Consider the following 72,089-nt stretch of genomic DNA (forward strand, 5'->3'; position numbering starts at 1 on the left):
CTTGGTACCTTAAGCACACCTCCAAAACAAAAAGGGAAGAGAAAGAGGCAAACCTCCATGTACTTTAAAGCAAGGAGGAGCACACAGATAAAAGTGGGCAGACCCCAGCCACAGTCAAAAGAGCCAATTGTCATTCAGGACACAACAACTAAACCAAAAGAAGAGTCTCCTTCAAAGATGTCTATCACCTATGAATGAGGAAGCCCAAAAACCTCCACCTAGAGAGAGAGAATTAGGATGATGGACTCAAAGACAACTCTACAGGAAGCCGAGATGTATCTATAGGAAACTCTGGCTAAGTTAAAAGAGACCGAGAAATTGGAGGAAAAGAGAGCCAAATCATCACAAGGAGAGGGAAAGACCGAGGAGGTACTAGAACCAAGCCCTCAACCTAGCTTGGGCTCATACTACAACTTGTTAGAGGGTGGGAAACTTATCCCACAGAAATTTGTTGTGCCACTATTCCTTGCATTAGAACAAGAGAGGATTAGAACACACACATGGATGAAAATTTCCAAATCTAAGGGAATTGAGGACATAGGCCACATGGAGGAGTAGTTAAAAGAGTTAAGAGGAGAACTGGCCATGGTCAGGCATGTAGAAAGCTAAAAAAGAACCTAGATGCAAGAGGAGAATGAGCTACTAAGAAAATAGTTGCAGCTATAGGGAAATCATCAGGAAGATAGGCCATCCATTTTGGGAGAACAGTAGCAGCAAGAAGGGCCTCTGGTAGACAAGGAAGCATCTGATGAATAGAAGAAAGGGGACAAGTGGTAGGCTGAGGTTGAGGTGCAAAAAAAACTACTACAGGAAAAGGAGTCACAGGCAGAAGAGGAAATACAATCCCTAAAGTAACATGTGCAAGAGAAAGAGGCCCAACTGGCCTGCATGGCCAGCTGGGTAGTAGAAGCCTTACAATGTAGGCAACCTACTAAGTCATATGCCTTATATCTTAAAGATCAATGGTTGCAATTCCAAATTAACACCTTGCCCCAAAGGGGCATCATTCCATTTCAGAATTATCATCAATTCATGGCTTTGTGTGATAGCAGCTCAGCAGAAGATAAGGCCAAGTTATCAGAATTCTATTTATACAACTTGGCTCTTCCAAACATGAATCTATGGGACCCCAATACTACATTAGGAGATGTGCAACTTATGGCTATGGCCTCTTGGTTAAACCATGAGTAAAAGAGGGTAGTAGAGATTCAGAATATTATGAATAGGGAGCTAAGTGAGCCACTCATGATCAGAGCAGAACCAGAGGATCCCTCAGCCTTAATATATGCCCATCAACACATGGCCAACAACCCTTAGGTTCTCCCAGATTACATTGAGAAACAAGCTCAGGCCATTGCTCACTTTGAGGACATGGAAAGACTATTGGGGGATAACTGCATTCATGCTTGCACAAGGAGATGGAACACACTATCCCACAGTCTGAAAATAAGAGAATACCACACCCCAACAAGGATGAGGGAGGCCTTGGCAAGAGTACCACTCTATAAACAGTCAATGCAAAATCTGCAGGCCAACTGGATCGGCCTAAAGTTCAGTCCTCCCTTGCTTTTAGGACTGCTGGAAGGAGTCAAAGAAGAAGAGGAGCACAGGCAGTGGGAGGAAGTAGAGAGAAAAGCAGGGTTCCATGACCGAGAAGAAGACATCACCTCGGAAGCCTGGGATGTGAGAGAGGCAGTCAAAGCAATCAAAGATGATGAGCTGGATTAGTTGCTCAGAGGATGAGCAACCCATTTAGCAGGGGGGTGATGATGAGCCCCAAAAATGGGTAACTTATTGGGCTCATTTTGCCTATTGTTCTCCATTAATCCACCATTCTTCATAGTTTATGCATGCTTTTGAGTATATTTATGTTAATTGAATGAATGAGAATAGTCACTTGACCATGAAGTCTAATACGTGCTTATTGCAGATTTTTGGACATCTTTTGGACCAAGGTCAAGCATTTATGAGCCAGTTGATAGCCAAATACGAGGGAAAAAGGCTGAGGATTTGTAGGAAGGGTGTCTCCTGCACTAAATGGCCCCTTCCTTGAGTTCTCCACCATCAGCTCGGAGTTTAGCAGCCCACCAAAGATGATCCCCAAGGGCAGCCGAGCAGCTTTTGTGAAGTGGCTGATTACTTGCAGTTTTGAGCAACCAAGCCCCTTGAGTTAAGGAGGGTTGTTGGAGGTCCTCATGGTGATAAGTAGGAAGGCTTCTAGCCTTCATAGTTTAGCTCTTGAACAGTTGTATTTTCGCACTTTAGTGCTGCTCTGCCTTTCAGCTCATTTTCGAGCTTTTGCTGTAAACCTTTTTGTGACATGGTTATTTTTTGAGTAATGGAGATCAGTTTCACTTTGCATCAGCTCTGAGCTTCTTTTAGGAGGCTGTAGCTCTTGGGGTTGGGCCCAACCCAAGTGCCAGTACCTCCTTTTGTGTACTTTTATATGTTTTTGTTGCATTCCTAGAATAGTTTCTTCTACTTAGATTAACATATTGCTTTGTTATTTAGGTTTCTTTTGATGATTGAAATAGATTTTCATGCTTCAGGTTGTTTTGAAATTTTTGTAAAGGAAAAGACCTGTAAATAGGCCACCAAGCAATCCTTGATCTCATCTCTCCCTCCTTGGGACCATGAGCTGAGACCAAGGCATACTTGCTACCACAAAAACACTGTTTTGCCTTTCCATGCAATCGCAAGTGTTAGATTTTTAGTTAGGGAAGTTGATACCAGTTGTGATGACATGCTTAGATCTATTCTTGCTTGGTTTTCATAGCTGTCTTACATTATTTTCTGCCAATAAACTTCTGTCCACCATGATTTCTGGTTTTTAGGTCAGAATAGGTTAAGGTAGATAGATCTATGATGTTTTTAGTCTTTCTTAGATTAGTTTGGAGAAATAGTGTGCAGTTCACCTGTAATCCATCCCTGCCTATCCTTCCTTCCTCACACCACTTGCTCCAACCCCAGATTCTGGATTCCTTCCCTTCATTCACCACACTCTGCCAATTTGACCTAATTTCTTCATTTTTGTGCAACATTGGTCCCTACAGCCTTGAACAAATCCAACCGTCTTCATCACCACCTAGCCTCATTTACCAAGTCCTAGACCTCTTCACAACCTCATCCAAACTCCATTTCCACTTTCCCACCGGTTTTCCCTCCATCAACCCTCAAAATTTCTCTCTCGGCTCTTCTTGTAGAACATCCTGTAGAACCCCTATAGACTTCCTGTAGAAGATCACGTGGGCAGTTTCTCGAGATCTGATTGCTGTGAAACTCTCTGGAAGGGTGCTAGGGACCCCTTAGGCCCTCTTCTCACCTTCCCAACCTCTTTCAAGTGCCTGCTCCATTTCCTTTCACCAATCAACCTTTGCACAGTCAAAAATAGTTAAAGCACATGCATAATAATTCTGCAAAATTACTCAAAAATACAAAAAGATGTTTTTTCCAGATTTTACTTCAGAAATAGCTTAGACACATGCATTTTATCTTTCTAAGAGTCAATGGCATCCATTTCAGCAGCTTTCATCTCTTTTCTTGCACTAGTAGGGTTAGTCGGTAAAACTAGGGTTTGCTAGGGTTTGCATTTCCTTTCAGCTTTTAGTTTCTTTCTGCAAATAGATTAGCCTCAGAGTTAGCTTTCATCCATCACAATTAAAAGCTTCTTCTAAGAGCTCATAGAAGTTGGCTTAAGCTCCTAGTAGACTTGTGCCGGCTGATCAAGTGACAGCCTGCAGCAAGAGCTAGTACACTTGCATATAGCACCGTCACTTCCAAGTTTGTTACGAACTACCGGGTTGATAAAAGTAAAGAAGGGAGTCCCAGGAGTTGCAGCATTATTGCTGCAGTACTGGAGCCCACAAAGGACAAAGGTAAATGAAAGGTTGATAAACCACCTTCACCTCCATCATCTCCATCATCATCATCATCATCATCTTCTTCTTCTAGTGCAGAATCTGAAACAGATAAGAAACCTAAGAAAACACATCTTTTGAAACTTGATGTGAAATTTGAGTTACTTATTTATGATGGCAAAATGAATCCTGAAAAGTTAGATAACTGGATTAAGCGGTTAGAAGTGTATTGTTGCATTCAGAACATTTGTAGCGATAAAACGAAAATTCAGTTAGCTACACTTGGAATGGGGGGAACAACTTTAATCTAGTGGGAAAGTAAAACTCAGATAGATGTAAAGCGTAAAGGAAAAGTCATCTCTTCATGGTCTAAGTTTTTAAAATCTCTTAGGAAACAATTCTATCCTTTAGGATAAATGCAGCAAGCTGTTATTGGTTGGCAGCATCTGAGGTAAGGTAAAGGGAAAAGTGTTTAGGAGTTTACTCAGGAGTTTAGAAAGAAAGCATTGGTGCTTGGTATTTCATTGGATACACGTGAAACTTTGTTAAAATACATCGACAGTTTACATTCATATTTTCAACATACATTATTGATGTTTAATCCTAGTGATTTTGATGAAGTGTGTGTTCAGGCCATACATCTTGAATTAGGTGGCAAACCATTCAAGTTTTCATCGCAATCATCCAAAGAGTTGGAAATCAAAGATTCCAATGACAGTAAGGGGAAGAATAATTCAAAGAGAAGGAAATCAACGATCGTTCAGAAGGAAAGACCTACTTGTTCTCATTGCCAGAGAATCAGTCATGATGAATCGAAGTGCTGGAAACTTCATCCAGAACTTAAGCCTAAAAAGTTCCTTAAGGAGAAGGATGAAAAGAAGGCAATTGCAGCAGTCCAGCAAGATCTAGGTTCAGATTCAGGTGATGAAAGGAGGATAACTAATATGGTTATGACAGGCAAAACTTCTGACATTGGTTCAAGTTTGAAAATTATTACATCTTCATCAAACATAAATCCTTCAAATGAGGATAAAAGTGTTGAATTGTTTAACATAAGGATAACTTCTAAGCATACAAAGATAGATACAATGTTTGATAGTGGATCATAGGTGAATCTAATATCTGAATATTTAGTTAAAAGTTTTGGTTTGGAAACACGGAATCATCCAATACCTTATCCATTAGGATGGCTAAATAAATCAACTCAGATAAAAGTCACCAAACAATGTCGATTAAGATTTTCCATTACAACTAATTACATTGATGAAGTGGAATTAGATGTGGTTCCAATAGACATATGTGGAGTTGTCTTAGGAAGTCCTTATCTTTATGATTGTGATGCAGTATTTTACATGAGAGAACATAAATATAACCTTAGACAGGGTTGAATTTATTGTCAAGGCACATCAAAGTAAAAATCACTTGAATTTAGTTAATGCTAATCCGATGAAGCGATTAATAAGTTCAAATAAGAGATTTGTAACCATATTTGTAAAGGAGAAACATAACAATCAACATGATGCTTGTTTAAGTTATGAGACTCAGCTTAAAGATGGTTTGATTAAAGAGATAGAAACTATTCCAGTTCTATGTAAAACCAAACATCTTACTCCTAAGCAGGGAAAACACCATGAACTATAGTTTGTGCCTAAAGCTCCTCTTCCTAATGTCAGAATGAATCAATTCAATTCAAGTTTAGAAATTAACAGATACAGGGATACAGGTCAATATTGGGGAAAGTTAGTGTTCAATTTCTCTTGTATTGTGTCGCCAATTCATGTTTCAAATAGTTTGGAAACCTCTTTTCAGGTGGATAGGAAACCTAAATGTTTTCATATCAAATCCTTTTCTAAAGCATTATCAAAGTATCTAAGGGAAAATTATGCATTAGGGGAAAGTGATAATCAGTGGAAACATCATGTAATAAATGAAGAAAAAGTGATTCAAACAAATCAACAGCTAATTCAATACTTTAAAAGACAAACTAAGTAGTAGCAAATTTCACCTTACAGCTTGATGGGTTCATTGTAGCAAGTTCACTTAGTAATCAGGAAACAAGAAAGTATGTTTAATCAAGTAGCTGGTTTGATGTCAAAAGCATCTTTGATTGTCTCTGTTACTCCGCAAAATAGTTTGTTAATACATGTTGATGGTATTAAACAATATCCAGTAGAGATTGTTTTCGAATATGATTATGAATCACTAACTCATGGTTCTTCATGGAAAGAATTCAATTGCCATGTTCATAACAAGTTGTTTTCCGATCGTCGCAAGTTTTTCATACTGCAGATGGATGGAACAGGTTACCGACTCAAAATGTGCCATGGTCAACATCATCAGGATCATCACTTGCAGGTAATTGATTGAATGTATAGGTACATCATCAGGTCAAGGTGGAAAGTGAGGGAGCTCTACACTCATCGACTATTTGTTTAGTCAAACTTTTGTGGTCCAAAAGCTTTCAAGTGGAGAGTATTTATCTAGAAGTATCTCGTTAGATCAGTTGCACAAGTCATCGTCAATGTTCAGTGTTGTCATCAATTCAGTTCAGTGTCGTGAGCTTCGACAATGTTGGTTATGGATCAGGTTGTTCAGATGGATTTTCATGGCGTTCAGTTTATATGGGTTTGTACTTGGTTGTCGACTTGTGTTCATCGACAGTTCCTCCAGGATTGGTCGACGACATGTGTTTGTTGTTTGCCTCGCAGGATTTGGATTTTGGCGTTCACTCACAAGTTGATCATCGACATGGTTGTGTAACCCATTGGCGAGGTTTGATATGTCGCTAGGGTTGTCATCGCTGTTAGTTTCAGTCTTTGCAGCCTCCCACCAATGATCAAACATGCTCTTATAAAGTGGTCTTGGGGTGTCAAAGTCAAATTTTTGTCATTTCAGTGAGTCTTCAAGTAAAATTTGTTCACTGGGTATTAGGTCTAGGACTGTTTTCACTCCTTCCAAAGTTTTCCAAGTATTGGTACATGCCACCATTCAGCTGAGTGTACCATCATTCAAAGAGTTGTCATCATTATTTCGGGTTCTAATGGGTCATTTTACACCTTGTTTTTGCTTCAGTTGTGCTTAGGTGAGGCTCATTTCCCTCTCCTAGGGTTTTGAAGGTAATTTTTCTTGGATGGTCAAATCATCAACAAAAATTGTATCCTGATGCTCATACACCTTCCCCTGTCCTTAATATACCTTCTTAAACACTTCCCATCACTGATATCCCTCAAATTCATCATTTTCCCACAAACCCTAGCCTATTGCTACAATTTGACACTTTTCTAGGTTAGGCCTATGCTTTTCCCTTTTGGACCCCTTCCCCTCACTCAATCCTTGAAATTCCACTTTCCCTTGCTTCCTAACATCCCTCCCTACTTCCAAAAATTTTCTCAAGAAATTAGAAGCCCCTCATCCCCTTCATTTCCCTTCATTTCTACAAATCCCCTGTTCCACATATCAGGATAGGTTTTATTCAAATGATGTTTTTCAGCAAGAAAAGATGCATTTGAAAAAAGCGAGAGAGATTTTTGTCCACCATAGACCCAGTAATAAAAACCTCCTTTAGTTCTTACACAGGTCTCATGGTTTGGGAGAAATGTCCAAAACATCATTTGCCTCAGGAAAATTGATGCACATATGGGGTGACCTTGGGAAAATCATGATTTCTCCTAGCCGGAATGACCTAATGACTTTTGTGATGATTCCCATGATAACTAGACATAGAGAGCTTTCCAATGAGCTATCATGAGCTCAATTTGGAGTTCAGGAAGACCTCCAAAAGTTGACTGAAAAATCACTCTGCATTTTGGCAGCCTCATTTTGCACATTTTGACCAGTCTTGTGAGATTGAGCTTCTGATAGGGAAAATGATCTCCAAATTGAAAAATTAAATATGTTTTGGAAATTAGACTCAACAAGCTTTCCAACGAGCTATCCCATGCTCAATTGTGACATCAGGAAGATAGACAAAAGTTGGATTGAAGTGGCACTTCGTGTTCAGGAGGTGGTGCTGCGCATAGGGAGGTTTTAGCAGTGCAAAATTACATTGCGCTGCACGTTGAGAGGTGGCATTGCGCCTCTATAGTTGTCACTCTGCGTTTAGTAGAAAATACCATACAACCTCCAAAATTCATAAAAAACTTCCAAAGAACCCTCTCATCTCTCAAAAAAGTAAGTGCACTCCCTCTACCTCATCATTGAAGTTGCAATTGAAGTGTTTGAAGGAATTTACCATGACAAATGTGAAACCCTATTTTCTCCCTCAATGACATTCTAGAAACCATAATCCTCTCTATTTCTCCCACCACCCATCACTAAAACCCTAAACCCCTTCCCTACATCATTCCATAACATTCTATACCCCCTCATCCTTCATCCCACAAGTTATATTTCAAAAAAGGGCCCAAACCCCTCTCCCTCACTTTCATAATTCATACCCTTCCCTTCATTTTCTAGCCTACCAAAATACCTCACAAGGTCATCTCCCATTCCCTCACTCCTAAATCACTCTTATTCCCTTCATCCCTTTTCTAGGAGTGTACAACCTCAAACTTTGCAAACATGGACAGAGAAGACCGAGACTATGAGGAGGAGGAAAACATAGGCAGTGACAGTTCGACAGATAGACCTCGACATCAGAGAAAACCACACAAGGGAGGAAAAATTATTAGGGAGGATCCATCAAACCTTATAGAATTGCAGGCCTCTCAGTTGGTTGTCACTTGTTTCAAACATCAAGGGTGCTATGAGTTCTGTGAGCAGGTAGAGAGAATTCAACACCACCCTAAGCTCACCGGGCTTTCTATAGCCCATCTTCAGGACAACAAGGTGACTCTTGCTGGGGTGACATTCACAGTCTCACCCTCCATTATTGCAGATGCAAACAGGATTTCGGATGTATGGGAGAAATGGTACAAGGCACAGGACCTGGATGAACATTATTATGAGCCTTATATCAAACCCAGGTACAAAAATGAGGCGAAAAGACTTTTTCCTTTCAGATTCCTTGAGGAAATGTATGCCCCCATGATGAAAATCATGATGAAATATTTCACTTGTGAGGGAAGATTTTCCAGGCTGTACACCTATCACATCAGGCTTCTCATGCATTTTACCAGGGTGAGGACGTTAAACCTCCCTTATTTCTTGTTCAGGAATATTGAAAATATGGCCCATTTTGTGCAGAAAAAGCCATACCCTCAAGATGATTGTGCTTCATCATCTTAGCCTCCTCAACATCTCCTGGGAGACATTTATTGCTCATGACATCTTCATGGGTCCTCAAATTCCTCCACCAGTGTCTTAAGAATCAGGGGGACCTTCTAGCAGTGCTCAGGTGAAAACAGATGAGGAGGCCAAAGAGACTAGAGCTACTGAGGTGCCCAGGACTTACATGACATATCAGAGGGGCACAAGGAGATTGTTTGCAGTTGATAGGAAAGTGTTTGCTCCACAGGATGTGGAAGGGACCTTGCCTTCTTCATCAACCCATAGGCAAATGCTTGCTCCACAGGATGTGGAAGGGGCTTTGCCTTCTTCATCAACACAATAGGTACAGGTGCAACAGCTACACAAAGGGAAAGAAAAGATGCCGGAGGAAATTTTTGATGATGAGGAGAAAGAGAGAGACTTTGATTTGATAGAGCATGATGAGTCGGAGCAGCATTATACTCATCATGGTGTGGAAATAATTGACTTAAAGGCTCAAGACGAAGAAACAATAAAGGAAATCATCATACAAGAAAAGGAGGCTCAAGTCCAAGATTTGATGGACAATTTGGAGAGGGCCAAGTTTGTCATCACATATTTGGAACAAGAGCACAAGCAGTTGAGTGACAAGCAGGTCCTCATGGAGCTAGAACTTCTCAAGGTGAAACGACAAAGTGACAAGGAGGCACAGGTCACTTTGACTCCTATTGAGAAGGAAATTGAAGATGATAGAGAGACTTGGCTTGAGAGAGTCAATTTGCACCTAGAGAAGCTGTTGTAGAAGGCCAATAGGGATAATCAGATGATCAGGCACATGGCCTACCATTGCAGGACTCGAAACAAAATTTGCAACATGAGGGTCAAAATATGAAAGCTAGGTTAAGGCGGGCTCTAAAAGGAAAAAAAGAGGAGGATAGGCTTAGGTTCGTGCTAAAGCTTCCTTGGCTCATAAAGATACTTGATGATGGTGCTTCTCACCAATTTTGGTCAAGTTTGGAAGAGTTTTTGTCATTTTCAAAATTTGAAATTTTAAACACAGAAAATCAGGCTCGCTTTTCCTAGGGGCACCCAATGGACAAATGGCTTGCATTTTTGGATTCAGAGCGATAAGTACATGCACCCTATGGATTTTATAATTTTTTGGGGAAAAACTGGTCCACCAAAAGGTCAAAAAACACCTTAAAAATGACCTTTCTGCCACTTTTTGGACACACAAAAGCAGTCTTGGGAGAATCACTTTTTAGGGGGACAAATGAGCTTCAAATGAAGAAATTTCAGGTGTTTTGGAAAGTAGACTTGAGGACCTTTCTAATGAGCTATAATGAGCTCAATTTTTATGCTAGGAAGGCTTCCAAAAAGGACCTGAAAGTGGCATTACGTGTTGGGCCAGTGGCGCTGCGCGTAGGGCAAATTTTGCACAGGATGGGTATTTTTCTATGTTTTGACTGTGTTCATGGATTTTCTCTCATGGAGGATGTTTTAATATGGTAAATGATGACTTGTCTTGTAATATGATGGATAATTAGTAGTAGAGGGTAGATTCATTAGATTGAAAGTCAGTTTGAGCTTAAATGAATTAGTTTTTTTTTCACTTTTAGAGGCAAGTTGTTAAGATGCCTATATTCCAGTTTCTTGTTCAGAGTTGGTTAGATTAGCTCCACATATTAGGGATTTTACCCCTAAGGATGGGAGGAGGTTGAAACAAATCCTATATCTTCTTCTTTCTCATTGTAAAGGGTTGGACTCAACTAGATTCTCAGACCTTGATTGTACATCATTTTGTAGCAGTTTAGCAGGAGATTAATAAGAATTGCAACTATTTTTATGGGATCCATGTGGTATGGAGTTTTAGTACAATTTTTCCTCTTGTGATCATATGTTAGTATGTTTTGTGTATTCCATTAATCATTTCATTGCTTCTAAGTGAATGCTTTCAAGTTGATAGGCAGAATTCATTACATCAGTGCTCTGCTTTGGGAAAATATTCACCATTTCATGTTTTCTACAGTTTGGGAAGGATCCATGATAATCACATGCTCTTCCTAGAATCTCACTAGTCTTAAACACCTCACCAATAAAGCCCTAGAGTGCTAAATCTTATGCCTACCTTGCCCCATTAAACACCCTGCAATTTTGACCTAATTCCCTAGACCTAAACTGTCCAGCTCCTCATGATCCAGCAAACCCCTACAAAATCCAATAAAAACTTCGTGCTACTATGCCCTAGCCTAAAATCATTTTCCTGATCTAGTCATCTTGGTTGAGATCCTTACGAAGAGAGTGCTCTCCCGTCCTAGTAGGGCTAGCTTCTTGGCTAAGTGTGGTTTGTGGTTACCCTGGCATTGCCTTCCTTCAGCCTGAGGTTCAATCCAGGTGATAACAATCGCAAAGGTAGTTGGTATCGACAATGTGTATTTGAGTTTTTTCACATTGTGACAATATGTTGTACATGGGTTTTTAAAAACAAAATGTAAACCCTAATATAATACACATAATCCTAACGTACCAATTGCAATATCAAACCTATCAACTAAGCAATATCAAACCTATCAACTAAGTCATAAACCTTAATGCATTGGAAAAATGTATTAAAAAACCTTAGATCTAAACTATTAAAACCTATCACATATTGTTATGAGGTTAAAGTCCTTAACCTAGTCTAAAACCTATTTGTATAGCTCTCGGCCATATAATTGCAATGTAAAACCATTAAAAAACCATTACACAGGCCTAACTGTCACCCTAACTGCAGCGGAGACGTGAAGGGGATGGGCACATGTGAATGGGTTTGGATAGACCGTCGGTTAACCACAGTTAGTTGACCGCGCGGAGTTCTCACTGCATCAGAGGTAATGTGAACACTGTGTATGATAACCGTCGAAGTATTAACCGTGGAGGTTAACCGCTAGATGGAACTGCTAGATAGTTGTCACATGCGGGCAGTTAGTGAAACTGTCGTCGGAACCATTAGGGAAGACCGCGTAGGTGGCAGCCTGCGGTTAGACGCGGCTGGTCATGCACAATTGCCAACCTCCTCCACCCAGCTAGTTGACCGCCTGTTGTTATGTCTTTAATATAATGTTTATTTTTGGGTTTTGATATGGTTTGTTGTTCGGAATTAATTCAAAGGCCTAGAAACCTACCATAGGTGTAAAATTCCAACAAGATCGAGCTCTAAAACTCATCCTGAGGAAACCAATTCATCTGCAATTTAGCCAAAGAGGTTTTTATGTACTTGCAGGCCTATAAGAGGTGGTTTTCCTTCATTAACCAGGGGGAGAGTGGTTTTGGTTTTTTGTATGCAGATTCTTGAGGTCATAGGAAGTTTTGTTTTCAGTGTAACAGGAGCATCCGGAGTCGGAATTGGGAACCGTGACAGGAATTAGAAAGCTGGTTTAGAGAGCTTCCTTTTGACAGTGATAAGAAGTGCCTGCATGCATAGTTAGTCTGGTCTATTCTCTGTGTAATCGAACTCCTTGGTGTAAATCCTAATAAAGTGGTTTCCCATCTTGAAAGCGGACCCGAAGACATAGTCCATTAGGGACAACCTCCATAACCAACTTTGTTGTCTAGTATTGTTGTGTTTTTACTATTTTCTCTTCTGTTATGCATATTTCTTGTGTTTAATCAGCTATCATAAAGTCTTCTTCTCAAGTAGTTTTTCCTCGATTTACCCACTTTAAGCTAACATTCAATTCATTAATGGATAATCAATTCTACATTAGTTTTAATAAATGATCATTTCAGATCAGTACAACCCTTGAATCAAAGCTTCATATTCTGCAATATTGTTAGTGCATTGAAATTCAAGCCTGCTGGCTAACATGGTTTTCTCTCATTACGGGTTGATTAAGATACACCCTGCACCTGCACCATCTTCAGACTTGGAACCATCAAAATAAAGAGTCTAGAATAGTGAATTCTTTACAACTTTATCAACTACATCTACACACTTGGAAGCATCTGTTTGTGAAAAATTTTCTATCTGAGATATTACAACATTATTTGGAAAGGGAGATTTTTTAGCATTAAAGGATCCCAAGAATGACTCAGCCGAGTAGTTTCCAATAATGTTATTGGTGAAAGCTACAGGTTCATTGCTTCCCTCGAGATCAATGACTATGTACTTCATGAATTTTTCACGCTCTACTCTGATTTGGTTAGGTTTACCATTATGTGGCAACCACATATGAGACCAATCAGTTGCAAAGTATCCGTGTAACTTTTAAGACCAATCCATACTTAGAATTAAACCATAAAATTCAGGGATATCAACCACTAGAATATCGATTATCCATGAAATTTTTGGATTAGAGGAAAGCCTGATTGAAACTGATGCTATTTCTCCAAGTACCTCTACTTTAGTTTTATCCAATTGAACTATGTGTACAACATATTTTTGAGGTGTAATATTCAATTTGGTGCATATAGTTCTTGGCATAATATTTGAAGAGGCTCCTGAATCAACAAGGCAATTATGGACATTTCTGTTGAAAATCTCATAAGTAAGAAGAAATGGAGGTGTATGAGAAATAGACCTATCACCTATCAGAACTAAATCTGAGGGATTTACTTTGTTTGAAGATGAAGGAGGTTTTCCCATATCATAAGTAGCTTGAGTGACTACGGCGAATGCTAGAGGGGCTATAGGAACTTCTTTTAACTCTTTGAGTATAATTTTTTGTTGTTTCTTGAGTTTAGTTGGCTCATGTAATGAAATATTTGCTCTTGTCTTTTTCATATCTTTGACTATGTTATATTCTACTGTATTCGAGATTACTAACGTTTTGGAAGAAGTTGGAGGATCTAGTGGAATAGAATCAGTTTGAGTAGTCTTAGATTTCTTACTTACTGTCTTCTCCTTTACAGGAGTAGCAGTTTTTTGTTTCTGAATTGTTGTAGACATATTAGGAGAGTTTTTACTTCTTGTAGTTACTGGCATAGCTTGTGCTTCCTCTTCAGTTGGAAGAATGAAGTCCCACATTCCGTTTAACTCAACTTCTTCTTCAGTTTCAGCTTCCTCTTCAGTTGGTGAGTCTTCTTCTGTTTTTGGATTAGATTCAGCATTAGAAATAGTATTTGGTGGCTGAGATGTAGAAGAAGGATTTCTTTTAAATGAGTGAAAAGGCTTATTGGGAACAGATGATTCTACAGCTTGTTTCTTGATTTCAACCATTTCATTGGACATGGTCTTCAACACTTTCTAAAGGCCTTCAAGGTTGAAAGGGTCCTTTGGAGTTTTCTTTTTTGAATCATCCTTGAATGTTACTTTCTTTGATTTCCTTTCGTCTGTCTGTGACCTCTTTTCTAAGGCAATAATTCTTCTTTCTACAGACATAGCTTCTTTCATGTTTTCTATGAGGGTAGCCTTATTGGCTCTATCTACAAAAATTGCATTATTAGAAGGAAGGGAAGATATGTACCATTCTATTTGTACATCTACTACATGTTTAGAGGCAGCTAGGATTTTGTTTAATAACTTGTTAAATCTGGAGTTGAAGTCTTTGATCCTTTCATTTGAATTTTCTTTTAAGTTGGAAATATCATTGATTAAGGATGCTATAGTCCTGTCATCACCAAATTTTGCAAGAAATATTTCTTGAAAAGTATCCCAGTTTCTTATTGAGCATGCTGGAAGGGAAAAATACCAAGATCCAGCAGATCCTTGGAAAGTATAAGGAAACAGTATGACTACAACATCTTCATGTGAAACTCCATTAAGATTCATGGCTAGCATAAAGTTATTAAGATGTTCTTCAGCAGGAAGACCATCATCAGGATTGTATTTAGCCTTTAGGTAACCATTTTTATGGGTTTGTTGGGAGAGCATTTGGATTAGCAAGCAAAACAACAGTAGGATTTATCCAAGGTTGAGCGGGTTGATTGGACATAACTTGAGTTGGAGACTGGGAAGATGGGAAGGCTGGTCCAGAAGTAGGTATATATGGTGAAGAACTTACTACTGGGTTAGTACTACTAGTATTAGTACTAGTTAAAGAAGTGTATTTTTGAGAAGAGGTGGATTGAGTAGAAGTGAATGGATGGAAAAGTGAAGTGATCTCACTGGTATCTGATTCAGATCTTGATGTGATAACTTTCTTACGTCGTGAATGAATGGGAAACTCAAAAGGAGTTACTCCAAGCCTTTCACTTTGTAATCTAGTTAATACACCAGTTTCTCGTAATAAGGAAGTGACACTTTCTTCAGAAGCTTCGGGCCTCTCTGGTTTCTCGGTAGAAATGGATATCTGTTCCAATTTCTGTATCAAAGAGTGAACTTTAGGAGACTCGGGAGTGTAATATGAAGAAGGTGGTTGTCTTAATACTTTAGGAGACGAGGGAGATGTTTCTACAACTTTAGATTTTTGATCTGGAGATTTTGAACGAGATCTAGAAGGTGTAGAAGTTGTGGAGGGGTTTTGACTCTTATGAATGTTTTTCGATTGATCTTTAGGTTTGTATTCCATTCATAGTCGGATGGCCTTCCTTCTAGCACCAAAATGTTGAATCTTCAAATTTATGTTGCTCTAACATGGGGGATAACCACCCGGTCCGGACCTTAAGGACAACTCCTTTTCAATTTGAAGTGCTGGCTCTGCTTGGTGATGATGGGACCAGTTTCCTAGTGTGGGTTTTAAAATGAGAGTGGGTGGTTTTCAAGCGATTGTAGTAAGGATAATGATAACTAAATTTCCTATTCTATCATGCAAATCTCTAGCTAACCTAATCTAATATAAACCCGGGTATTCTATGTGATATGCAATCTAAAAAAGATATTTGTTTGACATGTGATAATAAAGATCAATCACACTTTAAACAGAGGTGATAACATGTAAAGATAATTTCTTTGACTAAATAGTTAGTCAAAGAAATGTATAAACTATATCTCATATATCTGATGATTATATACGAAAATAAACAATTTCAGCTAGGCATCATACATTAGTGCAATTAATGCATAACATAAAGAACATATCTCATATACAATTCATAAAAATGAAATGTTATCACTAATTAAACATAAACAAAACAAATCATACAAGATAGAAGTACCATATGTGTGAAGTTCTTCTCATTTGACTAATGACATAGATCAACTCCTTTCTTCAGATAAAACTATCTTCCAAGTCTACAATAGTGCATCAACAAAGGAAAGTAGTCTGATATGTAAAAGAAACGACCATGTTCCATAATTTCATTAAGGCATTCACAAACTTATAAAAGTGCATTCTTTGCAAATTTTTTTAATAAATTTCTGGACCCTTCCCTAAATGCATGAGAAGGGTATAAATACTATTCTAACTAATGTTCAAAAATATATTATACAAAAATTTGAGGAGGTTTCAAACAACCTTCCTCCTAACTAGTCAACTAACTCTAAAAATAAAATTCACTTGATGAGTAGAGGTTATAATGATGACTTGATGTCTGCAAGCTTCTCTTTTAAATCGCATATATCGGCCATCGGTTTCACTTGAGGAGGTGCCCCAAATTGTGTTCTGACCTGTCCTACGAAAATAACATCTCAGAGAGGTGGCATCATCTGTTGAGTTGAATGGAGTGAGCAGCCGAGGGTCATGATTTGGCTATGTGGCTTGAAAAGGTATTGCCAATATGCCTCCCAGTTAGTATTTGCTAACTTTGCAATTTATTCCCTTTGGATTTCTGCTCTTTCCTTCTAGCTTTTATGCAAGTCATTTAAATCTGGCAGTATTTTCGGGTTGCTTTCTTTCACCTCGTTGGTGGAAAGCAAAGTGTGGTTTACTGCTTTTACTATGTTCTTTGACATCCCTGTTTCTCTTGCCACTGCTAATTCAACTTGCTTGATCCACGCATCCCAATCCGTGAATAGAATGTCCTTATGTGTCTCCTTAATCTCGGGAAGATTAGATATCCTTCCTTCTTCTGTTTCTTTCCATTCAATGAATTCTGAGATCCTTGTATTTAAATCATTAAATTCAGTTCTTTGGTCAATTGCATTATCCATTAATTGATCACTGGTGATCAAATAAGGAGAGATATGCGATATTCTTTGCCAAAATTGCTCTTGCTTTTTGATAGAAGGGAATTTAGCTCTAGTGCCTCTTTGATGAATTCATCGATAGTAGGGACATCTACATATTTTTCCATGGCTTCTTGCAATTCTTGAATTTGCATGTTCTTCGCAGAAATGCTTGCTTCATGGCTTATATTTAACACTTCCATATTCTGTTGTAATTGAGCGATTTGTTCAACGGCTTGCTAGTTCACATTTTCTTTTTCAATTTGCAGCTGTTGCTCAAGCTACGCTATCTTCTCTTCCATCTCCCGTAACAAAATATATATCTTTGTAGCTCTATCCATGGTGGAAGTTGCATATGCCCCTATAAACTGCGATAGTCTGGTCAAGTTTTCAGCTAGATTGGAAGGAATATCCTTTCAAACTATGTCCATCGGCTCATTCCCAGGTGGGATCTCAGGTGTCTCTACCCTCCTTCTTTTCCTCTGTCTCCTTACTGTAGCCTTGTGAAGTGGACTACAGAAAACATCTAAAAGAGGAATTTTAGTCACCTTTAGGACAATTTCTTATGTGGGAAAATTAGGAATAATTTCTGTCTGCTGCGAACTTGTCTCTTGCTCATCCATTGGCTCAAACTTTGTAATTTTCTGGGTATGCAGAGGAGTGTGATATTCCGTGGTTTCGTGGGAATCTATTGTCTTAGGAGTGTCTTGTAGTTTTTTATTGAATTGGTCCCACTATTGCTCCAAACTGCTACTTTTGATCTCAGAACCAGTATCTTTAGTCATGTCACTTCTGACCTACTTTTCGGCTGACCTCTTGCTAGATTCCACTATATTATCAGTATCTTGGGATTTCATTATATCCTGTGCTTTCCCTATGTCCACTTAAGACTCTATGTGGGAATTTGGTCCCTCTTTATTGACAGTTACACTGGGTGTAGGGTTGTCCTCGTCTTTTAACAAATGCAATGGAATTATTTCGAGCCTTTTGTTTCTCAATTCCTGAAAGCTTTCAAAATCTTCAGGACTCAGATTGGCCCTTTCCCACTCGAACACTTGTTTGAATGATTCAGCTGACTACAAAAGGCCTTCAGAATTATTACCCTCATGGTTAAAGGGCTTAATCTTCAATGCAATAGTAATATTTATGTTCTATTTTGTCTGGATCAAATTTCCTTTTGAGCAGAGTATGGAGCTTGAGGCTCTCTAGGCTTAGTGATTCCCTGGTTGCATGGTTAAAATTTGCTAATGAAAAGGAACCGCATCGAATGGGAAAATATAGCCACAATGACTTTTTGTTATCTTTTAGGGTCTTGGTCAAGCCTTTTCCCACAGTCTGGTGGGTTATTTCTCTTGCTAATAGTTTATCAGAGACATACAAAGGGAGGAAATGTGGGTCCACTGTACTGCCAAAAACCCTGATGTATGTAAAGCATGCTTCAACAAAATGCTTGCCTACTATGAGAAGGTCTGTAGCGGATTCTTTGGAAAACTTGGGGGCTTTCTTATTAAAAGTCAATTGATGCAATGGTAAAATAACGACATGGCATACTTTATAAAAATGGGGTATATAATGGGATTTCCAAATCTGTTTATGGCTGAGATGCATAGGGTAGGGGTCCTGCAAAGTCCATTTCCAACCCATGATTTGAAATTTATTGCAAAAACAGATGACATCCATGATATATGCATTGAAATAAAATGGAGGAAGGTTCTCTGTGGAGGAGGATCTCTTCTGATGATACTCGGAGATGGCAGTGGCTAGGTTATCAGATAGGATAGTGGCCCAATTCACTATGTGGGGATTGACACAAGCATCAATTAAAGGAATCCATTCTATGGAAAACTTGGTATTATTAGGTAATCCATATGGCCTACATAACATAGAAGCTGTATAGTTGTATGAGTTTTCCAAAGAAGCTACGTGATACATACCCATTTTATCATATTTGAACTTGTTCTCCAGTACCCTCCAACCCTGGATCATCTTGAAAGGTTCTTCATTTTTCTTTGTGAAGTTGGCTAGGTATGACTTGTCATATATGTCCTGAGGGTCAGGTATATGATACATTTTCTTCAGGTATTTAGCTTTGAATGACCCCATGAGCTCCATCCTTTAGTTCCTGAATTGCCTGTCTTCAATACTTAGATTTTCCCCCACCCACCTAATCATATCAGTATATGGGAGTATTTTCGCTCTCGCTCCTATTTTGTGAAGGAAGGAACATGAAACATCTTTGAATTGGACTCCCAAAGGTTTTATTGAGTCAGCCGTCGCCTTTATGACAATAATTTTAGGACGTTCATCTTCAAGCTTGTTGTATATGACTTCCCATGCTATCACTCCTCCATCGGTGTTGCAAACTGTATCAACGAATATAGGCAAAATTTCTGATAGCTCAAACTCTGTAATGCTTTGCTTCTTCTGCTTTTGCATCATCTTTTGCAATGACATGCCTTTTAAAGCTTGCCTGAAATGGAAGAGATATATCAGCACAAACGATATAGGGTAATTAAGGCTGAAATGTCTCTGAAATGACTTTGAATCGTGGGAATATTTTGAACGAGATATTCAACATTAACTAGCCATAACTTGAAACATCATTACCTCTCCTCGGGCTGCTAAACATTAATTACCCTGTCAAACCACTCATTATTATATTAAAACATAGTAACTTCCCACGCTTCATGCTTTATTCGTGCATCGCAACTTTTAAACATTGTAATATAGCGTTGCCTGGATATATTGCGAAATGTGATTGTGAAAATTGTAATATTGCATTTCGAAAATTGTTAAAGGCTGACACAATGGCATGCATTATTTATTTGCAACTCTGGGAAGTGCGATTGCATGTTCTCAAGGCATTCTGATCGAAATATCGCAATGGGGGGCTTCATCGCATATCGCATTTTAGGATTTTCTTAAATATGTTTATAATTATCACATGGAAAACTACGAAATGCAATTTGCAATAAAGGTCCTAAGCTTGGGTTGTTTTCTAAGGGTTTCAAGGCAATTTCTTAGAGTTAGCATTTATTTTTCAAAGACTAAAAATTTGAAAAGGCTCCCCATTTATATGTCAAATATCAACCATTACTCGTATACATGGGGGGGGGATTGTTACATAGTACAATAGGAACTTAGGGTTTTTACATGCTCCAAAATTCCATCTCAAACAGGTGACCTAGGAAAATCGTCGTAACTTTCTCTCTGAGCATTGGATTTGAATTTCATAATAATTTACTGAAAGTGCACGGACTGTAGTTTTTCTTGTATCATTTTCATGGCTGAAGGTATAAACAGTGACACATGGCACTCCATACAAGTTCGCTCTATTGAACAACTCTATAATCAGGTCATCGTGGAAGATTGTGCATAACACTTTTTTGAAGAATCTAATATCGGTCTAACTTGTGGTGTTAGAAATAAGACTCAGAGGGCTACCACAGGATGAAAGTTCAGAACTTGGAGATCCTAATTACAAAGATGCAACAATTTCAATATCAAGCTCCTAAAAATCAAGAAAAAAAGTGTGTATTTTTTAAAAATTTGTTTGAAAAATTAGTTTGAAGTGATTAGAAGGGCATAGTGAAGCATAAATATCATTGTTTGATTCTGAAATGCCTTGAATTTTTTTTTTGGACTGAATTAGTAAGCAACCAGAAAGCTCTACCATGACGCATGAAGAAGAGGAAGAAATACAACATGATATATCAAAATTACACAATCAAGTGCAACAAATTTCGCTCTCGCAAAGAGTAACAAAAAATGAAATGGAAGCTAAGATGAATGGTTTGAAGAATGGTTTAAAATAAGACACGAAAGGTTTTAACGATTGATTAAAAGTATACATGGAAGGTTTGAAGGATGGATTAAAATCAGGAATGGATGGTTTGACAAAGTTTCTACAAGAAATGCTTCCTAATGTCAAAACGGTACTCCATGAAACTGATGATGAGAACAAAAGGAATGTTAATCATGATTTTAGAGACTCTAATTTTGGATTTAAGACCCACCATAGTCCAAAGATCGATATGAGGAAGTTTGATGGCAAGGATCCGATAACATGGATACTACAGATGGAGCAATATTTTGATCTACATGATGTGCAACACACACAAAAGGTAAGCATTTCATCTTTATATTTAGAACCCAATCAATTTGTATGGTATCGATGGATTGTTTCTTGTAAACCACTTCTTCATTTTTTACAGAGGAGATGATAACACATTATGAGGATACAAAGAGAAACATCTTCTTTAGAGGATTGATAAATCTCAAGCAAAAGGGTTCAATGACAGAGCACATTGAGGACTTCCAAAAATTGAATATTAGGGTAACTAATATTCTAGAGGAGGATAGAATTTATGTATTCATAGGGACTTTGAAGGATTACATCAAACATGAGGTTCGCCTTTGGGATCCTGATTCATTGGAGAAGGCATTCAGGGTGGCAAGAAAAGTTGAAAGAAAAATTATGGCAACAAGGAAGTCTACCACTCACAACTATAAATATGGAAGTGGCGTTGCTCCTCGCCTTCCACAACCTACAAGGTTTACACCACAAAAATTGGAGGAAAAAAGAGAAAAAGTATTTGTTATATTTGTGATAACAAATGCACTAAAGGTCATAAGTGTGTCAAGAAGAAATTATTCTACATAGATTGTGAAGAGGAGGAAGAAAAGGTCATAAGTGTGTCAAGAAGAAATTATTCTACATAGATTGTGAAGAGGAGGAAGAAAAGGAACAAGAAACATCAAAAGTTTTTGGATCTACACTAGGAACCAACCCAAGATAAAGAATAAATGAATCTGACCATATATTGTAATGCATTGGAAGGAATCACCACTCCTCAAACTCTCAAGATAGAATGATATATTAAGAAGAAAAAAGTAATATTGCTGATTGATTTTGGTAGTACCCATAATTTTATTCATTGTAAGATAGCCAAGGAATTGAATTGCTTCCCATATCCAACACCAGAGTGTCAAGTGATGATTGCAAATGGAGAAACTATAAATAAATATGGAAGCGGAATATGTATTGAATAGTCCAATGCTTTCCATTCCAATGGGTGGTGTTGATGTTGTACTAGGAGTCTAATGGTTACAATCTTTAGGGACGATAGCTTTTAATTTTCAAGAACTTTTCTTGAATTTTTTTTGGGAAGGAAAGGAAGATGGATTAAGGGGTATCGCAGGGAAACTAGGAAACATAATAAACTTTAATGGAATTACAAATCTTCTATAGAAATAACAATTATGTAATTTCACAATTATGCTCACTGGAGGTTCAAACCTTGAAATCATATATTTCTCCATATCACCAAAAAGTCTTTGAAAATCATTCCAAGGTATTTGAGGCTCCCAAAGGCCTCCCACCTATTCGTGATCATGACCATGCTATTAATTTGATTCCAGGAAGTGTTCCTCCAAACATCAGACCTTACGGATATCCCTATCTCCAAAAGAGTGAAATTGAACCTATGGTTGCAGAAATGCTAGAGGTTGGTATAATTCAACCTAGTCAAAGTTATTTCTCTGATCCAATAGTATTGGTGCACAAGAAGGATGGATCATGGCGTATGTGTCCAGATTATAGGGAGCTCAAAAATATCACTATTAAAGATAAATTTCCCATTCTTGTGATTGATGAATTGATGGATGAATTACATGGAGAACTTTACTTCACCAAGTTGGATCTTCGTTCAGGATATTTAAATTAGAATGAAGACTGAAGACATCTCTAAAACAACATTCAAAAATCATGAGGATCATTATGAATTTTTGGTCATTCCTTTTGGCCTTACTAATGCACCTTCCACATTTTAAGGTTTTATGAATTCCATTTTCAAAACCTTCCTTAGAAAATTTGTGTTAGTATTTTTTTTTTGATGATATACTAATCTACCACAAGTCTTGGAAGGATCATGTTCAACATGTTGAGAGGGTGCTCAAACTATTGGAGGAGAAACAATTATATGCAAAAACCTCCAAATGTTTCTTTGGAGTACAGGAGGTGGAATAGTTAGGTCATATTGTATCTCATGAGGTTGTTAAGGTTGTTATGCTCTTGACCTACGAGAAGATACCAGAATACCATATATGCGAAGAAATATACCTAGAACACAGAACAATAATAAATAACAACATGTATTTTATTATTCAGAAAGGAAAGCAATGTTGGCTTGCCTCTTCGAGAGGGAAACCTCCAATAGAGCTAGGCTCAATTACAAAATAAGATATGATGCACCTCGAGGGGAGTCTCTATCCTTTATATAGGATTCACACATGCAATACCATGGGTCAGTACCATGGTTCTTATTAATACCATCTATCTAATACCATGGCCCATTTGCAACTAACTGTGGTCCCTTCTTTAAATGCGGGTCAACCACTTACAATTATTAATATGGGCTTTATTGACTCTTTAACTAACTATAACTATGACTCGACCCTATTACATAAATAAGGGGGTTAGGGTTAGACCCTAACATGCCCTCCCCCATAAAAATAGCCTTGTCCTCAAGGCTGAAGCTACTGAAGAACAGTGGCTGGTTCCCAGGTCGCATCTTCTGGAGAGGTGTCTTTCCACTTGACGAGGACTTCCTTGATCGCGCGGCCACGTAGGTGCCTTTCTCGCATGTCAAGAACCTGTTCTGGTTGGAGCCAGATTGAACCTTCTTCATCCAATTTCAATAGACTGGTTTAAATTCTGCAATGGTTCCCCACCACTTTCTTGAGGCATGAGACATGGAAGACGGGATGGATTTTTGCAGTGGGTGGAAAGGCTAGCTTGTAGGCTACTTCTCCGATGCGCTGAAGTATTTGATATGGTCCATAGAATTTTGGGGATAATTTCTGACAACCCTTGTCTTTGAGTGATGTTTTATTATATGGTTGGAGCCTTAAGAATATCTGATCCCCTTCTTGAAATTTGCTCTCTAAATGATGTTGGTCTACCTGTTGCTTCATGCGATTTTGAGCTTGATGGAGATTCTCTTTGAGGTGGGCCAACATGGTTGCGCGGTTCTGTAGGAGTTGATCCACTACTTGTACCTTCTAGGATCCCTGGATATAAGAAGTAGGTGAAGGAGGGAGTTGACCATAAAATGCTTCATATGGAGTCATTTTGGTGGTGGCATGATAGTTAGTATTATACCACCATTCAACTAGAGGTAACCACTGTACCCATATATGTTGCTTTTCTGAAGTGAAACACCTGAGGTAGGTCTCCAAACATTTGTTGACTACTTCAGTTTGACCATCAGTTTGGGGATGATAGGAAGTACTGAGTTGTAGTTGGGTACCTTGTAGCCTGAAGAGTTCCTGCCAAAAGTTACTGGTGAAGATCGGGTCACGATTAGACACAATGTAAAAGGGCATGCCATGCAATTTGAAGATCTGGTCCATGAAAGATTGAGCCACCAAAGCTGGTGTAAAATGGTGGGGTAGGGCGCAAAAATGAGCATACTTAGAAAGTCTGTCCACAACCACCATGATGACTGACTTGTTGCTTGACTTTGGAAGACCCGTAATGAAATCCATAGAAACCTCCGTCCAGATTGAGGCCAGGATGGGCAATGGCTGTAATGTGCCTGGGGATTTGACTGTTTCTCCTTTGTGGAGTTGACACACATCACACTTAGCTACAAAATTAACAATGTCCTTTTTAATGCCTGTCCAAAAGAATGAACGTCAAGTGCGAGCATAAGTCTTCCGAAAGACAGAATGGCCTGCAGTGGGAGATGAGTGCAACTCCGCCAAAATGCGACTTTTGAGGATGGATGTTGGTGATATCACTACTTTGTCATTGTAGCAAAGAATCTCATCCTGCCAAGAGTAGCTCGCTGTGGAATTTGGATCTACCTGCAATTTATTAATGAGTTGGGAGAGCACAAGATGTGAAAACCATTCCTTACGAGCCTCTTCAATCCACTTTGGAATGGGAAGAGAGATTGATAATAGGGTGCTTTCCTCCTAAAATTGGTGTGATAAAGCATCCACTACGACATTTTCGTGCCCTTTCTTGTAAATTATCTCATAATCATATCCCAACATTTTGGCTAGCCATTTATTTTGTTGTGGCGAGGATAGGCGTTGCTCCAAAAAATATTTAAGGCTTTGATGGTCTGTGCAGATTTGGAAACGCCACTCCAGTAAGTATGGTCGCCAAGTATCCACTACATGTAAGATAGCCATCATCTCCTTCTCATAGGTAGATTGTCCCAGATTTGTCCCACTTAGTTGTTGGCTAGTGAAGGCGAAGGGTCGACCTTCCTGCATTAAGACAACCCCAATACCCATACCTGAAGCATCACATTCAATCACAAAAGATTTGGTGAAGTCGGGTAGTGCCAATACTAGAGTGGAACACATGGCATGTTTGAAAGCTATAAATGCCGATTGCTCTTCATCATTCCAGAGGAATGAATTTTTCTTTAGAAGGTGAGTGAGGGGTCTAGCAATGCGACCATAATTGCAGACAAATTTGTGATAGTAGCTGGTGAGACCCAAAAATCCTCTCAAACTCTTCAAGGTCTCTGGTTGAGTCCAATCTTGCATTGCTTGGATATTTTTGGGGTCCACCCTGACACCTTCACATCCCACAATGTGGCCCAAATACTCAACTTCTTCCATGCCAAAAGAGTACTTGGACATCTTGACAAGTAATTTATGCTTCCGAAGTAGTTGCAAGAGCAGATCTACATGCTGAAGATGTTTTTCCCAGGTGAGGCTGTAGATGAGGATGTAATCAAAGAAAACAAGGACAAATTTTCTGAGATATGGTTTGAGCAAGTGATTCATGAGGCTCTGAAAAGTTGATGGGGCATTAAAGAGACCAAATGGCATGACCAGGAATTCATAATGGCCTTCATGAGTTCGGAAAGCAGTCTTTGGAATGTTTACTTCATGCAAATTTGGTGATAGCTCGAGCGAAGGTCGAGCTTCGTAAAGAATTGAGCCCCATTTAGTTCATCCAACAAATCATCAACAACCGAGATGGGAAATTTATCTTTGACTGTCAACTTGTTGAGGGCCCTGAAGTCTGGACACATACACCATTCCCCATCTTTCTTGAGCACCATAACCACAGGTGATGAATAAGGACTAATGCTAGGACGAATGACACCTGCTTCTAGGAGTTCCTTGATGATTTTTTCAATTTCATTCTTTTGGGTGAAAGGAAATCTATATGGGCGCACATTTGGTGGCTGTGCCCCTGGGACCAAAGTAATACTATGATCATGTTCCCCTCTCGAGGGTGGAAGCTCATGAGGCTTGTCAAAGACCGGCAGATGGTTGTTTAAGACCTATTGCATCTCAGGATGAATATGAAGAGAAGTGGGTTCAAAGGCCTAGATGGCATTAAATTGGGCTATAACTTCATGGTGGCCCTTTTTAAAAAAAAATTCCATTCTATGTGAGCTGATGATAGAGGGAGCACCTGCCTGGAGTCTGCGGAGGGTATGCGTGTGGTTATTCTGCTTAAAGCTCATATATAACTCTTGGAAATCCATTGTGATTGGGCCGAGTGTGTGGAGCCATTCAACACCCAAGACAATGTCACACCCACCCATGTTGATGGCAAACATGTGGGTCTTTAGGTGATAATCCCCCATTTGAAGTTTGACATTTTCATAGCAGCCTTCACGTTTCATTGTCCCCCCATCAGCAATCTAGACCTGGAAATTAGAGACGGCTCTGACAAAACAATGCACTGCTTCAACGACTCTTTGATGGATAAAGTTATGTGTACTGCCACTATCAATCAAGACTACTACATGGCGATGCTTAATAAAACCTCTGATTTTGAGAGTTTGGGGAGAAGAAATCCCTGCCAAAGCATGAAGCAAGATAATTCATTCTTCAGGTGTGGCTGGGAGCTCATTTTCTGACTGGTTGTCCTCATCTTCCTCCTTTGGTCCCTCAAACGGTGGGGCTTCCTCAGATGAACTGTGATTAGTAGCATCAATTTGAAAGAATTTGGGTTCCTTGCATTTATGCCCCGGGGAGTATTTCTCATCACAGTAGTAACACAATCCTTGCTTTCTTCTTTCCACCATTTCCGTTGGTGACACCTTTTGAACCTTAAGTGTTTTGGTAGTGCTCGAAGCCTGGGTGGGGCGACCCTTGGCTATGAAATTTGGAGGAGTCGACTGGGCTGCTAACGCGCATTCTACTTCACGATCTATCGTGTAAGCTGCCAGCCATGAGATTGGGTGTTGCAGTCGGACATGGGCTTGTATGGCATATTTGAGGCCACTGACAAAACATTCCAAGTAGAATTCATCTCCTAGACCTCATGTGCGGAAGGCTAATTCTTCAAAGACTTTAATATATTCTTGCACTGTTCCTGTCTGTCAGAGCTTAGTAAGATGACCCAAAAAGTTAGATTCATGGTCAAAGCAATTAGAAAGGGATTTTAAGAATATCAACCAAGTCATTGGCCTTCCATAGCAGTTTTGATGCCACTACCACCATTGCCATCTTCCTTGGTCCAAGTGTAGGCTTCCCACACTTAGCTTAGTTGCATCATCTCTGATGTGATTCAATGTGAAATATTGCTCCATTTGTGAAAGCCATGTGGCCAGATGAGAGCCCTCAAATTTATACATGTCTAGCTTGGGTGGTTGAGGCTGGGACTGTTGGTGGTTTCCATAGAAATGAAGAGAATGGCTAGACTCGCCCTAAAGGTTTTCATTAAAATCATATGCCTCTGATTGTTCCCCCAACTTGCCCTTTGTGATTGTGTCCTATAAGGTCTGGATCTGCTTCGTTAATGCCTCCAATTTGTGTTCAAGGGTGTCTATCTTCTCATTGGCCATAGCTTGAGCTCTGGTTTGTACCATGCATAGATCTGGTGCACTTGTCGTTACTGAAAAAAAATATTTGGGACCACCCAAAATTTTTGACGCTTACAAGTGAATGGTACCACCTTGCTCAGCCCGTCGACCTAATTCTTATGGGCTAAGTCTCCTATAAGCATCCCGGGTTACTCTGAAAGGAGTTTTACTCCTAATAGTAGCTGATTCCCAGAAAAGTTAATTCTGCCCAATGTCCTGCGAGAATCACGCCTAGGTATAGGAGCCACACAAATAGTTAGATCTGTCAGCAAAATCCTCAATTGCAGAGTATGAGTAGGAATGTGGCAGTGATCGAACCCTGGCTGCTAGATCTGAATGGCAGATCTGATTGTTGCGACTATGACAGAACCCAAATTGCTAGATCGAAATGGCGGACTGATTTTTGTAGCTGCGACAGAATCCAACCTGCTAGATTTGATCTAGCAAAGATGATGCGTGATCTAGAGATAGACAAGGGAACTATGGTCTCAAGGAGTGTCAGGTGCTACAGATCGCAATATACATAAGGGTTCGACAGTAGTACTCAACCCAATATTTTAGGGCACTAACCAAGGAGGATCAATCGTACCCTTAGCCGTACAACCTGACTACCCTATCGTATGCACGAGTAATATCCCTAAGTGTTGTTCTAGATGTATTGTAGTAGAAAGATGGCTAAAGGTTTATCTATGGTGAGGTTTCAAGAGAGCCTATGTGGCTTCCGATATACCCAGAGGGTACTTGGAAGACAGTCCGTGCATGGTTCTGTCTAGTGCGCTACTACTCGAAGGGGTACCCATAGGGGTTACAAAGGAGTCCAACAAGTGTGACCACCTCTTGTATTTCCTGCGTGCATGCCTCCCCAAATCCGTAGGTTTATGCGCTCAACAACAGATCCCGTGGTTTAAAGACGTCGGAACACGTCTCTAGCCAAAAACCATTATGCTAAAAATGGAGATCCCACTGGTCCTGGAAAGTGCTCTGATACCACTTGTTATGCTCTTGACCTGCGAGAATATACAAAATACCAAATATGTGAAGAAATATACCCAAAACACAGAACAATAAGAAATAATAGCATGTATTTTATTATTCATAAAGGAAAGCAATGTTCACTTGCCTCTTCGAGGGGGCAACCTCCAATAGAGCTGGGCTCAATTACAAAATAAGACATGATGCTCCTCAAGGGGAGTCTCTATCCTTTATATAGGATTCATACATGCAATACCATGGGTCAGTACCATGGTTCTTATTAATACCATCTATCTAATACCATGGCCCATTTGCAACTAACTGTGGTCCCTTCTTTAAATGCGGGTCAACCACTTACAATTATTAATATGGGCTTTATTGACTCTTTAACTAACTATAACTATGACTCGACCCTATTACATAAATAAGGGGGTTAGGGTTGGACCCTAAGAAAGGTAGACCCTAAGAAATGGAAAATCCCCACAACCATAAAGCATATTTGAGGATTTCTTGGGTTGATAGGTTATTATCACAAGTTTGTTAAGAATAATGGAAGAATTACAACACATCTAACAACATTACTGAAGAAAGATGCATTTTCTTGGATGACAGAAGCAACTAAGGCCTTTGAACATTGTAAAGTTGCAATGTGCCAAGCACTGGTCTTAGCTACACCAGACTTCACAAAAACATTTATTGTGGAATGTGATGCCTCAGGAAATGGAATTGGTGTTGTTTTAATGCAAGAAGGAAGACCCATTGCTTTTTAAAGTCGCCCAATCAAAGGAAAGTATTTACACAAACCTATTTATGAATGAAATGTTGGCAATACTACATGCACTAAATAAAAGGAGACCTTACCTAATGGGAAGACACGTCAAGATAAAAACAAATCACGATAGTCTTAAATAATCTTTGGAATAGATATTATCTTCAAAAGAGAAGCAAAAATGGGTCACAAAGATGTTGGGTTATGGCTTTGAAGTCATCTAAAAAAAAGGGAAGAAAAAATTTGTTGCAGATGCACTCTCAAGAAGGGATGAGGTTGTGGAAGCATTGATTTGTGCCATTTCTATTATCCAATCTTATTGGATAACCGAAGCAAGCGATGAATGGAAGAATGATGAAGAGGTGTGGACACTCATTCAAAATTTGTAGCAAGATCCTAGTACATATGATACCTTTAGTTAGAAAAATGATTCATTATGGTACAAAGATCACTTATATCTTTCTAAGAATTCCCAACTCAAGCAAAATATTATTTTGGAATTTACACCTCCGCCTTAGGATGGCACTCAATATTTTTAAAAAATTACCTCAAGGTCAAGAAGGAATTTTTTTGGGATGGCCTTAAATTTGATATTCAGAAGTTTGTGGCAAAATATTTGGTTTTCCAACAAAATAAAGTTGAGACAATTAAGACCCTTTATCTATTACAACCTTTAGCCATTCCAAGTCATCGTTTGGAGGAGGTATCAATGGATTTTATCACAATTTTACCCAAATCTGAAGGAAAAAGTGTAATCATGGTGGTAGTTGATAGAATTAACAAGTATGCACACTTTTGTGAATTATCTCATCCTTTTAAAGCTAATACAATTTCTACTACATTTATGGAAATAATTCCAAAGCTACATGGAAACCCAAAGATTATTGTAAGTTATGTTAGGTAAAGTGATGGTTTTGGGGCACATGGTATTGTGTATCCATGGTTTTCTTCCCATGGTATTGCATGTAATGAAGCCTATAAAAGGTTGGAAAGACTTAATTGTAATTAAGACATGGGAGGTGAGCGGTGAAGGCTCACTTGGCCATCTTGGCCAGGGTTTTGGCCAAGGCTAATGAAATTTCATTGGGTTGGGTTTCTCCCCATATTTGGGGTTTTCCGAGATAAACATATGTGTTTATTGTTTATGATTGTTGTTGGCTATTTTTCATCTCGGAAAATCTTCGTAAATATGTTTGTTCCTCTTAGTAATTATTTATTATCTTTGTAGTAAATTCCTAACAATTAGTATCAGATCCAGGTTGGATGTATTTGGTTTTAGAGGTACACCTCTTTTGCCAAGGATTTATTTTTCCCAGTGGATAAAGAGATTAACGCAGAGTTTGAATTAACGCAAAGTTTTATGTTATTGCTGGTGAGATCACTATTGAAAATGGTGGTTGTGTATCGCATTAAAAATCCAACTAAATTCAGATATGGTATGGATCTAGATCTATATAAGGGACTGACTTCACATCAATGTGGTCCATGTTATTGTGCCAATCCTCATGAATTGAGTCTACAAGAAAATGTACCAATAATAGAGCAAATCATGCTCATTAGTTAATGAGGGCCAATGAGCAAAGCCCTAGAACTGTTGAAGCTATGGCACAAGCGTGGATATGCATATGGTTCATGGAGTCAAATCAGTTGCTTGTAGATGCCCCGGTGGAGAGAAACGCTTTGGAGCTCCTTGTCCATATTTGCAAAATTGTGGAGAAGGAGATGGAAAGGGAAATTTCAGTGCCTGGACCCAGAGGAACCATGGAAGAAACCTTGGTGCGATGGAGCGATCAGCTTGCTCGAGAGCAAGTCCATCCAAAATCTCGGGCAATGATTTTTTAATCTGTTGACTAGAAATAATGGCAAGAACAAATATGAGGATAATGCCAAGAGTAAACATATTTGTTGGTCACTGGAAAAAGGGATTAAAACTAATGCTCTTGTGGCAAGAAGCTTGACCATATGAGAGATGGAACTTGGGCTACCTAGGATATCAAAACATGGATTGTTTATAATCATTTTTTCTAGATGCGAGCAAGAGTGACATGGAGGAATTCATTACTTATTGGTTTCTTAATACGGCCTTGAGGTTTGAATGAAAATGAGTCTAATAATGATCAGGTTATCTCAAGATTGTGGGTTCAAGGATTCAACCCATCCCTATGGATTTTAGTCTTTGAAGTCCAGTCCTAGATCTACAATAAAGATGAATCAAATGGTTAAAATAATATGAGGATCACGGTGATTATTGTGATAGCGATTATGAAGTGTACAAATAATGAAAACAAGTGGATTAGTGTCATGAATCGTTCCCTACAAATATGGGTATTGGTTAAGTAATGCCGAATCTACATATTACATTTGATTGTGTGGAATGTTCATAAGTATTCCAACCAGAGGTTTGGAAGCAACATATTTTGTTGGATGAAAAATGCCAGAGCTTACTGGTGGAGAATGGAACCTGTGGCCATGTAAGATTTTATAAAGCTTGCTTTGTGTGTTGTGTGTGGCACTTGCAGTGAGACAAGCATGCATTTGTATATCTGAGCTTGAATGGTACATCAAGAGAAAGATGTAAGGCCAAGAAAAAATAGCAGAAGGTGAATTGTAGCATGATTCAGCCGTGAGATTAGTTGTGCATGGGTCAACATCCATTGATAGTCAACTCATGCCTTAATGAGAAGATTCTATGAAATAGATCCAGGATTGATTGCAAGTTTTAAGAAAAATTAGAGTGGTTTGCAATCAAGGGTTTTGGTACATCGAGGAGAGCATTAAGAAAAAGAGAGGAGAGGATAGCTCGAGACAAAAAAAAAAAAAAATTGTTATTATAATGGAGTCAATTATTGCGTGTAAATGGGCATACTGCTATAAGACCTAGTAAATGCATGCGTACCCCTAGGTAAATCACTGGTAAATTCTGGGTTAGACCTAAGTGATAGGGGGGATTCTGGGTTAACAAATACCTCGGGTAAAAAAAATTGAGAGGGGTAAGGGCTAGAGTGAGGAGGGGTTGTCTCACTTGGTAGTTTTGGTTGGATTTAGTCAAGGAACCCCAAGTCAAGTTTAACGGGGGAATTTTTAGGTAAAATTGATTCAGGTTTAGAGTCAAAGTTGACCAGGTTAAACAATGATGGTTTTTGGTCACACAGTATTGTGTACCCATGGTTTTATGGCCATGGTATTTCATGTAATGAAGCCTATAAAAGACTAGAAAGACTTCATTATAATTAAGACTTGGGAGTTGAGCGGTGAAGGCTCACTTGGCTAGGCTTTTGGCAAAGGCTAATGAAATTCCATTGGGTTGGGTTTTTCCCCGGATTTGGGGTTTTCCCAGATAAACGTTTGTGTTTATGGATTATGATTATTGTTGGTTATTGTTCATATTGGTAAATCTCTATAAATATGTTTGTTCCTCTTAGTAACTATTTATTATCTTTGCTGTAAATTCCTAACAAGTGACAGAGATCCCATTTTCATTGGAAATTTTTCGATGAAATTATTTTCTTGTCTTGGTACTCAATTATCTCATAGCTCATCTTATCATCCTTAATCCGATGGGAAAACTGAGATAGTGAACAAATGTTTGGAAGGATATTTTCGTTGCTTTGTATCTGATATCATTGCTTTGTATCTGATAAATAAACACAATGGTTCAAGTGGTTACCTCTAGATGAATTGTGGTATAACACTTCCTTCCACATTGCATAGGAAAGGACCCTATTTATGGAACTTTATGGATATCATCCACCATCCATCACATCATCTTTAAGAGAAAATTATAAGGTTCAAGCAGTGGAAGATCACATCGAGCATCAATAACAAGTTCTCCAACTCTTAAAGGATAACCTCACTCTGGTGTAGAATCAAATGAAACAACAAGAAAAATCAACATTGTAGTGAAAGAAGTTTTGATTAGGGTATTTTTATGGCTACAACCATAAAAACAAATGTCCCTCAAGAAAGCTAATAAGGATAGTAAATTATCACCCAAGTACTATGGTCCTTACAAGGTATTGTAAAAGATTGGTACTATGGCATACAAATTGGAGCTGCCTACATCTTCTCGAGTACACCCAATTTTCCATGTTTCATGCGTAAAGAAGGTTATCAGTGACAAGCTCCTAGTTCAAACTGTGTTGCCAGAACTAGACGAAGCAGGAAAAAACATATTTGAGCCTAAATCAGTCACGAAAAAAAGAACTTGACAACTACAGAATCAATTAATTTCAGAGTATCTCATTAAATGGAAAAACTTACCCATTGAAGATTCCACATGGGAGGATGAAAATTTTATACAGAGGCATCCATAACTACTCAAACATTGAGGACAATTTTTTTTTGAAGGATAGGGGCATGTTAGGTCCCTATAATACTAGTGTATTCCCCTTATTGTTATTGTTATTGTAGCCCCCTATTGTTATTGTTGTGCCCATGTATCCCCCATGTTGTTATTTTTGTGCCCCATAGAAGCCCACTATTGTTATTGTTGTGCCCTTACATTATTATTGTTATGTAGGCTCTAATTATATTGTGACCCCATATACTCCTATATATACCAAGGAGGTATTATCATTTGAATCAGCCAAGAATTGTTCATTTATGTAATGTAAAGAAGGCTTCCCCCTCGAAGTGGATAATTTTTAAATCGTTGATCTATCTTTTGTTCTACTTTGTGAGCTGGTTGCATAAAAAAAAAATGGATCTTCAAACATAATGAAAATATTGCATCTAAGGTGCTCCCCCTCTAATATAGCCTAAATCAAGGCCTCCCCATCACCCTCCACTTTCATCCTCCACCTTGTGATGCCCACATTTTGGCTCTAATATGCCCTTCCATGAAATTATGTTGGATCTTTATTCTTCTTGCTAGATTTCTTCAAAAGCAATACATCACAATTTAGGTTAGGTTTGGTCTTCCTCACAAAGACTCATGACACTAATAAGAAACCAATTCCCAAGTTCCTATGTTTCTCTTAACTTTTAGTTCATGGGTTGGCACTTCATCTTGGATTGAGGAGTTCTAGTTGGATTCCATGCTTATATACAAATACCTTTCTCCCCCCTATATCCACCTTAAAGTATTATATATTCATGCTAAATTCATGTCAATATTGTTGGAAAGAAGTTCCCTTTCTAGGGAACTCTTCTTTGGATTATTCCCTTCACATTAATCACAAATGTATTTTCAAATGCCAAAGATTCCATCTTTAAATGTGACCTACAATGAGAGATAATAAAACACACAACTCTTGGAGAAATTCTTTTGATAGGGGAATTTCAATGCACAAATAGGGTGCATGTAATGTTTTTCACATAATATTTACTCAAATACCTTGTTGATTCAAGCACTCGATACCCAAGGGAAGGTATAATTTGACACTTAATATATATAATAGTTACTTTGTATGGAAAATACTTTACCATTTTGTGAGATTCACATAGCTTGATCATTTTTTACAATATTTCCCACTTCCTCATTCTTCATCGATGGTTCCTTTATTCTTGACTATGTATTTATTAACATATGCTTGCTACTAGATGTCCAAGAATTTTGAATCTCACCCATCCACCCTCCCATTGCAAACAATGTTTTCTTGTTTCTTGAAGCATCTCTTAAATTCCTCTATGTTTTACCTCTTGGTAATGGATCCCCTAGTCTACCATCATCCACTATAAAAGTGAATTTAACATAGAGTACATAAACATCCTAAAAAAAATCTTCTCTCCATGTATGACACTCATGACCCTATGGAGCATATCACCCACTTCATTAAGACCATATAATCCTCAAAATTACATTTTTACTCAAATTCCACCCATACCTCTCACCCCACTTGAACTGGGATGGCATGAATCACATTATAAAACAATTCATAAATTAACCTCAGATATCATGACATATAGATATAAAAGGACTAAGAAAACGCAAAGAATCTATAGTAGTTTTATTAGGAGGAAAAACTACCTAAAAACAAATACCTATATCCATTAGCTTCAGTTCACCCAAAATCTTTTGGTATGTCTTCCTTTCTAAGGAATCAATACATGCAATTTATGTTTTTTCTATGTGATTTGATTATGTTTCCAACCTTTATAGTGCACCTAATCAACCTTTCATTCGAGTCATTTTTTTATCTAACTAAGAAATCCTTCATGCCATACTTATAATTCCATCAAGGCCCAAGATGAAAATGAAGAGAATCTCCAATATGACCTTTCTAGAAATAGTCTTGAAGTATTGGGACTTTATGTCACATAATTGTTCAACTTTAATATTTCCCATGAATTTTCAACATCATATACTTCACATATCATCCACCTCATCCAGGATAGAAATGAATCTAACTATTATCACACAATTATGTTTGAGCATACCTATGCGAAGACATTGACCACAACTGTATGTGTGTTTGTGTGTGTGCGAACCTAAAAAATATCTAATGTACCCAACACCCTCTATCCATAGTTGAGAACATGCGACACTTTGAAAAACATCATTATCTGCTTAACAACAAATCTAGTATTGAAATTTTCCTTTTATAACTTGCTTCCAACAAAAATTTATCCCAAAAGTCGACTAATCCTCATAAGTTGTTGAATATAACTAGCCTATCCATTACACGCCCAAAATTATGTTTCCCATCGACCACCCATTAATTGCTCAATTAGGTCGACCATCCACCAACCATATATGTGGTTGAATGCCATCAATTGTAAAAAAAAATTTGTTTCTAGTCGACAACCCATCAATTTTCTCTACTAGGTCGACCATCCACCAACCATATATGTGGTTGAATGCCATAAATTGTACAAAATGTTTTGTTTCTAGTTGACAACCCATCAATTGTATGGTGAAAAATCACTATCCATGAGTTTTATAAGGGAATTTAAGTATATGTTGATTATTCAATGCATGCATACATGATTTCATTGATTAATAATCATGCCCACTAAGATTTTATTTTAGTCAACATCATTCGACTACTTTGTGACATATTATGGGTGTATTCCCAAACCGAATCCCTCCATTACTATCCTCTCAACCACATTTTTTCCTATCATTATTGTCCCATGCATATTACCTTGGTATGCATCAATTAACATGTTCATAATGGAATTACAAGTATGCATAAACACATAGAATATTTAACAGTATATATACATAAGAAAATACACAACACTAAGCTTAAAATATCAAAATAGGAACACTTATCATTGTAATTTTTCACTGGATGGATGTAAACTTCAGATGTTCCACCCAACCATAAACCAAATTGCTTTAAAACTCTCAGTAGTGGGTCACTCCTAAGATGAGCCCATAACAACATAAGATAAAAGGCTCACCTAGAGCCAACTACATTCATAAAGATAGTACCAAACAAGTACTATGGTAGGTTCCAACTCCAATAGCCTACATAAATATAGTCTACCCTAACTTTCACAACTCAAGTAGTGTACCCCTTCTTTGCCCATGTATTTGATCAAGGTATGCCACTATTCTTCTTGGGCTTCAAGTACAAACAAGTTAGTATGTCTCAAAGTACTAGAATTCTCGGAGTTCTAGTTATAACCTTAGGAGTCTTCAAGGCACCCCTCAAAATTGAACGAGGAAACTCTACCTAACCAATTTCCCCTCCAAGCTATAGATTTAACCAAGATGAACAAGGGGAATTGACCATAGATTTCCATCAATCTATTCATAATAGTTTACCAGGTTGTAAGGTTAACACACTAGCAATGGGCTAACCATTAACCAGAGAAGAACCGATAGGGTAATAAAAATAAATGATGGTAAAATGATATGCAAAATATGGCAAGAATGATGGGAAACATGACTTTTGTATGCATGAGTTATTTCTACCAAGTGTCACAAAGGGGACTCACCACCACCACTTTGGGACTCACATAGACCACTTCCCCTAACTTTTTAGACTCAGACTTATGTCATGCCTTCAATTAGTCTACAATAGTGTTGTATTTTATTAATATGAGTATAATTTATAAATCACATTATTAGGATCATTAACCTTAATCGCATAGACACTCTAGCCTTAAATCATATAAAAATAGTCATGCATGCCCCAAAACAAGTATATTGACATAGGCATGTAATCCAACACAACCTGACTCACCTTCCTCATAAAAATATGTACAAATACAACATGAGGGCTATTCCAAGGGTGCTTAATTGCCCCCGTCCCCCACCTACTATTTATGCATAGTCCTCAATGCATTATATATATATATATATATATATGTATATATATATATATATATATATATATATATATATATATGTATATATATATATATATATATATATATATATATATATATATATATATATATATACACAATAAAAAAAAAGTGTGGGTATGTCTCCCACATAACTTCCTCTAGATCCTACATAACATCCTCAAGATTGGCGTAACTGCCTCCTCCCACATTTACTCACTTTAACCATCTTTCCTGGGGTAAACATGAGCTGAGGGTCACTATGAAAAGAATCAAACTCCTTTATTACCTTAAGGAAATTGAGTTGACAATTGTAGACCTTATTGACTTCCCTGAGGTACTAGAAGACCTCTAGGAGAAACCCAACCCCTCCAGGTGTTCAAACCCTGAGATAACTCTCTTTTTCAAGGACTTAGAGCCTCAAATTCTCTTGCCAAGGTATGAAAGTGATTGTAAGCCTCTAGTCACTCCCATAGGCTTTCCTGTTGAAGTTTCTAAGCTTACTTAGTTTAGAAACGCTTCATGCACTTTTTCAGATTTATTCCTACCTACTTGTTATTTTTCTTTAACAAGTTATTTACAAATTAAATACTGAAAATAAACACCAATGCATGCTCACCATATTACAGATCAGAAACTAAAAGAAACAAGAACAAACACACCACATGACACCGTTATTTTTGGACCAATGTCCCCAGAAAAACCCAATGCGGGAAAACCAGTGCAGCTTATCTGAGGGTTTTCTTATTAAGAAATATCAGAGTACAATATGGGTGCCAAAACTGGCCTACCCAATAGAGAATTTCCTTAGCAGCTATACCTCACAGTTTTAGAGAAATCTCCCGGCTGAAACCCCGAAAAATCCTTCCGGCAGCTCCTCAGCACAAAATTGCTCTACAATGCTAGCGTTTAACCAAACTGGACTGCGCCAGCCCCTCTTTATCTCACGATGGCCCTGCGTCAGCCCCACGAGGCCCTGCATCAGCTTTGGGAGCCTCTGCATCAGCTGCGCTGGCCCCTCTGGTGCTCTACGCAACACTTGGCTACCTCTGCATGGCCCTGCATGAGCCCTTGCTAGCTCTGCATCACCCTCCTTGGCTACTGCATTTCTCTCCCAACACAATATTTTCCTTCTCTATTTCTGTGTACTCAATGCCCCTCAGCTACTCTCCCGATCACTGATTCTATATCTCTTATCAAACCCTGCTCTAGAGAATAGAATCACTGATCATTTGGTGTATTCTCCAGGTGACCCTCAAGCCTCCTCTTATACTTTTCTCGTTGACATATCAACGATCGAGATTAAGTCCCTAATCAACGGCTAAAATTAGATATGGCTTGATCCATGTCTTTTGGACCATTATAACATAGATTCATATTAATACACATTAATATTTTATTTTCCCTAAGTTTAGACTTAGGGAATCAATTAAAAATATTAATTATTTTAATATCTCCTGATCTGTTTAGAATCTGCCCAAACCCTTTCTGGGTATTGGAGATATCATGTGCCCCAACCTCTCCACCAAATTTTGTGGCTAGATTACATCCAATGCTACCCCAAATTAACAATCCCTCTTAGCGAGGACTGTGCTCTAACAATACTCCTCACTGAGTATTACTCTGATCATCTGGCATCAGTACTTGTGCTGATGCAAGACCTTCCTACCCAACATCCTTTGTACTACTACCTCTTGTACTACTACCCATGGTTCTACCACTGCCATTGCTGCATCTGTATGACAACTCCCTCTGCATCCATGCTACTGCTGGTCCTTTCTCCCAGCATTGCATCCGTACTACACCTCCTCTCATCATGCTACACTGCAACTCAATTACTGAGAGTAAGTAACTGATCTCCCAAATGACCTCCCTGTTGGGCTAGAGACACCCACTGCTGCTGATAAGTGCTCCCTATCTCTGACCTATGCGCTACTGCAAAAATTCCCTGCATCTCACACCGTTGCACACCTCTCTGATCCATCCTGCACTGGTACAACATTCCTTGCCTCTTGCACTACTGTAGCCTACTAGCTTTGTGCCGTCTCAGGACTCTTGCACTGTATCTCTCTCTGTTGTTCCATCCGCATCCGTTCTACCCACTTAGCCAGTCCTGCTACTCCTAGTTGGGGCTCCCGTAGCAAGGTCTAATCCAAGAGGCTAGGTACCTCAAGGATCCTGCACCTCATCACCTGTAGTCTTCCTAACTACAACTCGATGTCTCCCCACTTTCGCTCAAGTGGTGCGTGTGCACTCATGGCACAATCATCATCTGTGAAAAATTCCTTCTCTGCTTGTGCTGGAGCTGCCTTAGTCTTGGAAGACTCTCCCTTACTCTTCTTCCTTGGGCACTGGGTCGCATAATGACCCATCTCCCCACAATGGAATCACTTGATCTTGGAGAGATCTTTCTTCTTCTGCTTTCCCTCAAATGCTAGGGCCACATCCTCCTCCTCCTGCTGAACTTTGATCCCTTTGCTGTTGCTACCTGTCTTTGACTGCCGTCTGATCTCTTCCTGGTGAAGAGCTACCCACATCTCGTCCTAAGGTAGGAGAGTCCCTCTGCCCAGGATACTCTGGACAAACATTTCCCAATATTCTGAGATAGCATTCAGGGTTGTCCTCACCATAAGCTCCTAATCCGGTGTCGCTCCTATAGTAGTCAACTAGTCTCGGATCTCATTCAGTCCTCTGAGGAAGGTGTCAATGATTAACCCTTCTTCATATGATATGACCTCATCTGGTTCTCGAGCAACATTCTCCTCTACACAGAAGTATGCTGGTACAAGTTCTTGAGATCCTCCCACATCTCAACTGCTATTTCCTTCTCGGCTATATGTGGTACCACATGATCCTTGACCCCGTCAAGGATAATGCACTTGGCCCTCTCCATCGCCTCTTCATACTTGTCGTTATCATTGGGGTCAACTGGGATAGCTATAACCTTCAAGGTGATGTTCTTGACACGATTCCTGTCAAACACTCATAAGATTCTAGCATTCTAGACTGCGAAGTTTGATGCTTCATCTAGCCTATCCTGGTCTCTTACCCTATGTAGTGCCATGACACTCCTCTACTTCCCTCCTGGAAGTTCTTTATTCGACTCCTTTGAGTCTCTACTTCCTGTCTGAAATTTCTCTTCTGGATTCCCTCTGAGTCCAGATGTCCCTCCTGGAAATCCTTCTGCTGCTTGTCAAGATGTCCCCTACTTTGATCATCTTGTGCAACTGCACTACTGATCCAGGTTCCTCGGCTAGAAACCCTCGGTAACAACTCCTTTGACCCTGCTCTATTAGGTACTGTTCTGACTACAGAACCTCACCAGCTCCACTCTGCAATATTCCTGCAGCCTTCTAGACCCCAGCAACTACCTCTCTATGAACTACGTCAGCCCCTCTCTCCTCAGGCTGGCTCTGTGTTACCTCGGATGGGTCTACGTCAGCCCTGCAATGCCCCATGTCAGCCCTCTAGTCCTCTGTGTCAGCAACGCTGGCCTCTCTCAGGCTTTGTGCAATTCTCAACTTCTTCTGCGTGGGTTCGGCTGGCTTTGCTGATGAGCCTCATCATTAAGTAATTATATAGGCCTTAATTGTCCTTAATTCACCTCCTAGCTTAGTCAAACCAACTATTCTCACAACTTATTGCATACTTTTGGTTATATTTTTTTTATGGGATGAGTAGAATTGGATATTTTGCTTTGTGGTCTAATGTGCATGTAATGCAGGAATAAAGGATAAAAGCAAGAAAAATGCAGGGATAAAAGATAAAATCAAGGAACTATGGTAATTACAGGAGGTAAATCCTCCTCATTTACTGCCCCTCCATTCGAATATCCCTCCATCAGCTGAAAGTACAAACAACCCCCTTCTAGAAGGCAGCCAAGCAAGTGAAGGTGAAAACAACCAAATTAGGAGTAGTAGAAGGTCGCCAAGCAAGCGAGAGAGAAAAACAAGCCAAATCATGTGTACTAGGAGGCAGCCAAGTAAGTGAAAGTACGAGTTTATCTTGAGTTGGGAGCCAGACCTCCCTACTAGAAGGCAACTGAGCTAGTGAAAGGGAAAGCACGAGTGTATCATTGAATTGGGAGCTGTGCCTCCCTAATTTTGAAGCAAGTCGCTGGAGACTTTAGATGTATAAGTAGATAGGCTTAGGACCTTAGTTTTTTTAGTTACCAAGAGTTAGCAAGAATTCAGACTTCTCACTGTAGAACTCTACTTTGTTTTCAAGCTGCAAGTCTTGTAACAGTTTTTGATTTATAATGAAGATGAGTTTTGTTTTGAGCCAGCACTGAGTTAACTCAGAGGGCTAAAGCTCTTGGGTTAGGGCCCAACCCTAGTAGCCAAAGCTCCTCTTTATTGTATTGTTATGCTAGCATAGATTCCTATTTTCTGTTCATTTTCTTAATTAGATGCATTTTCATTACAACAGTAGTACAGATTCATGGTTTTCTATTCATTTGCTTAAGTAGTTCATTTCCATTACAACATTAGCATAGCTTCATGGTTTAGTTGTTTATTTTCTTAAGTAGTTGCATTTGCATTACCACAGTATAGAGTAGATGATTCATGGTTTAACTAGTTATTTGTTTAAGTAGATGCATTTCCATTACAGAGGTTTATTGTTTAACTGTTCATTTGCTTAAATAGTTGCAGTCACATTACAGTAGTGCAGAGTAGATCATTTATGCTTTCATTCAATTAGTAGGTTATCAAAGAGAAGATTCATAATGTTGTCCACAAGTGTCTCGGCCTCACCTCCTCCCTCTGGGACCATGACGTGAGGAAGAAACCTTGCAGCAACACCAAAAACACAGAGTTTTAGTTTTGCATGGAGTTTGTTGTTTAACGCAGTCACTGGGTTCATTACATTTTTACTCTGTTCCTTTCATGATCATCTGTTCCTTCACTCTCTTCTTGTCATTTGATCTCCCTCATATCCCTTTCATTCTCCCTCAGCATGAAATACTTAGGCGGAAGCATTTAATTCACATTTAAACAATTTTTACCTGTAGATTACCTTACACAACAAAACCCGACCAATAACCACACAATTCATTTTCAACGCTGACTTTATGCACTTTAAATCCGCACTGTTGATCTACCTTGTCTGATCCGACATGTATCACGCGATATCACGTGGATTTCTATCCGATCATTATCTGCCCGAGGGCACGCGATAAGAGTGGTTTCCTCATGCTACATGTCACCCGGGGAGGCTAATCGTGTAAAATTTTAGAAAATTGCTTATAGGTTTGAGGGCATGCAATAAATATCTTACCACCCTCTAAACCTGCTTTGTCATTTCCGCACGTTTTCTTCTCCCACTTTTGTTGGGTTGTGTTATATTCTTTCCATGACTAGCCCACATAGTTAACCGGGGGGTTTAGAAGGAGGGTGTAGCCCCCCCTTCATTGTGCCGATTGCGTAGCGGGGGGAGTCATATGGGGTTTGAGGGGTGTAGGTAACTCCACTCTATGGGGTTCGGGGCAGTGCCCTAGAAAATTTTGGTTTTGGACCCTATATTAGGTTGCGCAGACCTACCTATGGTTTTGGACGCGATGGTTTTCGGTCCATGGTATTGGATGCTTCGACATGTATATATATGTATTGTAACATTGAAAGGAACATAATGAAAAATCCAGCTGGTAGTCCTGGTTTTGGGATGCAGGGGAAAATCTCTGTGTATATGTGTTTTATGTGTTATGCTCTCACATTGTTTCTTTTCTGTGTTTTAGAATTTGTATGCAGGTAATTTCTGTATGGGGTTAAAAGCTACATTTGGTATCATAGTTGTTTTGGCTTCAAGGGGATGCCTTTGCTGCTGAGGGGTTTCTCTCGGGCCTGTGGTAGACCCTGTTCAGTGGGAGATCTGTGAGATCGATTCTGGTGGTGAAAGAAGATGGCGAGTAGTGGAAAGATAGAGATCAAGAAATCTAATGGTCAGAGTTTTGAGTTGTGGAAACTCAAGATGGAGGATCTGTTGGTGGATAAAGATCAGTGGATCGCGGTAGATCCAGGTACTAAACCAACAAGAGTGTTCGATGAAGAATGGAAGAAGTTGGATCAGAAGGAAAAGAGCACAATACGATTGTGTGTCTCAGATTCAGTATTGCTGAATGTATCAGGGGAAGCTACGACAAAGGCTTTGTGGGACAAGTTAGGGACTTTGTACCAATCTAAGTCTCTGGTGAATAAACTGTTCCTACGGAAAAATCTGTATAAATTGAGGATGAAAGATGGAGACTTGGTGACAAAGCATCTAAACACATTTAATACTGTGGTAAGTCAGTTATCATTTGTTGATATTAAAATTTCAAATGAAGTTAAGTGCATCAGTTTGTTGTGTTCTCTACCAGATTCGTGGGATAGTCTAGTTATTGCAATAGGTAGCAATACAACTGCCTTGCTGTTTGATGAAATAGTCTCATCCTTGCTAACGGAGGAGATGAGACGGAAAAATATGGAGAGCCAGAATGGTGATGCCTTGTCTGTACGAGAATGGTCCCAAAAAAGAAACAAAAATAAGTCATCGAGTGGGAGATCTAAATCTCCACGAAAACCTGTAAAGGTAGTGTGCTAGAAATGCAGAAAGGAAGGGCACTACAAAAGGGACTGTAAATCTAAAGCTCCTGATAAAGGAAAGGGATTTGATGATGCTCCTTCTACAGAGACGAAAACCACCTCAGATGAAGGTGAGGATGTGTACTTGGCTTCTTCAAGTACACATGTAGATCATGAGTTATGGTTGATTGACTCAGGTGCATCCTTTCACTTCACTCCCCATAGAGAGTGGTTCTGCGAGTATGAGAAATATGATGGTGGTGATGTCTTCTTGGGGGATGACAGGAAGGCTAGAATTGTTGGTTGTGGAAAAGTAAATTTGAAGTTGCAAGGTGGAAGGTTTAGAAAACTTTCGGGTGTTTTGAATATTCCTGCATTAGCCAGAAATCTGATTTCTGTAAGCAAGCTGGATGATGCAGGTGTAAAAATAGTGTTCGAGAAGGATACCTGCAAGATGGTTCGGGGGGCACTGGTATTGATGTGGGGAGTTTGAATTGGAACTCTGTGCAAGTTGCAAGGTAGCACTGTTGTTGATGGGTGCAACCGTTCCTTGGTTCTTGAAAGTGGAGTAGAAAATCTAGTGGTCTTTGGAGAGAAGACCATGCTGTGGCATCAAAGGCTTGGACATATTGGAGAGAAGGGCCTTAAAATACTTCATGGTAAAGGTATGGTAGAAGGTATGAGTAATAGCTCTCTGGATTTTGATTTCTGTGAAAATTGTGTATATGGGAAGTAGAATCGGGGGAGCTTCCCCTTTGGTGGTAAGAGGGCGAAACAGATATTAGAGCTTATGCACAATGATGTGTTTGGACCTATGAAGGTTCCATCACTGGGTAAGTCTGTGTATTATGTATCATTTATAGATGACTTCTCAAGGAATACATGGATATATTTCCTTAAGAATAAATTTGAAGTCTTTGATAGGTTTAAAGAATTTAAGGCTTTGGTGGAAAACCAGACAGAGAAGAAGATAAAGGTGTTGAGGATAGATAACGGTGGAGAGTTTTGCAGTAAGGAATTTGAAGAATTTTATAAGAAGTGTGGTATAGCACGAAAAAATACTATTCCATACACACCTGAGCAAAATGGAGTTGCAGAAAGAATGAACAAGACGTTGATGGAAAGGACAAGAAGCATGCTCAATGGTACCGGGTTAGGACAGGAATTCTGGGTAGAGGCAGTGGAGACAGCATGTTACCTGGTCAACATATCACCTTCATCAGCGTTGGAGGATAAGACTCCACAAGAGGTATGGAATGGTAAGAAACTCTCTCTTTCACATCTGAGGGTATTTGGATGTGATGCATATGTACATGTTCCAAAGGAGAAACGAACCAAGTTGGATAGTAAATCTGAAAAGTGCATCTTTATTGGGTATAAGGATGGTTTAAAGGGTTATAAGCCTTGGAACCCAGTAACAAGGAAGGTTGTGTACAGCCAAGATGTTGTGTTCAAAGAGGTAAAATATGTTATTAAACATGAATTCCAACCAAAGGAACCTGAGAAGATAGAGTTTGTGCTAAAGGAGGAAGAATCAGACTCTACAACAGAGGAGGAATTAGAAGATGAAAAGCCACAAACTCCGGGTGTGAGAAGATCAGTTCGAGAAAGAAGGCAACCAGAAAGGTATAGTCCATCTACTTTTTGTTAAAATTTTGCTTTATCTATTACTGATGATGATCCTAGAACTGTGAAGGAAGCAGTAGATTCAGAGGATGGAAAACTCTGGAAAGAGGCCATGGTTGATGAAATGGCATATTTGCACAAGAATGAGGCTTGGGATCTGGTGGAGTTGCTGTTATAGATCTAACCCGGAATTATATGATAATGCAAACAAACCCATAAACAATAAGATAGAAATAAATAGAAATTCTTCTTTATTATCAAACCCTTAAGGTAGGGCAACACCATACATTCACTCCTTAAGGAAGGAGAATACTCCACAAGTCATATTCCTATTCATACAATAATCCTTGACTATTCCTTGATGTGGAGTCTCTAGCCTCTATATAGGCCTCATACATACAATACCATGGATCATTACCATGGTTCCCTCATACCATCGAACTAATACCATGGGCCCATTACATTATTACTAACTACTTGTGGTCCCTTACATGATATGGGTTAACCACCTTATTTATTACTATGGCCCATCCCATTATTACATTATTACCTTGGGTACCTCCCTTGGTACCCCATATTATCCCCCCTAGGTATATAACATTCCACCCCCCTTAGCATGTTTCATCCCCGAAACATGGGAAGAACACAAATAATAAGATATACTCAAAAGAGTAGTCCACTGGTACCATGCACGTGCATCTAGCCATCCAAGAGAAAGGTGAACCCTCGATCTCGCTGGTGCCTCGCTCGCTTGAGATGGAAGTTGACCGTGGCAGCTCTTCTGTGCTGATGTGTAGTAGGTGGATCTTCGCTCCTCGCTATCCTTCATACGGGGTTGTTGTCCTTGTGGCTAATTGGTTGCCATCTTGTTGGTTGTTTTCTTGTGGGGTGATGTGGGTGATGATATGTTGAAATTTTAACCCACGGTGTCTTTTTCTTTAATTCACCATGCTGTGGTGCCTGTTGTGGTGTCTTCTTTTCCAATATGACTTCAACCACTGAGCCCTCATCTGTTGTACCTGTAACCTTTTCTGTTTCAGCCTCTATTTGTGTTTGATTGTCGATCAGCAAAGGCTCATCATCTGATATGTCAGTCCCTGGAACATCTTCTGCTTCAACGTTCGTGAACTCTACCTGTTTATTGATGGAAATATCCTGTAATGTAATTTTCTTCTTTTTATACCAGAGCTTCAGGAATTTCTTCTGCACATTAATATTGATAGTACCTGTAGATTCCATCCAAGGATATCCCAAAAAAACATCCATATTATCCATCTCCGAAGTATACAAATCACCATGCAACACATACTTATCCATAGAAAGCTTCAATTTTTTATAAATTTGAACATCAACCTTTGTATTTTCAATTTGTTTTGCTGGAACTTGCAATTTTTTTGCCAAATTAAAATTGATGAAATTATGCTTGCAACTAGGATTTATAGAAACAATGATCTTCTCTTTCTGAATCAATCCATGAACCTGCAATAAGGAGATACCAGCAGAAAATAACCCTTTAGGTTCCTTGGTTTCCTTCTTTTCTGTAAAAATAAAATCTTTGCTAGGCTGTGTGTCTGTCTGTGTGAACTTATCCACAAGATTAGTTTTACGGTCAAAGTGGTCCATAAGATCTTTTGTGAATGTGTCCCAAGTCAAGGGCCTTTGATAGCAACGTCGATGTCATTGCCACCATTGCCATCTTTCATTGTCCAAGTACAATATTCCCACACTCAACTGAGTCTCATCATCCATGATGTAATTCAATTTAAAATATTTCTCCATTTGTGCTAGCCATTTGGCTGGATGAGAGCCATCAAATTTATACAAGTCCTGAAAATTCTGACCTAGGGCCGCCATCACAAAAAAATTGGCGAAAATTTGAAATGGTCACAATTCCGTCAATATTGCTCAGAATCCCTATTATAACCTATTTTTGGAAATGGAACAACCATTATGCATCTTCCCATGTGATAGAAATCTTGATCCAGGCACTTGGAATTTCAGATCTGTGCTGCAACTCTCCCGCCGTCAACAAAATTTCTGCAAAAAAGAGCTGATTTTAAATCAACGATATCTCCCTCATCCGGACTTCGATTCGACTGATTTGTTTTTTGAAATTGAGTGTTTTTTCACACAGAATCCAGATCTACAATTAGATTTTGCAGATCTTGCACCAAGATGTCCAGTTCTGTGCCGCAACTTCGTTGCCCCAAAAAATTGTCTGGAACCCCACTGATTTTTAAATCAACGATATCTCCTTCATCCGAACTCCGATTCAACCGATTTTTTTTTTTGAAATTGGCTATTTTTTCACAAATAATTCAGATATGAAATTATATTTAGTAGATCTTGCACAAAAACGTACAGATCTGATCTGCAAACTCGCCGCCCTTGAAATCCGGCAAAAAATTCTCCACTTTTGTGCCTAAGAAAGTGCTCTGATACCACTTGTTATAGATCTAACCCGGAATTATATGATAATGCAAACAAACCCATAAAAAATAAGATAGAAATAAATAGAAATTCTTCTTTATTATCAAACCCTTAGGGTAGGGCAACACCATACATTCACTCCTTAAGTAAGGAGAACACTCCACAAGTCATATGCCTGTTCATACAATAATCCTTGACTATTCCTTGATGTGGAGTCTCTAGCCTCTATATAGGCATCATACATACAATACCATAGATCATTACCATGGGCCCATTACATTATTACTAACTACTTGTGGTCCCTTACATGATATGGGTTAACCACCTTATTTATTACTATGGCCCATCCCATTATTACATTATTACCTTGGGTACCTCCCTTGGTATCCCATATTATCCCCCCTAGGTATATAACAGTTGCTGGCTGGAAGGAAACCCACTGGCAACAAATGGGTGTTCAAGAAGAAGACAAATGTAGAAGGAAAGGTGGAGAAATACAAAGCTTGGTTGGTAGTAAAAGGTTATTCCCAGGTGCTGGGAATTGATTTTGGTGATATTTTTTCTCCTGTTGCCAAGGTAACTTCTATTAGATTACTTTTATTTGTTGCTACTGTTTTAATTTTGAGGTAGAATAGATGGATGTGAGGACAACATTTCTTCATGGGGATCTGGAAGAGGAGATCTACATGAAGCAACCTGAAGGCTTTGCGGTGAAGGGTAAGAAAGAACTGGTATGCAAGTTAAAGAAGTCTATGTATGGGTTAAAACAGTCACCAAGGATGTGGTATCATAAATTTGATACATTTATACGGGGACTTGGCTTCACCATAAGCAAAGTAGATCACTGTGTGTATTTTAAATTAATTGGTGACCGTGTTATTTATCTAGTCTTGTATGTGGATGATATGTTGCTAGTTGGAAATGACAAAGAAATTATCCAAGATTTGAAGACCCATTTGTCCTCCAAATTCGACATGAAAGATCTTGGAGCTGCAAACTATATTTTGGGCATGGAAATTAAAAGAGATCGGACAAAGAGGAAGCTCTAGTTAAACCAGAGGAAGTATGTCGAGACAATATTGCAGAGGTTTAATATGCAGGATTGTAAACCGGTGAAGGTTCCTATTCTTGTAGGTGTAAAGTTATCTGCTAAACAATGTCACAAGGCACAAGAAGAGGAAGAGGACACGTCCCGTGTTCCATATGCAATTGCATCCGGTAGCCTGATGTATGCAATGGTCTGTACTAGACCAGACATTGCACATGCAGTGGGAGTATTGAGCAAGTTTATGTCAAAACTAGGGAAGGAGCATTGGACAACAGTGAAGTAGGTTTTCAGGTATTTGCGTGGCACTAGTGATTATGGTTTGTGCTACCAAGGAAGATCAGGATTGGACAGAGTGTTGGATATTCGTGGCTTTGTTGATGCAGACTGGATTGGAGATCTGGATCAGATAAGATCTACAAGTGGGTATGTGTTTAACCTATTTGGAGGTGCAGTCAGTTGGATGAGTAAGAAACAATCTGTAGTGGCACTATCAACTATAGAGGCAGAATACATGGCATCCACTCATGCAAGCAAGGAAGCAGTTTGGTTGTAGAGATTGTGTTCAAGTATGGGGTTAGTACATGGAGCTATAAGGATAGACTGTGACAGCCATAGTGCAATTTTCTTGGCAAAGAATCCTGCATATCATTCAAAGACAAAGCACATTGATGTTCAGTATCACTTTGTGAGGGATATGATAGAAAAAAAAGGTGTTGTTGGTAAAGGTGGACACTTTGAAGAATACTACAGATGCATTGAAAAAATCTGTGAGCTCCGAGAAGTTCTCTTGGTGTAGAGAAACAATGGGCATTGCAAGGCTGGATAAATGACTAAGCTCTCTTGTGGTCCCATGTGAAAAGAAAACAACAAGTGGGAGAATGTTGGGTTGTGTTATATTCTTTCCATGACTAGCCCACATAGTTAACCGGGGGGTTAGAAGGGGGGCGAAGCCCCCCGTTTGTTGCACCGATTGCGTAGCGAGGGGAGTCACAGGGGGTTTGAGCAGTGTAGGTAACCCCACTCTATGGGGTCCGGGGCAGCGCCCCAGGAAATTTTGGTTTTGGACCCTATATTAGGTTGGGCAGACCTACATATGGTTTTGTGCATGTTTTTTGCACATGGTTTTGGACGCGATGGTTTTCGGTCCATGGTATTGGATGCTTCAGCATGTATAAATATGTATTATAACATTGAAAGTAACATAATGAAAAATCAAGCTGGTAGTTCCCGTTTTGGAATCTAGGGGAAAATCTCTATGTATATGTGTTTTATGTGTTATGCTCTCACATTGTTTATTTTCTGTGTTTTAGAATTCGTATTTAGGTAATTTTTGTACGGGGTTAAAGCCTATAGATTTAATCTCCACCGTCGATCTCTCTCTTGATCCAATGGTTGTCGCTTCACCTGATCGCCAACTAGCTTGGTTGATCTCCACCATTGATCAGCCCCGCCTGATCCAACGGCTGTCACGCAATCTCGTACGGACACTTGCACGACCATTATCCGGTCGAGAGCATGCGAGAAAAGTGGTTTTCTTGTGCTACCTATCGCTCGGTAAGGCTAATCGCGTGAAATCTCAAAATACAGCTTATGGTTTTGAGGGCACGCGAAATACAGCTTACCACCTCTGCAAACCCGCTACCATTTCCACACGTTTCTTTTGCCTGCGGTCTAATCTCCGTCGTCCATCTACCAATTAATCTTGTCCATCCATCTCTTGACTTAGCCTCCATAATATAATATTATCTGTTCATCCTATTAGTTAACCATGTTTGCCCATTTATCTACGTACCCTCCTGCAATCTGATCTCAACCGTTCATTTACCTTTCACTCGCCTGATCCAACGGATCTTATGCACTATTGCTCATTACATCCTCTTTTGACCATTATTGATCCCCGGCCGCTCTTCTGCTTAAACACAGACTTAAATTAGTTTCCTTTGCTTACCCCTTAGTATAGTTTTGATGCTTTTACTTCTGTAACTTAGAGAGTTAACATTAGATTAGTGATTGATCTAGTAATTCTTCTTAACATAGTTGTTTAATTGGTTAGCTAGGGTCTGGTGTGAGTTTAGCATTACATGATTGTTTTCTTCATTACTGTAGTAGAGTAGCTCTCCCTTAGAATAGATTTTCTCTTCTTCCATCAAAATCAAGCTTCTTCTAACCCTATAGAAGTCTGGCTTAGAACCCTTGGGGCCTCTTTCCAGATGAGCAGTGACAACAGGCAATATCTTCACTTCTACTTGTGCATATAGCATTGTCACCTCCAAGTTTGTATGAACCCTGGGTTGATAAGTAAAGTTGGTAGCCCTGGGAGTTGCAGCATTCTTGTTGCAATACCTAGGCTCATCATCTACATCACACTTCCTTAGCTTCTGTGCTGCTAAAAATAACTTTTGTTACCTCGGGACAACTACTTTTTGCTGCTATTGCTCCGCTCGGCTGATGTCTTTTAGTCCTCCTGTGATCTGCAATCACACTCTGATACCATGTTGAAGTTTCTATGTTTACTTAGTTTAGAAACCCTTCATGCACTTTTTCTGATCTATTCCTACCTACTTGTTATTTTTCTTTAACAAGCTATTTACAAAGTAAATACTGAAAATAAACACCAGTGCATGCTCAACATATTACAGATCAGCAACTAAAAGAAACAAGAACAAACACACCACATGACACCATTATTTTTGGACCAATGTCCCTGGAAAAACCCAATGCAGCTTATCTGAGGGTTTTCTTATTAAGCAATATCAGAGTACAATCTAGGTGCTGAAATTGGCCTACCCATTAAATAATTTCCATAGTAGCTATACCTCACAATTTGAGAGAAATCTCCTGGCTGAAACCCTGGAAAATCCTTCTGGAAGCTCCTCAGCACAAAACTGCTCTGCAACCCCAGCATCTGTCCAAACTGGACTGTTCAGCCCTTCTCTGCCACACTGGCCCTGCGTTAGCCTTTCTAGGTCCATGTTAGCCCCAAGAGGCCTTGCGTTAGCTCTAGGAGCCTCTGTGTTAGCTGTGCTGGCCCCTCTACTGCTCTGCGCAACACTTGGCTGCCTCTGCGTGGTCCTGCGTGAGCCCTTGCTGGCTCTACGTCAACCTCCTTGGCTACTGCGCTGCTCTCTTGACACAATCTTTGCCTTATCTGTTTCTCTGTACTCAATTTCCCTTAGCTTCTCTCCTGATCACTCATTCTATCTCTCTTAGCAAACCTTGCTCTAGAGAATAGAATGACTGATCATCTGGTGTATTCTCCAAGTGACCCTCAAGCCTCCTCTTATACTTTTCTTGTTGACATATCAACGGCTGAGATTAAGTCCCTAATCAATGACTAAGATTAGATCTGGCTTGATCCATGTCTTTTGGACCATTCTAACACAGATTCATATTAATACACATTAATATGTTATTTTCCCTAAGTTTAGACTTAGGGACTCCATTAAAAATATTAATTATTTTAATATCTCTTGATTTGTTTAGAATATGTCCAAACCCTTTTTGGGTATTGGAAATCTCATGTGCCCCAACCTCTCCACCAAATTTCATGGTTGGAGCACATCCAATGCTACCCCAAATCAACATTTCCTTCCAGCGACTATGGACTTTTCCAGTCAGTGCTATGCCAGCGACCTCGAATTCCAATCCACTTTTTCAAGGCCAAGACTCAGGCCTCTGCCCAGAACGTAGTGAAACTTCCAGAAATGATAAATGACATAGAAACAAATATTATAAACCAAAACTTGAACCGGGGCTTGAACCTGACCCCTCCCAACCAGGACTGACATTTCGTCAAACACATGATAAACACACAGCCTACAGGTCATGAATGAAAATCTGAACATAGGGATCTGAAACTTATCCAAGTCTAAACAAGAAGGACCAATTCCTTCTCCCAATAACTGTCATATAACCAATTAGGTCATGCATTCATTAACCATACATTCATTAATGGAAATGTAATAAGATCCATACTTAGATCTGTCAATTAACCATGCTTATAACCAAAATATAACCAAATAAATAAAAATGATAAAACAACCATTAAAGCCACATAATAACAAGTACATTTACTCATCAAAAGAAAGAGGAACATAGCTCTTATTAACCACAAGAAAAAGTCAACCAAGTTAGGGACTTCCACGTACCACCAAACCATATATTGGGCTGAACCAAATCTTTCTTTCAACCAATCACCCCCATGCCATATTCCAAGAGTGAATGTGGGATCTCATGGGATAAACCAATCCATAAACAACCAAGGTAATCTAGAGGTTAAACTACCTCCACCCTCACCATACCGTGATCTCACCTAAATCGGTCCTGAGATCACAAAACCAAACTAAGCTTGGATGCCTCAGAATTCCTTCACCATCCCTTAAGGAATTTTCCTATCTCCACCCATCTGTTGAGGGATTCCCATAGAAACCTATCTCCACCCCAACACTTTTGGATTTTCCTAATACCAACTCACTCAAATCCAAAACCTTCCAGAAATCTAAATCTCAACTGAGAAAGAATCCCATCACACCATGGCTATTCAGAAATGGAAAGGCAAGGCTAAAACCACTGTCAAAACCTAACAAAATCCATGCCATTGACAAAAAATAAACCAAAATACACATATGCATATGCCATGCATGCCAAAACCATCTAGGAAATTATACATGCAATATGTTATCTGCAAGTATTCTTGTTGAAGCTGCCTAGTCCAACCTTTCCTTGCTTGATCCTTGCTTCATTTTCCTTCCTTTTCTTGCTTGATTCTCCTTCTCCCCTTGGTGCTCTTCTCCTCTCCGAGACTAATTCCAAAAAAAAATTGACAAAAATCTACAAACCGATCCTCTGATGTGTTTTTATTCTTGATTCCTCTAATTTCTTCATTTTCCCATTATTTTCCTTTATGTTCATCCTCACATGCAACCTGTGACCTTTCACTTCCCTTTTCTCCTAATTTCCTTTAATTTCATCAAAAATATGCCAATTAATGCCTCTTTCCTTTTCAAATCCTTTTCCATTTACTTTGCCAATTTCCCCTTAGCCATAAACACAACAAGTGATATCCACTAGGATATTTTGCCCAACATTTAGCTTGGAATACCTATCCCATGACCTTGGTCTTATTTTTCCTTTATTAACTTTATTACATAAAATTTTAACTCTGTGCTATTACAGACCCCTTCCCCCTAGGGGAACACTATCCTCGGTGTTATATGACACCTACAACCTGCAAAATTGTTGAAAACCAAAACATACTGCCCATGGAGGTTTATAACCCAACTTGTTGTAGTATTTACAATGAACAAACTACTCAAAAGCAAAACCAACATGATAACCATGACAACATGACAACTATACTGTTTACTGGATCTTTATAACAAAACTCATTATGATATTTTCAATCACAACCACATATACTCATGCATATTTTCTTCAACCAACAAATAAACACACTGTTTATGGAGCTTTATAACAAAACTCGATACAATATTTACAATAATATACACATATACATATATGCACATTTTCTCTAACCAACAAATAAAAGGATACGATGCCCATCTTAGGAACAAGGGAATCTAGGGGCTCACACATCCAACCTCAAAATTAGTACTATGATTCACCTCCTTCCCAGGAAATCCATAATCCACTACCAAATTCAACCTCTATCCAATGTCTAGTGCTATGATCCTTGCGCTACATGTTCCCTCAGTGAACAATTACCAGATCATTGTTCCAGGGTACACTCCCAATGTGCACCTGATTCCATATGGCAATGCTAATGACAAAAAAAATCCATCCCCGACCTACCCTTCTCTACCACACACTCCCTCGGGAAATCCGGTCACCCCCTTTAGTGCAATCACTCACCTTCCAAGTTCCCCGACATCCCCTTTTTCGGGTGATCCATCCCTTGGAAAGTTTCCTCGCATCAGAATATACAAAAACGAAGGCATATCCCTACCTCAAAACCATCATACCGGTCATAGCATGCTCATGGAAATCAATAGACACTATTGGATACCAATGTCCTGTAATGGCCCTACTCCTGGAGTGCTTTACCAACATACTGCTGCCTGTTCCAATTCATTTTGCCACTGCTAATTCTTGCAGTCAATTTCAACCACCCAACCTGGGAATTTCCATGCTTTGCCCAAGCACATAATTTCCATTAGACTAAAAGGAATTGAAACTAATTCAAATCATACCTCATTGGTTGCCCATCAATAAGGTACACTTGCAATTCCGTTTACTTCCTGTCACAAGAAGTCAAACCGGATCTTTGACCAAATCATCATGTATAAACATATCACATCTGGTTAGCTCGAATGAAACCATCATAAATCAAAATCATAGATCACATGCATAATTAAAAACTGAAATAAAATACTGATACTTATCTTTCAAATGGTTCTTTGCTTCTTCCTTTGGTCTTTGTCCTTTCTGTACACACATTGAATCAGTTGCCAAACCTGGAAAGCACCCAATGCCTTCTCTTTAAGAATAAGAGAATCCAAAGACTAAACCACCTCCTCCCTCAATATCAGCAACAAGGGTATCCTGAGACTAAACCGCCTCAACCCTTAATAGAAATAAGGGTATCTTGAGACTAAACTGCCCCAACCCTCAATAGCCACAAGGGTATCCTAAGACTAAACCACCCCAACCCTCAATAGCAACAACAAGCGCACAAAGAGTCCCATACTTGTTTTTCCTATCACACTGTACAACGCATACACATACACAATGTACAACACAACACATACATCTCCACCTGGCGTACAATGCCACATATACACCTACACATAGTGTACAACACAACACATACATCTACACCCGGTGTACAACACGACACATACACCTACACCTGGTGTACAACACAACACATACACCTACATCTGGTGTACAATTGATCTGAATCTTGGGGGAGGCCTCCAAGATCTAAAAGATTGAAATGGATCTTGGGGGGGGAAACCCTCAAGATCTGAAAGATTGAAATGGATGTTGGGAGGAAAGACCCCCAAGATCTAAAAACTTGAATTGCCAGAAGAAAAATAGGAGAATGCCCAATAAACAAGACCACAAATAAACTTTTATTTAAAATAGTAATGGAAATAAACCAGCTAGGGCGATGGTAGCTTATCTCTGAGAAGAGATGTGCGGCTACATGCCTCTGAACTGTAAAGGCTACATTGTGGCGGACAATTTGTCCTTTTACAAAATGTGACTTTTTACTTATAGTATTTTTCAGTTACAATACCACGGGTCAATTCCATGGGTGAATGAATACCATGGGTGGATTTTACAATACCACGGGCGGATACCATTTACAATACCATGGGTAAATTCCATGGGTCGATGAATAATATGGGTGGATGAGTATAATGGGTGGATTTTACAATACCACGGGCGAATGCCATTTACAATACCATGGGTAAATTCCATGGGTTGATGAATAATATGGGTGGATGAGTACCATAGATTGATCCCATTTTCCATTCAGATCATTCCTCCCTCCTTAAGAAGCAATGGTCCCCATTGCGTAAAGTTCCCTCCTGCGAAGCCTTTGTGAAATATGAAGAGCCACTGAAGATAAGGGTTTTATGTGGTTAACCCAAAACCCTGATAAACGAAGATTCGAGGATAGAGATACCCTGCAATGCTTGTGACCAACTGTGATTCTGACAGTTTGCAACCTAGCAAATGGACTTCGATGACAAGGATTTTATGCGGTTGACCCATAACCATGATGTTGGTTGCTGATGAAGTAGTAGGTGCCTACATAGCCTGGGGTGGGAGGGCACGTCTCCAAATAACCCAAGCCAAATGTTGCTATGTTGAAACTGATGAATGTGAAGCAGGTGCCTACTAAAGTGGGGTGGGAGGGCACATCTCCAATGGGAACCCACTCCGAATGCTGCTCCAGAATTAAAATGGACATAACTCAGCCAATATAACTCAGAATATTTATTATAACCTATTTTTAGAAGCAGAAGGATCATTTTGCATCTTCCCATGAATTGGAAATCCTTATGTGGACACTCTGAGATCTCAGATTCGCGCTACAATAGTCCCGCCGTCACAAAAATTCTGATAAAATAGTTGATTTTAAATTAGCGATATCTCCCACATCCGAACTCCGATTCGACCCATTTTTTTTTTAAATTGGGTGATTTTTTGAGAGGAATCCAGATCTGGTATTTGTTTTTGTGAATTTTGTACCAAATGTTTCAGATCTGATCTGCAAAGTCGCCACCCAAAAAGAATTCCTACAAAAAAAATGAAAAAAAGAAAAATTCTTCCTGCTTGACCCAAGAAAAGTGCTCTGTGGAGGTTGTAGCACATGCCTGAAGTTTGTTGAATATTGCTGCAAAATTTGAAACTGAAATATGCCTCAAACCCTCATTCCCATGGAATCATAACCTGCTCTGATACCACTGATCCGAATCTTGGGGGAGGCCTCCAAGATCTAAAAGATTGAAATGGATCTTGGGGGGAGAAACCCTCAAGATCTGAAAGATTGAAATGGATGTTGGAAGGAAAGACCCCCAAGATCTAAAAACTTGAATTGCCAGAAGAAAAATAGGAGAATGCCCAATAAACAAAACCACAAAGAAACTTTTATTTAAAATAGTAATGGAAATAAACCAGCTAGGGCGATGGTAGCTTATCTATGAGAAGAGATGTGCGGCTACATGCCTCTGAACTGTAAAGGCTACATTTTGGCGGACAATCTGTCCTTTTACAAAATGTGACTTGTTACTTATAGTATTTTTCAGTTACAATACCATGGGTCAATTCCATGGGTGAATGAATACCATGGGTGGACTTTACAATACCTCGGGCGGATACCATTTACAATACCATGGGTAAATTCCATGTGTCGATGAGTGTAATGGGTGGATTTTACAATACCACGGGCGAATGCCATTTACAATACCATGGGTAAATTCCATGGGTCGATGAATAATATGGGTGGATGAGTACCATAGGTTGATCCCATTTTCCATTCGGATCAACAATGCCACACATACACCTACACCCGATGTACAACACAGCACATACACCTACACCCAGTGTAAAACACGACACATACACCTACGCCTGGTGTACAACACAATGCATACACCTACACCTGATGTACAACACAATACATATACATACACAATGTACAATACCACAAATAGACATGTCGTGATACTTAATTTCGCAATACCCGTAACACCATATCAAATATACACAAGATAACATGTACGCCATGTACACCATACCCCATGTACATAGTGCCACCTGCACAATGTGTACATAACTGTTGATAATGCAACAAAAATTCCTTATTTAATTTTTTTCTTGAATTAAATTAGGAATAAAATTGTAATTCCACATCTTATGACAACTTGTAATAGTTAACTAAGTTAATTTGACTTAGTTGGCTCAGTTAATTGGAGTTGAAGGTCTAAATAGAGTCACGTAGAGTGTCTCCTACAATTAGGAGTACTGATTGAGTTTATTTTTAGTTGTAATTAATTAATTCAATATAACTAAGTTAAAGGGGCAGTCCAGTGAGGTGTTGCCTTGATCCGAGTGGAAAGTGGCATCTACCCATGGTATTCATTCATCCATGGTATTTATCCACCCATGGAATCTACCCATGGTACTGTAAGTGGCATTTAGCCATGGTATTGTAAGTAACATCCACCCATGGTATTCATGCACCCATGGAATCTACCCATGGTATTGTAAGTGGCATCCACTCATGGTATTCATATACCCATGGTATTGTAAGTGGAATCTACCCATGGTATTCATTCACCCATGGTATCTACCCACCCATGGAATTTACCCATGGTACTGTAACTAAAAAAGACTATAAGTAACAAGTCACATTTTGTAAAAGGACAGATTGTCCACCACAATGTAGCATTTAAAATTATAATTTGTTTTAATTAAAAAAAAATCTCTTTATGGTTTTATTTAACGTGTGTTCTCTCCTTTTTTTCTGGCATTTCAATTCTTCAGATCTTGTGCCCACCCCCCAAGATCCATTTCAATCTTTTAGATCATGGGGGCCTCCTCCCAAGATCCATATCAGTGGTATCAGTTTCAAGTTAGGAATCCATGGGAATGAGGGTTTGACTCATATTTTAGTTTCAAATTTTTGTAGCAATCTTCAACAAACTTCATGCACATGCTACGACCTTCACTGAGCACTTTCTTCGACAAAGCGAGATTTTTTTTTTCATTTTTTTGTAGGAATTTTTTGGGCAGGAGTTTTCAGATTAGATATGAAACTTTTGGTGCCAAATTTACAAAAAAAAAAACATATCTAGATTTCTTGCAAAAAAATACCCAAATTCAAAAAAAAATTGACTGAATTGGAGTCCCGATGAGGGAGATATTGCTGATTTAAAATCAGCTGTGTTGCAGAATTTTTTCTGATGACAATTCATGGATGGTGGATTTACTATCATTATTTGCAATTTTTGTGCAGAATTTAAGAAAAAATATTGCATATTTTAGATCCCCTTGAGAAATCACCCAAATTCAAAAACAATTGGTCGAATCGGAGTTTATATGAGGGAGATATTGCTGATTTAAAATCAACTATTTTTTCAAAACTTTTATGACGACGAGAGAGTTGCAGTGTGAATATGAGTTTCCAGAGTTTCTAGATAGGGATTTAAATCACATGGGAAGATGCAGAATGGTCATTCTATTTCCAAAAATAGCTTATAATAACGATTCTGAGTTATATTAACCGAGTTATGCCCATTTTAAATTAGTTTTTATATCTAGAGCAGCATTCGGAGCGAGTTCCCTTTGGAGATGTGCCTTCCCACCCCGCTTCAGTAGGCACCTGCTTCACATACATTAGTTTCAGTAGAGAAGCATATCACTTCAGTTCATTGGAGACATGCCCCCCCACCATAGGCTATGTAGGAACCTGCTACTTCATCAATAGTCAACATCACGGTTATGGGTCAACCACACAAAATCCTTATCATCAAAGTCCATTTGCTAGGCGCACATTGTTAGTATCAAAATTGGTCACAAGCATTATAGGGTATCTCTATTCTCAGATATCCATTTTTTATGGTTATGGGTCATTCAAAAACCCACACTTCATCAAATTCCATTGGCTAGGCTACATACTATCAGTATCATAGTTGGTCATAAGCATTACAGGGCATCTCTATCCTCGGATCTTCGTTCATCATGGTTATGGGTTAGCCACACAAAACCATTCTCTTCAGTGGCTCTTCATATTCAACAAAGGCTTCTCAGGAGGGAACTTCACGCAATGGGCACCATTGCTTCTTAAGGAGGGAGGAATGATCCGAATGGAAAGTGACCTACCCATGGTATTTATCCACCCATGGAATCTACCCATGGTATTGTAAGTGGAATCTACCCATGGTATTGTAAGTAGCATCCACCCATGGTATTCATGCACCCATGGTATTTATCCACCCATGGTATTCATCCACCGATGGGATCTACCCATGGTATTGTAAGTGACATCCACCCATGGTATTCATCTACACATGGTATTTATCCACCCATGGTATTGTAAGTGGAATTTAGCCATGGTATTCATTCACCCATGATATTTACTCACCCATGGAATTTACCCATGGTATTGTAACTAAAAAAGACTATAAGTAACAAGTCACATTTTGTAAAAGGACAAATTGCCCACCACAATGTAGCCTTTACAATTATTATTTGTTTTAATAAAAATAAAGTCTCTTTGTGGTTTTATTTACTATGTGTTCTCTCCTTTTTTTTCTGGCATTTCAATTTTTCATACCTTGGGGGTCTCCCCCCTCAAGATCCATTTCAGTATTTTAGATCTTGGGGGCCTCCTCCCAAGATCCGGATCAACGTGTTGCCTGAAGTGTAGTGTGGTGTTATCTGAAGTGCAGTGTGGTGTTGCTTGAAGTGCAATGTGGTGTTTCCTGAAGTATAGTGTGGTGTTGCTTAAAGTGCATTATGGTGCTGCCTACAATGATCAACTAGTAAAATGAAGATTCACTCATAATTAACTCATGCATGTCAAATCAGAAAAAGACCTAGTTGAGATTGGAGTTCAGGGGAAATGTACTATCAGTTGTATAATCTTCCGAATTATATAGATGGTGCATGCAGTTAGAGGAAGGCCTATGAGGATTGCGCAATTCATAATTGAGGAATTTCTCAATTAAATACTGGCCAATTCCTTGAGGAACAATGCAAGGAAATATGGACTTAGGCAAGAATAAAATTGGTTAAGTATTGGCCAATGCTTGTCTAGGAAGCAGTGAGACAGATAGAGATAGTGCAGAGGTTGCTTGGGCTTGAGCAAATCATTATAATCTTCTCATATTTTTTTACTAATGCAATATACATATAACATGGGTTTTTAGATATGGATTTACCCAGAAAATCATTGTGTTATGTGTTGATTGAATTCTTTCTCTTATATGCTTCGTGATTTTGCGATCTTTTAATTGTTTCCACTAATGAGTAGAGTATATTAAAGTCAAATGTTTTAGCATATTACAATTAGAAGTTTGAATCTACAAGGAATTCCTACATGGTATCATAATGGAAATCACTATAGAAGAGGAGAATACGAGTTTGTCTTTTGTAGGTGAAATCAAATTTGCAGTATCATACTTCAAATCCAACATGATGTCGTTCTACAGATTGAGACGCGAATATGCCCTTAAGGGAATTTCAAACTATATTTCTTGGAAGGACATGATGGATGAAGTGCTGGAAGACAACAAGATTAAGGAATACATAGACAAAGATATGCCTAAGCCAGGTGATGCTTAAGATCTGACAGAGTGGGGAAATGTGTTGCAAAGGCGAGAAGGATTATCCTATAAGGAGTTCAAGATCATATTGTCTTGAACCTCCATAGTAATGAGACTCCATATGCGATGTGGAAGGCCTTGACAAACCCATTTTAGAAGAACAATGACCACAGGAAGTTGGCACTAAAGGGCCGGTGACATCGGTGATGGGTAGTGTGTGGTACTTGCATAGTGAAGCCTCATTCCATATGAAGGAACTCCAAATGCACGTCAAAATGGGAGATGATAGGAGGTATAGTGCGACTGACATCAATACTATTACCTTTCAGAGGGAGTCTGGTTCTCCTCTCACGTTAAAATATGTCATGTATGTTTTGGTTTTGAAGAAGAATTTGGTTTCAATTGTGATGTTGGAGGACTGTGGCTACGATGTGATATTATCAAGGGAAATAATTTCCTTCATCACATAGCCTCAGAAGAAGTGAAGCAGATCGGGGTTCAGGTGAAGAAACTCTACAAATTGGATGTAGAAGACTGTGCTGCTTTGAGAATAAAAGCAGAGAAGGTGCATAGATGAAACATCTGTGAGTTGTGGCATAGAAGATTGGGTCACTTGCACCATGGAGCTTTGAATATCATGCGACAAATTTCTACATGACTTCCCAAGGATACACTAAAGTAGAGAGACACATGCAAAGGGTGTACATGGGGGAAGTACTCCAAAGATACCTTTCATGATAAATATTGTCAAGTGTAAGCGATCCTTGAAAGAGTTCACTCAGATGTGTGTGGACCATTCTTGACAACCTCCATGACCAAGCACAGGCATTAAGAAATATTTGTAGATGATTTTTCTCGTAAGTGCTGGATTTTCTTCATGCAGAAGAAAGATTAGACGTTCGCTAAATTTTGTGAATTTAAAACAATTGCGGAGAAAGATACTAGTAGGAAAGTTAAAGCTCTTAGAAGCGATAACAATGGATAGTATGTTTTGAATGAATTCAAGAAATTTTGTGCAACAGAAGGCATTCGACGATAGTTAATAGCACCCCATAACCCATAGTAGAATGGGGTGGATGAAAGGAAGAACGAAACTATTTTGGGAGCTACACAGGTGAAGTTACATGATCAGGGGCTACTGTTGCACTTATGGGCTGAAGCATGCAACACAACTGTTTATGTGCAGAACATAATTCTTCATCGAATTCTCACAATGAGTACACCTGAAGAAGCTTTTTTCAGGTAAGAAACCAGATGTGGCACACTTCAATATCTTTGATTCATCAGTCTACTATCATGTTACCTGATAGGGTCCTAGGGTTTATAAATCAAAGGTCTTTGTTTCTTTTGTTCATTTTGAGATTTTTATGTAGCACTTTAGTCTATGAATTGTTGCTATCATAGTCTAAAGAGCCACTGTTTGACATCAATACAAGGTATTTCATAGAGATTCCATAAAGATAAGCCAAAACTTGAAGAGAGTATGAGTCAAGAAAAAGGTCATGGGGTCATCTGATCATATACCATTTTTTAGGGTTCAAAAGGTTATATGTCATTGGTCAATGGTACAAACCATAAAAAGAAACAAATCTAGTTCATTTCTAAGGTTTTGTTAAGTATATTGTTGATGTATGGTTCATCAAGCTTCTTCCACCATTTATAACTCATGATCCCCTTCATATATCCATGTTATATACTTTTTCATTCCTATACCCCTTTCATATATCCTATTTCATAAAATCCCTTCCATACACTACCCCCCCTACATATACATTTATATCTAAACATCACATGCATATACATACCCCCTTGTAAGATAACCTCTCATCATTATCACTTATGTTTATAAACTCACCTCTCATCATGATCATTAATGATACTACAACCTCATAAATCATAACTATCATTTTCCTTTCATTATCATCATAACCATAATAACCCTCTTCTAAATTTAGACTCATGACCAAAGTAAAATAAAAAAGGGTGCACTTTCAAAATATCTTCATACCGCCCTCATTTCTCTCTCCAATATGAAATTAGAGCTCTTCACTAAGGGAAACAGATAATCACACAACTCATGGCCAATAGTAAACTAATAGGGGTACCAGGATAAGTTGTTTGGACTATGGGAGGAACCTACTATGCAACAATTACATAGTCGCTGCACAAATTCTTTAGCTACACAATCACTGCACAACCACCTCCAACTCGCAGAGATTCCATGCAGTTTGAAAAATGGGTCTTCTTATTACCAGAGGTATGAGACCTCACTTCCAACCAAAATTTTCTTATTAAAGCTCAGCTAGATATCTATGGGTCATCGATGTATGCGTTGCGGCACAATCGCTACACAAGCCCTACTTTAAGTTTGATTTGAGTTGGTAATAGTGTCAAATTCTTAGGGTTTAAGTGTAAACTTGTTGTACTATTCAACAACCCCCCCATTTATTGATTTAATAATTAATATTGTATTAATAAATGGGGACGCTTTTAAAAATTCCCCAAAAATATTTTTAGCAAATAAGAGCTTTCCTTTTGTAAAGCATTTGGATAAATGAAGATATCAAACTAAGTCATTTCATAATAACATTTTCCCACTTTATTGCAAATAGCAGGATCCGATAATAAGAAGAGTTAACCATGAGGCATAATATGCGAGATGCGATAAGTGAAACCCTTGTAGAAGACCCATAAATAGCACTTGGCTTATATAATACTTGAGGCTTAAACTATTCTTCAAAGGTATTTGTCACAATCGCATCGCATTTCTTAAAAGAATGCAAACATGCAAACCATAATAAAATGCGAAATGCAATGTAACTCGAACCCGATGGAAAATTAAAACCATTATAGAACTATATTCGGGTCTGACATATCATAATACCACTTATTGCACATCGCAAAATATTAAAACAACTTTAAATTTCTTTATTCATAAATCTCTGATTTGTGATTTGCGAGAATTGTGATTCATTGCAATCACAAAATCGACATTTCACGAACATTCAAACCAATCGAAAATATTAGTTTGAAATTTGCGATGCGAAATTTTGATAAGACATAAAGCAAAATCTTGTGTGATCTTTAATGTATAGTTAATGAGATTAAAGGGAATTTATTTGTTTAACAGCTCGAGATGATAGATATCTTTCTTATTCTTGTTTGAAATAAAATCTCCCTCCTTACGTGCTTTCAGAATTTAATGTGCTAATCTTGCTTTCGCTTGCATTTACCACTCTGTGTTTTTATCTTGTTTTCTCCATTTGTCTGAATTACAGGAAGTTTTCGAAGAACACAACACTTACAGAGATGGTTAATAAAGGGAGAAAGACCACATAGGATATTGCCCCTAAGCAGCGAGAAATGCTACTGCTATTCTCTGATACCACTTGTAACAAATATGGCAGAAATATGAATTTGGAGGTGATGTACAATTTACTAGAGGGAGAAAACCCAAGGCCCCTGGAAGTTAAGGCAACAACGGATGCCATGACTTCATCCGATACTTCTTACTTTGAAGCAACATGCTATTTTCTACACAGGATTGTTGGAGACCAAAAACTTACCATATACAGATATGGTAAGATGGATTATTGATAAAGTGGATGTTTTAGATAGAACGTTCAGAACCTCCAGGCTAGACGTTATGGGATCATTAAAGTCAAACAATTTGAGCCAAATGTACCATCTATTGTAGCCACAGAAGATATATGACAAATATTTTATCGAGCATTTTTCCAAATAGAATGAAGATCCAATGGACATTGCGCAAGATTGGAGGTTTGGCTCCAACAAGTTGAGATGGGAAAAAACTGGTATGTACCCCATAGCACCTCTATTAGCCCCATACAATGTTGCAGCTGCAATGTTATGTAGGTTGTTCAACAAAGATGATACCAACAAATTTTCCATTGAATGGGTCCCTTGATTGATGTAATTGTAAATGCTACCATTTTGAACTGGAGTACTATTTTGTCAGATAATCTAGCCATGGCCATTAGAGAATACAGGCGTCTTAGACTTGTCTCCACTAGGGATATCCCTCCCTTTCTCACGAGTACTTATGTCATGGATGCTATATGTTTTTGCTCGCATTTCCCAAACATGGGTTGGAAATGGACCATAAAAGATCCTACACCCATCCATATTTATCACAAGGTACTGTGGGAATCACAATTTGGCTCCCATTCGTATAAGATTTGTCATGGTGTCATGTTACCTATTTATTAGACCATTTTTGATAAGAAAGCCCCCAAGCTTTCATAGGAAGCAAAGGTTGACATATTGCCGGTGGCGAGGTGGTTTGGTGAGGAATGGTTTACTTATGGCAGAGTTTTCGGGCGTATTACTACTCCCCATGTTCTCCCATACTATGTTCCAGATAAACTACTGGAACAGGGGATAGTTTATCAGGCAGTGGGTGATGGAGTCACCAAAACCCTTAAGGAGCAGAAGAAGTCCATTTGGCAAACCTTCCCATTGAAATGTGGTGCTTTTGCATTGCATGATCTTGGGCATGCATCTAAAGAAATATAGAATAACATGACCCTAAGCCTAGCTACTATGCCAGGTAGACAATATGACCCCAACCAGATTGCAAAGGATTTTACTACCATGGTCAAAGTCAGGTAATTCAGTCATGAGGAAGATACGTTTGATGATTTATTTGAACAAGCTGAGATATTTTCATAAGTTTCACACTTAGCATCACTGAAGCTAGACCTAGAGGACCTCAGAGAATTCCACATGTACAGAAATAACAGGCTCGAATAGGTCCCTTTGGACCTATTACAAATTGACGAAATACGAGAACCTACTCCTAGTGTAAGCTTGGAGGAGAGTTCCAAACACAATTCTGATGAAGAGTCACAAGAGAAGTCAGCTCAAGGTTTTGAAGACTCTGAACAAGAATCTAAGAATAAATAAGGAAGCCCTGAGGTAGACCCTGAACAGGATACAAAAGAAAATCGTGCAGAAACGACCGAGAAGGTCTCAACTGTACAAGACATGGAGACTAGTCCCCCACAGTTTGAAACAGAAAAGACTCTAGTCATTAATCTAGAATAGGAATGGGAACAATTCAATAAAAATCTCCAAACAAAGACCGTTCTTGAAGAAACTTCTGGATTCCATACCCCGCAACACACTCAACAGATTGTAAATCCAAAAGCCACAATACAAGAAATTGTAACTACTCAAGACATTGAGGTCATCCTGACACATCCAACTTCTCAAATTATTTTGAAGGTTGAAGAAATACCACCCTTAGATATATTATACAATCCTACTCATAAGGCTGTAGTAAGAAGGCGGAGAAAGAAAAGAAAGTTAGATGTATCCGCAACAACAAGTTTTGAAAGTGGGCCAATGGAAATAGTGTGAAGAGACACCCCCATGGACCCATCAGACAACCTTACGAAGTTATCACGGTATGCAGGAGCTTATGCAACTACAATGATTGACAAGGTAGCAAAGGTTCAACTTATACTGAAGGAAAATGAAGAAAGAGTTCAATTACTTGAACAACAACTTGAGCAAGAAATGCAAAGCACCAATAAGCAGGTAGAAATACAACTGTTAGGCCCCTATACTACTATTGTAACCCATTATTGTTATTAGTACAACCCACTTATTATATTGATGTACCCATGTAGTGCCCATATTGTTACTATTGTGCCCCATAGAAGCCCACTATTGTTATTATTGTGCCCTTACATTATTATTGTTATGTCGGCTCTGATTATGTTATGATCCCTTAGACTCCTATATATAGAAAGGAGGTCTTTTCATTTGTATCATCCAAGAATTGTTCATTTATTTAATATAAAGGAGGTTGCCCCCTCGAAGAGGCTAAATTCTAAGGCGTTGATCTATCTTTTCTATCTTTTCTTGAGCTGGTTTCATAACATTTGGTATTAGAGCTTTGGATTCTAGGGTTTCACTGCTCCAAACAGGTCATCGTGGAATTTTCGCTATCACTTTTTTTCTGCGATGTTGCAGAAGTTGTAAAAAAAAACGCATTTGAGAAGAAATCGTGCTGAACCTCGGGTCCAAATTTCAGAGCTTTTCACGCTATATTTACGGAGATATGATCTGAGGAAGTTGGTCTTTTTGTAGACTCCTGAATTACATTCCAAACAGGTCACCTGGGGAAAATCGTCATAACTTTCTCTCTGAGCATCGGATTGAAATTTCGTAAGAAGGTACAGAAAGAGGACGGACTGTAGTTTCTTGTATATATTTTTCAGAGCCAAAGGTTGAAACAGTGACACGTGGCACTTCATACAAGTTCGCTCTTTTGGAAAGGTCTATAATCAGGTCATCTTGGGAGATTGTGTATAACTCTTTCTTGGAGAATCCAATTTGGATCAGACTGGTGGCATTGGAAAGAGGACATAGAGGGCTACTATAGGTTGCAATTTCAGAACTTAAAGATCCAAATGTACAGAGTTACAGTTGTTTCAAGATTGAGCTCCTAAAATCAAGAAAAAGCAAGATGAGGAAGTTTGATGGCAAGGATCCGGTAAATTGGATACTTCAGATGGAGCAATATTTTATCTACATGGTGTACCACTGTTACAAAAGGTATGTATTGCATCTTCATATTTAGAACCGGATCAATTTTTATGGTATGAAGGGCTTTGTTCTCGTAAACAACTTGTTACGTGGTCAATTTTCACGGAGGAAATGATAGCACATTATGAGGATACAAAGAGCAACACCTTCTTTAGAGCAACACCACAACAATTGGAAAGAGTAAAAGGGATTTTTGACATAGTGGAAAGAAAAATTATGGAAACCAGGAAGCATACCCCTCACAACTATAAAGATGGAAGTGTTGTTTCTCCTAGCCTTCCACAACCTACAAGGGTTACACCACAATAGTTGGAAGAAAAAAGAGAAAAAGGGTTTTGTTACAATTGTGATAGAAAATGCACTAAAGGTCATAAGTGTGCTGAGAAGAAATTATTTTACATAGAATATGAAGAGGAGGAAGAAAAGTATCAAGAAACATCAAAAGAAGAAGATATACGCCAGGACCCCACCCCAGAGAAAGAAGAAATGAATTAGACCATATCTTGTAAAGCATTAGCACGAATTACCACTCCTCAAACTCTCAAGATAGAAGGACATATCAAGAAGAAAAAGGTGCAAGAAGTACAAGATCACATCGAGAAAGAAGAAACGAATCCAACCATATCTTGTAATTCATTGGTCAAAATTACCACTCCTCAAACTATCAAGATAGAAGGACATACCAAGAAGAAAAATGTTCAAGAAGTGAAAGATCACATCGAGCATTAAGAAATGAATCCGACCATATCTTGTAAAGGATTGGAAGAAATTACCACTCCTCAAACTCTAGAGATAGAAGGACATATCAAGAAGAAAAAGGTTCAAGCAGTGAAAGATCACATCGAACATCAACAACAAGTTCTCCAACTTTTAAAGGATAATGCCACTTCAGTGCAAAATCAAATGAAACAACAGGTAGATCAACATCATAGTGAAAAATGTTTTGATGTAGGTGATTGGGTATTTTTACTGCTACATCTCAAGCAAGCTATTTATGAGAAGGAAATGTTGGCAATACTACATGCACTTAAAAAATGGCGACCCTGCCGAATGGGAAGACTCTTCAAGGATGAGGATGTGGAAGCACTATTTTGTGCTATTTCTATTATCGAACCAGATTGGATAAATGAAGCAAGGGATAAATGGAAGAAGGACGAAGAAGTATGGCCACTTATTCAAAATTTGCAAAAGATCCCAATTCAAACAATATTGCTAGAAATTGAAGAGGAAGGAAAAATCATATTGGAACCTGGAGCAGTCACAGAAACAAGAACCCGATAGCTACGAAATCGATCAATTTCAGAGTATCTCATCAAGTGGAAAAACTTACCCACTGAAGATTCTACATGGGAGGACAAGAATTTTATATAGAAGCATCAAGAACTACTCAAGCGTTGAGGACAACGCTTTTTGAAGGAGAGGGGCATGTTAGGCCCCTATACTACTAGTGTAACCCCTTATTGTTATTAGTACAACCCACTTATTATATTGATGTACCCATGTAGTGCCCATATTGTTACTATTGTGCCCCATAGAAGCCCACTATTGTTATTATTGTGCCCTTACATTATTATTGTTATGTCGGCTCTGATTATGTTATGATCCCTTAGACTCCTATATATAGAAAGGAGGTCTTTTCATTTGTATCATCCAAGAATTGTTCATTTATGTAATGTAAAGGAGGTTGCCCCCTCGAAGAGGCTGAATTGTAAGGCGTTGATCTATCTTTTCTTGAGCTGGTTTCATAACAACAACTTGCATAGCTTCAACAAAATTTTGAGCAAATGACAATACAATACTAGACAGAGATGGCAGTAAAGAACACAAATTCACCAAATGCAAACTACATTGGACAAATTCAAGGGCGGTCCTCAAGTAGATGAATTTATCAAAGAGGCATTTGAGTTAAATTCTCTTTTGGTACAATAACAGGAAGTATTCTGTCAAAGAATTTCAATGATCAAACCTTATTGTGAATCAAGTGAAAAATTAAAAAACCAAGTGATTGATCAAAGATTAGAATATGAAGAGATAAACAAAAGGATAACATAATTCATTTCCTGGAAAGAATCTAAAGAGGGCAGGAAGGATGATCTACCAAAGATCAAGGAACCACACAAAGACATCTTATTTTTTTATTGGGATTTACAATTAAAACAAACAGAGAGGGCTGCAGCAAGAGAAGATAATTGAGGCTGTCAATGAAAACCTCCACTCTGCTAATATTATCAGAGAATGTAGTCTTGAAGCTCTCCCGAATGTTAAACAGTTGGAATAACGATGGAAAGAAACTTCCCAAACTAATGGAGAAGCAATCAAGCAACTGTCAAAGCTCGATTGGGAAACATACTGGCAGTTTCTCGTGAAACCACATAGTCATTGGATGAATCTACGCTGTTTAACTAATTCTGCTCAAAAGATGGTACCACCTCTCACTAATTCTGTTTTCACGGGGAAATTAAGATCCAGAATTGGCCAACCTCCCCAGGTTTCACCAATGATAGACATTTGCGAGCTCAAGGACCGACCAGCCAAATAGGGCCATTTAATTTGCAAAAGGTTTGTCATCATTTATTATTATTTTTAGTTTTTGTTTCACTTATTCTGAGGAAGGTTGTTTGTAACCTCCTCAACTTTTTATGTAATAATCTATTATTGAGGCATGTATTATAGTATTTAAACCCCTCTCATGCATTTAGAGAGGGGACTAGGATTTATCAAAATCACTTTGCAAGACATTACACTTCTGTATTTTTGTTAAGGTTTTGATGAAATTATTGGAACATCATCTAATTTTCTTGAATATCGAGCATACGGTACCGAAATTTTACTTTTGTACTCTTAGAGTGTATTTGATTAGATGAAAGTGGATCAATATTGCTGAGCCCATGAACAGAACCTTTCATATATGGTACTTTTATCATATGATCGTGTTTTATTTATGCATTAGCAATACTCTTTCTTTGATTGCCTTATGTATAAAAATCTGAATTATAGTTCTACGTTATTGCACTTTTGTATGACTTTTCAACTCTGATCCCTTATTGAATACATGAACAATTACTATATTGGATAAAGTTTTCTCAATTGTTTTGTCTAACTATTTATCCAAAACAATTATCATTAATGATATCATTTCTCTTAGCAGTTGAA

Source organism: Pinus tabuliformis, chromosome 1_2 (genome assembly GCF_031772625.1).
Source record: "Pinus tabuliformis cultivar Carrire ecotype Pingquan chromosome 1_2, CPIR1, whole genome shotgun sequence".
NCBI lineage: Eukaryota > Viridiplantae > Streptophyta > Pinopsida > Pinales > Pinaceae > Pinus > Pinus tabuliformis.